At 38.6% G+C, this 72089-nt stretch overlaps 1 protein-coding gene across 1 annotated transcript; it reads right to left on the minus strand.

Moving 5' to 3' along the window:
- Nucleotides 1-1924: 1924 nt before the first annotated feature.
- OPRK1 (opioid receptor kappa 1) lies at nucleotides 1925-52200 on the minus strand. Its single transcript, XM_031612850.2, is given in 5 exon segments — nucleotides 1925-2636; nucleotides 8185-8537; nucleotides 22403-22729; nucleotides 23219-24347; nucleotides 52113-52200. Coding segments are annotated over 3 exon segments (1233 nt in total). The 5' UTR covers nucleotides 22663-22729; nucleotides 23219-24347; nucleotides 52113-52200; the 3' UTR covers nucleotides 1925-2016.
- Nucleotides 52201-72089: the final 19889 nt, after the last annotated feature.

The raw sequence follows: 72089 nt of genomic DNA on the forward strand, positions 1-72089 counted from the left end.
CTTGATAATAAAAATATTTTACATATGTGACTGAATTATTAGTAAAAGATGATGAAGTTATCCAGAGGATTAAATTTCCACTATACTGCCAGCTTATAAATAATGAACAAATTTCATTATTTATACCTGTGTGCAAAAAGGATTTTTTGTTGGTTGCTCCAGTAGGACCAAATCAGTCTGTGTTTCTCAGAAAATTTGCTATGTAGTGAGGACACCCACACCAAAAATGATTTTATGTAAGGACTAAAGGTACCAGAAAGATATCTGGTGGCTAAGATGAAAAACTACAAGTTGAAATTTAGGTTCAGTTTTGCCTCAGGTTTACCTTCAGCAGGTTGATAATTAGCGTTGTTGTGCTTTAGCTTTTCCATCTTCATAGGAAAACAAATGCTTATACTGAATTCATAGGACTGCATCAAAGAAAATATGTAATTATTTAAAAAAAATGGGAACCATCAGAAGAAGCATGGTCTGCATCAAAAGAAGCATGGCGAATAGGATGAGGGAGGAGTTCCTGCCCCTCTGCTCTGTGCTCATGAGACCTCACCTGGAGTACTGTGTCCAGATGTGGAGTCCTCATACAGGAGAGACATAGACCTGTTGGAGTGCATCCAGAGGAGGGCCACACAAATGATCCAAGGGATGGAACACTTCTCCTACGAGGACAGTCTGAGAGAGCTGGGGCTGTTCAACCTGGAGAAGAGAAGGCTCTGGGGAGACCTGATAGCGGCCTTTCAGTATCTAAAGAGGAGCTGTAAGAAGGAAGGGGACAGACTCTTTAGTGGGGCCTGTTGTGATAGGACAAGATGAGGAGAAATGGTTTCAAACTAATGGAGGTGAGATTTAGATTGGCTATCTAAAAAGAAGTTTGTCACAGTAAGAGTAGTGAGGCATTGGAACAGGTTGTCCAGAGATGTGAATGTGCCCGTGTCTGGAGATACTCAAGGTCAGGCTGGACAGGGCTCTGAGCAACCTGTTCTAGCTGTAGATGTCCCTGTTCACTGAAGGGGAGTTGGACTAGATGACCTGTAAGGGACCTTTCAAACTCAAATGATTCTATGACTCTATGAGAAACCAGACAATATATTTAGTCTTCATTTCCTTTGTATCAATCCAGTTAATCAATTTGCTAATTCACTAGATTCCATCAACAGCTGTTTGAATATTTATTTTGAGTCTGCTAACAAATTTTTCAGGAAAATGAGAACAGCACTATTTTTATGTATGTTCCCTTTACTGAAAATGGGGGGGAATTAAACTATTTATTCCCATATAAAGAATGTGGCACAGTTTTTCATCAGACTTGTAACAAATGACGAATGTGAAGTTTTCTAGTCTCTTGATGAAAATACACTCTGAAAATGAATATTATATTATCCATACTCGGAAGTATACAAACATCTTGTAAAACCACACAGAAAACTTTACATACAGGTGATTAATCACGTGCAAAAGATACACTAAAAATTTTCCTTAAGTCCCAGTATTTTTAAACATCGCAATGCTTTACACAGACACAATAAAGTCATTTTGATATGTAGGCAGTTCATGCTGAAGCTATATTTTCACAGAACAGACAAATGTTACAAATACATTAGTTGAGGGGAATTGTTATTTTAGTTCTGGTAGTGTTCTGCTGAAGCATAAATAATACTCTTCACTGTAAAAGAGCATGACAAATCATGTTGTCAACCTGTATACTTCAGAAGCAATCAATATTTGAGCAAATCTATGCTTTTGACATAACTTAGCGTTATAACTTAATGTCACTTAAGATAATCTTACAGTGTAAAGAGAAAACCCAGAGAGTTCTTTTTCTAGCACAATAATAAGCTTCTCCTCTTTCCCAAGAAATGTGTAGTAGCACCAGCTCAACTATAGTAATTATGGTGCCAAAATCAGGTCCTCTACATTTGAACTCATTTTCAAAATGTCCTTGTGTGTCAGTAATTGACTTGGTTCAATCTACTAGGACTTGTTAAATATTCAAGAAATGTCTGTCTGACTGAGTCTAGTTCAAACTGCAGTCGTAATCTGTGTCAGTCCAAGATCGTTGGACTCTTCTCTCTCTTGCGGACAGTAAGACGACATTTCCACGACTAGTCATACAGGTTTGTTTGTCCCATCTGCTTCCCTCCTATAAGCTGGGTCTTGCACGGTGTTTCGAACTCTGCTGGTACTCTGCCTGTCCATCCTCATCTTAAAGGGGAAGCAGAAGTCTTTGAAACACCTCTTGAAGTTTTCATCCAAAAAGGCATAAAGGATAGGATTGAGGCTGCTGTTGGTGTACCCCAAAGCAATGCAGAAATAATAGCTGGATACAGCAGCAGTACTGTGGGACACATCCCCCAGTGCCTCAACCAGCACAAAAATGTGGATAGGAGTCCAACAGATGATAAAAACTGCCACAACCACAAGAACCAACCTGGTGATGCGGCGCAGGTTTCGATCTTTTTCTCGAGACCCTGAGAGAAGTCGTACACTTTTAAGGCGCAGGATCATCAAGGTATAGCAAACAATTATAATGAGTACTGGAATAACAAATGCAAAGACAAAGACACAGATTTTCATGAAGATGTCCCACCACACATAGTCTCTGTCTGGGAACTGCAAGGAGCATTCAGTGCTAGCAGTATCTAGGAAAGAAAGAAGCAAGAAAAAGAAAATTGCTTTATTATTAGATACTCTAAATAATATAATTATCATGGTGTAAGCTAGAGAAAGCGATTATCTTGTATTGTGATAATAATAAATGAAGTTATCATTAAATCACTCAATGAAAAGCTTTACAGTACCACTGAAATTGGTTTTACACAGCTTTCTCTGGAAATTACTTACACAGAGATGGGTTTTTTAAAATGCATAATATTGTATAAATGTAATTTCCCACAGGAGAAGCTAAAAACACAGGCAGAAAAATAAAAATTTATAAAATAGGCTGAACATTTTTTTTTTTTCCATTTGAATCTCACTGAGATTTAAAGGTAGGAAGAGTACCAGGTTTAATGGAGTGGAAAACTCATAATTATTATCAAACTATACAAGATTTTGTCTGTGTAAGGAGGAATATTTTTCATATTATGAATGGTGGCAGTGCAATGAGCTTTTGATTGTAGGAAGATTTTGCCAGTGTGCGATAATTGTGTAGTAATCTTTTCCCATGTGTCTTCTTCAGAGTAAATTGAATACATGGAAATGCTTGCATTCAGAAAAGTTATTTCCTGGCAACAGATTCTTTTCAGTCACATAGAAGCAAACAAAATAAGTGTGTGTGCAGAGTCAAATGGAAGCTGCTCTTTTTGCAGATCACATCCTGAAAATTCAGACTGTGCAGCAACCGTGGGATCTGAACCACCACTGCCATCCCACTCCCTTTCTCCTTGCCCATGCCAGGATTCAAAGTCACGAGCTGTCACATTATTTTATGTCCCAGAAATATTCCATCTGACAGGAGGCTGCTAAGGTGTGAAATATTTGAGGTTTCATTTGCTGACCTCATGGCTGCTTTCCAGCATATAAACCACATAGTAAAACAAGAGATAAGATAAATAGCAAAGCAAGGCAAGGGGTAAATCCATAACTACTATCAGCAGTTAAACTTCACAAAGACAAGTCAAGGTAACACAGGGATATTTCACTCTGAATTGTATCTTATATTTTCTCCTCTCAGAATCTGCATTATTCTTTGGTTTGCTTTTGTTTTGTTTTTCCCCTAGGAAATTCATCATTCCTCTGCAAATTGGTATCTACTGGCTATGTTGAATCAGACCTAAGGGTGGAAAGCTTCAATACACTCTTGCATTATATGTCTCCGGAAGAACTAGTCAGAAAAAAAACCATCAAAATGTATTTCCTTGCTATCAAAATGCTCCACAAACCAAGCTGATGTTGTTGGTGATAGAAGGGCTGTGTATGTGTGTGCTTGTGTGTGAATTTATCCTTATGGTATCAGACATGTCCAGAAAGGTGTCACTGGATTAGTTAAATTCTAAAACAACAAATAAAAAGTTGAAAATGAAGGTAAATATTTTGAAATTTTGTTTCAGAGAATATAATAGTTAATGGATGATTCTGAAAGCTGAAAAGTGAAAAGACATCTTTCAAGACTGATGCAGGATGATAAACTGACAACACAATTATAATGTCATAGGCCTGCAACTTTCAATCAACTTCTCTAAATCCTCTGTGATTACATGTTGATAAAGTAAGCTGCTCTTCTGAAATTTTATTCTAGAAACTTTAATAATGATCTTCAAGGAAATTTCCACATTGATTGCTACTGCTATTTGTAGTAGACCACAGCCTAGCAGCAGCAATCAAACCAGGATGCAGGTACAACAGCTAGACCAGTAAGCTGCAGCTGGATGTGCAGCTGAGATAAATGTGAGCTGTGATTGATCAGGGATGACTGCTCTACGCCGCATCCATTCACTCACTGGAACTCTCTCCCTCTTCACATCTACTGAGCTAATTTCAGGGATTTATTTAAATTATTAGGTTAGAAAAAAGCTCCTGCTGATTAAAATGCTTATTCCAATCAAATCTTCCTGAGAAAGCCACAGGAATCCATGTGTTTTGCTGCCACTTCTGAGAGGGTAGGTTTTGCTGAACATCCGGAGTCATGATGAAAGCCTGGAACCTTCAGATGCAGGTGGAAGAGCAAGTACAGCCCAGCCACCATTCCCCAGCAAAGAGCTCAGAATGCAGGCAGCCCTTCCAGTAATAGAAAAGGAAAAGACAGAAATGACTCAGAAATGTTACTGTGACAACATTATTCCATCCTAATCAAAACCATCTGGAAAAAAAAAAAGGTTTACAATGTTTCACATTCTGCAAATTAGAACAGATAATTTTGACATTGCTTTTCATTTAAATAAATCTTTTAATTTTATATTGAAAGATATTTAAACTGCACTTAATTACTGAGATAAAAATGTGTAAGTAATTATATAATAAATATAAACAAATATTTTAATATTAAAATAAGTACTGATGTAATAATATACTAAATAAGTACAAATATATTAATATTAAATATAATATAATAATAGTACTAAAATATGAATATAATAATATTAAATTGAATACATACAAGAATAAAACTAAAATATAGGCATAAGTATACTATGAGAAGGTTAAAAAAAAAAAAAAAAAGAAGAAGCATTAGTATACTTGATTCAGTTTTAAATCTGGAAGATTTTTTAATAAGAATATTTGCAGAATCACAGAGTCACGGAAACACCAAGGTTGGAAAAGACCTACAAGATCATCCACTCCAACCATCCACCTATCACCAATAGTTCTCACTAAACCATATCCCTCAACACAAAATCCAAATTCTCAAAAGAAATGCTTTATCTCCTTCACAGAAAAAAAAATCTGCAGGTCCATGACCATTAAATACAGTCATAGAATCACAGAATCGCAAGGTTGGAAATGACCTGTAAGATCATCTAGTCCAACCATCTCCTCCTTCTCATTACCATTGCTACCACAAACTAGACCAAGTCATGCTTGCTACACTTTATATAATTTTGTAAATGACGATGATATTTCAGGAGCCCAAATTATTGAATATAAATGTAATAGCTGTTCTAGATGTCATAACAATTTACTTATTATCCTAAATTCATAATGTCTTTCCCTATGACATGGATGCCATACAGAATCCATTTACTTTTTCATGGTTGACATCAATGGCCAACAAATATCCCTGTCAGAGACACACAATATCACAATCATATTCAGGTATTGGGGGAAAGAATAAAATCCAGGATTCTTTTGGGCTACTTTTTGCCTGAAGAAGTTCAGAACTAAGTAGAGTACAGTGTCACAAAATGAGCATTTAAGATTTTGGTGTCTTGTCCCACTCTAAAGCCAGCTATTCCAATATATCAACATATTTAACTTCAGATGGTACTTTTGTATAAAGATATAAAAATGTTTGATAAGCTACCACTTAAGATTCATCTCAATCCTTGTACAGGATATCTTTTTCTGTTAGATGTCTTTGTTACATCCCGCCTTCATACTTCTCTCTACTCAACTGAGTTATCAAATTGGAGCCTTTTCTTTTCTAAAGCAAATGCTTCTTCAGCAATAAAGGCTCCATTAAGTCCAGAGAGGGAAAATTTATACAGATATAAGGAAATGCATCTGGAAGGACACTCCAGGGAGAAATCCTGCACTGTGAGAGTAAAAAGGACTAATTGAGCATGGGTTTGTAGCTTTAAATACAGTCAGTTTCTGTTTGATGTTCAGCTATTTAAATCCAAACCCAACAGAGGTCCTGTATGTAAACAGCAACTATTGTCACCAATGTAAAATAAAATTTCTGTCCTGAGCTCTAGCTGTCAGGAGGATCCTAGCATTTTCCCCTTCGCCACAGTGCAATTCATGAACACACCAGAAAAGATAAGTGGTAGTAAATGCCTAAGAGGCACTGTAGATCAGATAAGCAGGGCTGAATAGTAGGGAGTGACAAACATTTATCAATGATTTCCAACCTCATTTGACACAGCTGTATTTCTAATAGCTGTTTCAGGAGGAAAAAATATCTACCTGCCACGAGGTGTGAAAAAGGCATTTAATTGTTTCTGGCCTCAGAGCAGCCCCTTGATCTAAATGTGGTGACTACAGTAAATGAAAAGAACATTCTGGTAGTTAAGCATGCTTCAAACAAACCACTTGGCCAATGTTTTATAACCTTCAGAATTTCTTAAGTAGACAGACAAAAATTCTTCTCACATGGAGATGTTCTGAAGTGTTTTTTTCCTGAGCTGCACATGGCTTCATAGAGCCTGTAAGAACTTGGTAGGAAAGAAGAGTTACAGCACTGCAAATTGGGAGACTGGAACTCCCAAATATCTGAAAGACGTTTCCAGAGACACTCTCCTCTCACATACCCGCTGCAAGACCAACAGAAAAAAAAGAATTTGAATATCCTCAATCAAATAAAACAGCCCTTGAGCAGCTGTTTTATTAATGAACATCATTGTTTTATTTGCACTGATCTATGCCAAAGAGTTAAACACACTGCATTTATTTTCACTCCCAGATAAAACTGTGCCTTTATACAAAGTTTACCAGTTCTCCTGGGAGGAGTGAAAACTTTCTACTGGAACAGGCAACTAAATCAGCAGTTTGTTAGTCATTTGTCAAAAGATAAGTAACATCCCAGACAACACTACTACCAAATAAATATGTATGCCTTGTATTTCACAGAGCCATCTGTAACAGGATGTCCTCAACACCAGGACATACATTAGAGGTTTTGAACTTTTTGAAGACACAATGTTGTACCCACATTGCTGCTATACATGTCGCTATGAAGTATATATCTCCCCTTTCCTTTTCAAGGATTTCAGAATAAGATTAACTCCCTAGCAGAACAGATTTAGTAAAGAGTCACTGGATATAGGGGCTAAATCTGCGGTCCTTCACAGATTATAAATTTCAATAGAACCTATAAGCACTCCATGGACAGATTCATTGAATTTATGTTCTTGTAGTTGCTTCCCTGCCATGCTTTGTACTCCTGGTTCTTTTGCTGATACTTCTCAGGCTTTCCAAGTCTACATACATGCCCTATTCCTTTTTAAATAAGAATTTCTGACACTGTCATTTTCTTAGCATTTAGCTTACCTTTTTTTCTCTCCAGCTACTGTCTTCCTTCCTTTTTTCACCAAATCTTTAAGTTCTGTGAAATGGTTGCTGACAAAAAGTTCCCAAGCTTTAATAGTAATGCTAATGAGAAGCAAACTAGTTTCTGCTCTTGAAACTTCATCAGAACTACTCTCACAATGCTTACAGAAAGAACTCTCAGCCTACATTTCAAGTTTCATCTGGTCTTTGAATTTTCAGCCATGTTCAAATTCCTGACTACTTCCCCCTGCTGTCCGTTGTTATTTTCTTATGGTATCAGTCTCACACAAATAGTGCTTCAAAGTGCATTTGGTTCTTTAAGTTGGCAAGGATATCTGAGCTTAAATTCTTTATATGCCATATTTCAAAACGTCAAAAATTTAGGCACACTTTTTGAAACAAGGAATGTGGATGATCTTCTATGTGTAAAGTATGCACAAATTACCAAAGTCAAAATCAATCAGGTTTAGTCAATATTCCAAGGAACGTTTTACATCATTCAAATAAAATAAAGTCTCTGTTTTGAATGCTCACACTCACCTTCCCTGACTTTGGTACCTCCAAGAACTATGGCAGATATGCCAACAGATGAGGACAACAGCCAGATACAGATGTTGATTATCTTTGCCTTGAGAGGAGTACGGAAGTCCAGAGCCTTCACAGGGTGACATACAGCAATGTATCGATCAACGCTCATCATGGTCAGTGTGAATATGCTGGTAAACATGTTATAATAGTCGATTGAAATAACTATTTTACACAGCACATCCCCAAATGGCCAAGAGTTCATCAGGTACTCTGTGCTTTGGAAAGGCATAGTCGTAGTAACTAGTGCATCTGCCATAGCCAGATTGAAAATGTAGATGTTGGTTGCTGTCTTCATCTTTGTATATCTGAAAGACAAAAAAGTAAGGCTTATACGACTGAGTACATTCAAATATGCAAGTTTTTCAATCTGCAGTTGTTATTTGTTTGCTATCATTCCTAATTTGTGACAGAAGTTTACATATTCAAGTCCCTTGAATTAACAGTAAACACCTTTCATTCAGTTCCTCAACCTGCATGGTCTGTTACAGCTATCCAGTATGGGTAAAACCAGATAATGAATAAATTTAATCTAATTATCCAAATGATTATTTCCATGCTATCTTCTCAAATACATCTACAAGTAATATCATTGTTACATTTGCAAGTGACAAAATTGTTTTGTGTTTCCTTTTCTTATTGCTAACTATCAGTATTTACAAATTTACTAGATTTGTTTTGTTTTAGCAATAGATATTTCATGGATGTAGGAATCCCTGTTAATAGTCACATTTGCTGGGCCAGACTGCCATCTTGTACAAGTCCTAACAATTTCTCTTCTTTTCTCCCACATTTCCAATTTCTCCTCCTTTATCTCCAGCTTTTCCCTGTCTCCTCTTCCATGACTTGTAATACAAGATGATGACTATTTAAACAGGATATGTCAATGGAAAAAAGGTATAATAGCAATGTCTTCTCTGCATCCTTTAATTTCACCAAAACAAGCATTTGTTTTTTCCACGTGGTGAGAACCTTAATCTACACAGAGAAATATAATCTTAAACAGCACCATGCTTTGTTCTGTATGATAGTCTAACTCAGTGGGCACAGTCTCTGTACCAGAGTGAAGAGGACTGCTGCCAGCTCTGCTGTGGACACAGAGCATGAATCATAGAATCATAGAATCACGAGATTGGAAATGACCTGCAAGATCATCTAGTCCAATTGTCCTCCCATTACCATTACCATTGCTATCACAAGCCTCTAAACCATATCTTGTAACTCTTCATCCAGACGCCTCTTGAACACTGCCAGGGACGGTGACTCCACCACCTCCTTGGGCAAGCCATTCCAATGTTTGACCACTCTCTGAGAGAAAAGTTCTTCCTTATGTCTAACCTAAACCATGAAGGACAGCCTCTCTCATTTCCTTTCTTAACATAGGAATATACATAACTCTCCTCTCTGAAATGCTCTCCTCCTTTCACCATGTAGTTACTTTTGCTCATTTCATGTCAATTTATTACAAGATTCAATGACAGATTTTCCTTCTCAAAATTATTTCACCGTCATATTTTGAATGTGTGCCCAAAATAAAAGGTATACATTCAACACACATAGAAACACATCCAGCTAGATCTTGCTATGCATCATTAATGAATTTACAAAGGAAATACTAGATCTAATCTGTTCAGCTTATGAACATGTTGGCTAATGTGTCTATTTGCCTTTAAAACTGTGACATGTAAAATCAAAATTAATTTGAAAAAACTATATCTAGCAGAGCTTCAAAGTGCTGTCAAAATATGCCTAGTCAGTAAGTCAAATATTAATTAAAATATGGGCCAATATGTAATTTAATGACCAACATGAAGTGTGAAAAATAACGTTCATTCTTCTACGCTACTCTTACTAGAATTCAGTGAGAAAATAAAGCAGAATTGCTGGTTCAAAGCACAGAAACAAGAACTGAATGGGAAAAGAAGGTAAAAACTCTTCCGACTGAGATGCCAACAATCTACAGTAACTGCTTGACATGACTGCAAAGATTCTTGGTACTTACTTCCCGGGAAAGTGCTCCACAGCCATGAGTGCTCTACCCCTTACTCTAGTCTCCCTCTGCATTCATTTGAGATTCTCCAAGATCAAAGGCAGAATAAAGATGGGAAAGAACCCACCAGTCAGAGATGGGTTTCTCTAGAACCAACATCCTTAGTATGTCCTCCAGTAGAGGAGGTCATTTGTCTCGTAGGCCATATTACAGCCCATAAGACACTGTGGAAACAGAAATATGAGAATACAGGGTGAGGAAAAACAAATACAAGACACATTAACAGACTAGGAATTTTCCCCCTGGGGAAAAAAGAAAAAGCAATTCCGCATGTAGCTGAGTTAAAAGACTGAAGAAAAACTCACTGAACACTCAGATAACAAATCTATGCTAAAATGGACTGATCTCTTTTAAATGTCTGTAAAGGAGTAGTAAAATGGTGATTTTACTTCTGAAGACATCACTGAATACTGAAATTTGGAATTGTTGCCTGGTTCACAGTTAAAAAAAAAAAAAAAAAAGACTATGAAAATATGGAAAGCGTACCTTAAGGTACTGCAAAAATAAGTCAATTAAGTGGAGAAAATTGTTACTGTGTTTAACATGGAGAGCTCAAGACAGGTAGCTGATCAAAAAGAACACTGAGAAGTGGCTTGATTGGAGTGTCTGGAGTTCTTCACAAGGAGAAAATAGCAAGGACTGAAGAGCTCTTTCAGACTAGAAAGAAAAGTGTAACCAGAACAAATACATAAGAGTCACAGCCGGAGAAACTCGGCTTATGAACAATGACAGATATATCCCAAAAACTAAAGTGATTATTATGGGGGATAAATTTCACAAAAAAGGAGTAATTTTTCCTTCTTTTATGTCTTCAAATCAATGTCTGCAGTTTTTCAAGTAGCTGTGCTTCAGTCAAAGACAAGTTACCAGGCTCAATACAGGAACATTGAAATGAAATGTAATAGTCTGTGGTACACAGAGATAAAATTACTGCTAGCTCTTCTGAATCACTACTTTTGTGGATCTTCAGAAATTCTCCCAAGCATTTGGATAGGAAAAGTTTGCTTTCACAAATGGAAGAATTTCTTTGATCTTTACACTTTAAAGAAAACCAGAAAATTTTAATGAGAAATATCTAAGAGGATTTCATTAGAATTAAAAAATCAAATATCTGAAAGCCTTTTTATCTAAAATCTCCTGTTCTTTGCAAACATTTTTTACGTGTGTGCATGATATAGTTTAATTATGTGTTAATGTACATTTTATTTTCCCAGTACTATTTACCCCTCACCCTCACCCTTGCACTGGGAAAGATCCCCAGGAAAATAGAACTAATTTTTTAGGTAACTTCAAAGTTCAAAATTCTGAAGCTGGAACATGAATAGTGTTCTCCGTATACATATTGTGTATGATATTATAAACATAAAATGAGTAATTTTAATTTTTTAGACTCTGTTTTACAGGCACATATAAGTAAAATAATATTCCCACTTCACTGATCTAACAATAAGGATGTCTTTTGTGTACAGGTATTAAGAAATTCAGAGTCATCCAAGCATCAGCATTTATACAACCTCCAATGTAAGCAAATGGAATCGATATGCACATACATGCTTATATAAAAAAGTGTGCTATTCCACTTGTAAAATTCTGTGGAAAGCTTTGGTTCATTTCCTTGGCAAATGCACATAATAGTGCTGGCTTTGATAGCCTTACCTTCTGTGTGCCCACTTCCCCATAGCTCACTGCCTTGGCAGGCCCATGACCAGTTGGCCTTGCCCAATTCCCTCTCAGTTCAGAGACCACAGGCAGGTGCTGCTTGCATCTTTCGCTCTCAGTCAGAACTGGCACTTTAAAGATGCTGACCCCTTCTCTGTCAGACTTTGAACAAGAAGGGGGGAGACTAATAAATACAGCTCCAATTAATACTTTATTTTATTTATTTAGGCAATCAATTCTTCCAGGTACAGCCAAGCAATGATGGGTACCTAACTCAATTTCACTGGTTAACCCCTGTAATGCTAAGTACACATTTTACTGATGCCACCCTAAATCTCTTTTATGTCACAATAACAGTGAAAAGCTTGAAGCATTGGCCTTCACTTCAGTAAGATATTGGCCTTTTAAGCTGTAGCCAATATGGATTAAATCACACATTAATTTAGGAGTTCATAAATTCAGAAAATCCTTTGAGAGTCTGAACTCAATCATCCAAACTCCTTTTGAATTTTTGTAATTAAACATCCAAAAAATATTAAATGCTTAGATGACTCTGAAGATATGCATTTGCTGGCTTAATCAAAAGTCCAGCTAAAGTAATAGAGCAAGAACTGTGGCTGTCAGGCACTTTGAAATGGACCCTGATAGAGTCTAATTCTAGATGAGAAAATTGCCTGCTTTCCTACAACACATTTCTATTGCACTAAAATATAGGAGGCAATATTTTGCATGGTTTGAGCATTCCCCCTATGCCCAAATCTGCACTTGAAGAAGATGAAAATACTGATGAAGTAAGGGAGCAAGGGAATCATATTTAAAAAATAAATAAAATTGTTCATTCAAATAGTTGAATGTTATTTAAAGGGAAAATACTACAACCCACTTAAATTACTCTAGCAGAGTAAACAAGAGTGATACAACATAAGAATGGGAGGCCTCACAGCTAAATCAGGTGTTAGCATCTTATTTCAAGAAGCAGACAATCCTTCACTGACTTAAGCGAGTTGGTAGATTTTGAGACTACTGGTTAAGCTATCAGGAGGACTCAATCCTCTATATGCTTTAAATAAGCAGAGAATACATGAAAACCCTGCAGAAAACAGTCAAGACGAGAAAGAAAACTCTGCTTTAGATGTAATTTTTTGGATGTATATATGACAATGTTTTTTAAGAAGCAACATTACAATGATATCTACATACATATCTCAAGAAAATTTCTCTTAACTATCACAACTTAGCCTAAGCACATTTTTCAAAAGTGGAAAGTTCTCTGAGGCTGACTTTAGACTGACCTTGAGAAAATTTCCTCCATCTCTCACTTCAGCCATCACTGCTGAACTTTCCTCTTGGAGCAGAATTTACTTTGCACATCTTTTTAAGACGCTAAACAGGAAAAAGAAATTGCACCTCAATCCAAGCTTATCAGTGGTTATGAAAGGAGGAAGCATGCTAGAAAGAAGTTAGCATGCTTTCAGAAAAAAATAAAAATGCATTAGTAAACCTACTAGAAGAGCCCCTTAAAGGCATTGTCTCAACTATAAGGGAGGAGTGTACATGCTAACATACAGCATAACATTAATAAAATTAATACAAGCTGAAAAGGAGATTCTGGTGGAAGATTTGTCATATAGCTGTAATAGGCTCAAATTTTCCCTGTGGTAACAAATGAGGGGTGGGAAGGAGAGCAAGTCTAACAGGTATACTACAACAACATGCTGCAATACCAGAATGAAAATACAAAAGCATGAAAAATACAAGCTATAACAAACATATTTTTGGCAGATACCTGAGTCAGTGAATGTAAATGAAATGCTAAGCATGTCTAAAAGCAAATTGCAAAACCACCTATCACCAGAATGCAGGCACTGTTCCACTAGGTTCCTCTAGGTGATGTATATGGAGATCAAGCAGCTGAAAAGCTTATTCACGAAAGCTCTAAATCTCTAGACTGTATTCAGGCATGCTCAATATCATATTGCATCAGAACAAGGAGGGGGGAAAAAAAGAAAAAAAAAAGGAGGGGGATATATTCCAAAAATATTAATTCAAAAGGATGGCTCAGCCGTCTTTTGGATCTTCAAACTCAATGTAAGAGATTTATGATAATATGAAGTTAAGATTGAAATCATTTGAAGAACACAAAAATCAGTATGCTGTATCTTCACGTTATTATTACTTTTTGAATGACAGACAGACGTTAGCAGTGAAGAGGGTGTCAGAAAAACATTTTAATTAAAGGTAAAAGTTGTTATCACACATACTTAAATGTTGCCTGTCTTTAACATCAAAATCACAAAAAGCCTACAAAAAAGTTGTATATATTACCTTCAAAATCACATCCTAAAGTGGAATTCTGTTTATTAATAAACACCTGCAGGTGTTTATTTTTGGGCAGCTTAAAGAGGCAAAACATGATCGTGGCTTTCGTGATCCCATCAGGGAGCATAATCTACTTGAATTTCAGAAGATGCCATTAAAATCCTTATGATTTACTGCTATCATTAATCCCCTGGCCTAGCCATAAGCTGAGCCAGAACAAGATCTTCTAGATTTAGATGTGGAAGATTTCCTTCTTCAGCCTAACCACCAGCTTCTGAATTAGGGACAGGAAAAGTAAAGTTTACATATATCTGGGTAAAAATGAAGAAAAATTCTCACTACTTCATAAGAATGAATTTTTTTTCTCCTTCTGTGATAAGGACTTTTAATATTTTTGTGTGAGTTCAAGAGCATCTTTTCTAAGAAATATATTTAGTGTTAGAAACACCAATATTCCAAAATATGCTTTTCCAGTGTTTCCACCCCGATGGTGTCCACTTTTCCCTTTGCTCTTAAAGTCTTGAAAGGATATGTCTCTCATGGAGGGCATTGTGAGCCCCAAAAGCAGAGAAAAATGCTTCTTCTATGTGGAAGAGGGAGATTATTGGAACAGGCTGTCCAGGGATAGTGATGGAGTCACCATTCCTTGAAGCATTCAAGAAACATGCAGATGTGACACTGAGTTGTGATGGACTGGTGGTTGGATTTCGTGATCTCTATGGTCATTTCCACAATTCCTTAATGATTTTGTTGTTCTATGATTTTATTAAATGAATTTTCTTGCTGTAGGTCCGAGATTGGCTGGCAAAGAGAACAAATCTCATTACTCAGGAGAAAAAGGATAGCAGGGATAGCAGATTTTTCAGGGTCTTGCTTTCCTGCTACATAAGCAGCTATGCATGCAAACATTGGCTGGAAGCAGTCAGATATTGTTGAACATTTTCTCCTGAGTAGATGCTTCTGCAGGTAAGAAATAAAGAAAGAATTCAGAAGCCTCTCACATAGGGGTCCTGGGAATTAATGCTGTGCATACCAGCTGAGGATTGTTTAGTCTGGAGAAGAGAAGGCTCAGGGGAGACCTCATTGCACTCTACAGCTACCTGAAGGGAGGTTGTGATGAGGAGGGATTTGGCCTCTTCTTCCAGGCAACAAACAGGACCCGAGGAAATGGATGCAAGTTGTACCAGAGGAAATTTAGGTTAGACATTAAGGAAAAACTTTTTCTCTCAGAGTGTGGTCAGGCACTGGAATGGCTACCCAGGGAGGAGGTGAAGTCACCATCCCTGGCAGTGTTCAAGAGGTGTCTGGATGAGAAGCTACGAGATATGGTTTAGTGCTTGTGGTAGGAGTGGTAATGGGAGGATGGTTGGACTAGATGATCTTGTAGGTCCTTTCCAAACTTGTAATTCTATGATTCTATGAGCACATATTTTCCACTGGAGATGAGGCAAGTGAAATGCAGGAAATATTAAGACAGTCAACTGAAAATCACGGCTGACAGCTCCCATGTTGAAAATATTTTTCTTTTCCAGAGTACCTTTATAAAGCAATAATTCAGTAAGCCATATCTAAGATTAAGATGCAATACTGTCCAACAGCCAGTGGCATGGTAAAAAAATTCTGCATGCGAACAGTGAATTAACTTATTGAATAGCTTAATTGAATTAATTGTAACACACAGGTTCTCATCTACCATTTCTCAAGGAGAACTTTCTTAATTGCCCTATGTTAAACACTGTGGATAGCCTACTGACAATGCAGTGGGAAATGCACTTGTCTATGCAGTCAACCAGCAAATATGAAATCCCCTGTCCTCCAGGTGCAGGGTAGCTAGGTTTGGGAACCCCAGATGTTTGCTCACATTGTGCTTCAGAGTAGCACTAACCTCTGCAGCAAAGAGCAGCCAGGCAGAGTGCTGTGTGCTGCACAAGTGGTTTGACGAATGCAGAAAACAGAAAGGTTCTCCAAGCACTCTCGCCATGCATTAATAGAAACTCATGCATTGAAGAAAAATATGTTGGGCTCTAATATTCACGTAGAGAAAAAAGGGCTTTCATTTTAAACAATGTCCTGAAAATTGAAAATAGCAAATTTCCTAGAATTAATTTTCACTTCTCCAGGGATTAGAAGCTGAGTCTAATGAGATCTGAACCCTCTGGCTTCAGGATAATTAAATATTTCAAAGATGATACACAGACTAGAATGCAAACTTCCCAATAGGATCATAAAAATGCTTTGCACCTTCATATATTCCTTATTTATATCTATTTTATAGTTTGCAGAATGCCAGCACTGGTCAGACACTCCTCTTTCCATGTCCTCTCTCCATCTGTACACACTCCTTCCCCAAAGTTAATTCAGTTTGTGCACTCATGCCAACCAGTAGACAAGATGACATTCATACTAGTATTTCCTAATGCCTGTCAGGCTCCTCAAAAGAGCATAGCAATGATCAAAGCACAAAGTCTGCCTTCAAGAGTAGAGCACAGGGTCTGCATTTTGAGACTTATCTGGTCTTTACAGATGGAAGGACCAAAAGATAAACATGAGGTAATCTTCCCAGAAGTAGATTTTATCAAAGTCTTCCTGGTTGCTTTTCCTTTGGAAAGCAATATATAACTGAAATTAAATTTCTCCTTGGCAACTCACCTGTGTCAGAGAATTTCAGATAGAGATCAACTAATCACAGTTTGAATAGATATTAAGTAGCCAGTAAAGATTATCCCTCCCTACCCTTAGCACATCCCAGGACAAAGTCACTAGATTAAAGATTTCCCACCACAACACCCTTCCAGCAAATTCCAAATCTTCTTTGGGGAAAAACAAAATGAAAGTCTTCCCTTTCTCTGCCTCCTCACCAAGAACTAAGCCACAGCCTGTCCTCACTGTCTTCCTGCTGCCCCACACGTTTGCCAGGGACATGGTTGTGTCCTGCATTCCCCCTGCTGAGGACTGAGGACTGTCTCAAACTTGCTGTCTCACCAGCAGCCAAACTGGAAAGTGCTTGTATGTTTTCACTTTCTGTCAGCTCAAAAGGACTCCCCATAATTTTTCTTGCTCTAGTCATTAATTCCAGTTACGCCTTTCTCTGAAATAAATGACTACCTGGCTGCTAGCCCAGTGGAAGTGTCTGGAAAGATAACAAATAACTTTCCACAAGCCAAACAGATTACACACTATAAGAACTAGCCTCCTTCTAATATTCTCTCTAATAAATATTCCTTCCAACCCCTTCCTGTGTTCTCTCTAGTGTCTCAGTATCAGCTCTTCTTATCATAGCATCTTTTTGGGAACTCATGTTGAGTTTCTTGTCCCTTATAAATCCCAGGTCTCACTTACTTATTGTCTAGTAGGGTATTAAATAAATTAAAAACATTTGGATTTTGCTTAAATAAGTGATATTTTTCAAGGGTACCAATATTTTCATTTACAAACCTGTTCTCTTTCTATTACCCTGGTCTTTGTGCCATCTGTAAAAGCTGGCAGTAGTGATTAGTAATCAAAGTCTTTATGAAAATGGTGCCATGCTAGGCCAGATCCTGAAGAATCCACCAAAAGAACCTTCACTCTGTGAGGTGAGGCCAGGTATTCCCTCAGGTCCCATGATGAACTGCTACTCATCCATTTGATACTTCTGTGTTAATAGTAAGATGTTGCCTGTTCATCAGGTAAAAATAGGTTAAAAGACATAAGCTTCATAAAGTATGCTGCAGCTAGGTCTTTAATCTTAGCAGCCAATTCCATAATTTCATTAAAGAATGAAATCATGCTGGCTACAATTAATAGAGAACAGGCAATTCAGTTAGGTCGACTCTTCTGCAGCTTCATTTTTCATTTCAGAATGTTCTTTCAAAATGTAATTTAATAAAATTAGGACAATAATTTAAAGTACTATCTTTGTGTTGCCAAAATCTAATATTAATTTAAACTTGTACACTGAATCTATTTCATTTTTTATATATACGTATTTTAATACTTTTATTATTGTTTAGAATTAATCATGGAGAAAATTTAGAAACAATCTGGAAAGGAGATGAATTTAGCTGACATTTCTTCATGAAATCTTTCTGTTGCATAAGATGCCACTCAGTTCTATGAATATCACAACAGAAATGTATTACTAATTATACTTTTTCCTTAAACGTTAGACTAAGCAGAAGAATACAAGCTTTCTCTATTCCCCTAGGAATGAATATAGATAACAGTGACACAAACTCCTGTTAAAAGTGTTTTTGCATGCAGAAAATTATTCAGTTCACTGGAAGCGTCAGTGGTAATTTAAAAAGAAATAACAGGATTGGCTATTTAAGAATTAGATGATAGCAACTGTTCTCAGTAAATGACTTCAGGAAAAATGGAGGTAAGGCACATGCAAAAAGTGAATCAGAAGTGGGCAAGAGACAGCCACATGGCTCCCACAGAGTTTTTACCAGAATATGTTTATGGTTTTTGTAAAAGCAAATCCATTGTTAAAGCTGGAACTCAGCTTTCATTCAGAGGACTTTTCTTCCCATCCAGCTGTCACAAGAAAGCACCATGTTATTTTAAGGTAGAACTAAATTTTAGAGAAATAAAGTCAGGAGGAGGGGAGAGGGAGAAAGAGAAGAAGAAAGGAAAAGGACTATCATGTTTCCAAGGACGAGCAATTTTATTTATCAGCACTGGCCAACTATTTTACTTCCAGAGATTAAAAGCTCTGAGGGCTTGAGATAAACTTTGACCGTGTCAAAACGCACAAAGCTGTATAACTTCACTCAGATGAGGTCAGATAATTTTATCTGGTTTCTACAAACCCATTTCTTGCCTCCTTTTCTCCTCCATACTGTGCTTCCCACGTAGCATTTGCACTTTCCACCATTGCAGAAGGGGATACAATTCCCTGTTCCTCTCTTACTGTCTCCCATGAAAAGAAGCAGCTTCAGGTGAGCATTACATCCTTTGTGCCCTGCTGGCTGTTGGTCTGACAGCAGACCCTTGGTACTTATACATGGACCATGCAGCTGATCTGAACACTGGGAGAGTTCCTGCAAACCATCCACTGCACTAATATCAACAACAAGGAGAGAGCCAAGAGTACAGGTTTCATTCTTCTTTCAGCACATTAAAAGTAAACTTTTTTGACATGTCTGAATTGTCTGGAGTGCTTACAATAGAACTGGTCTTGTTCTGTTAGGATTTTGAGTGACTGAATTTGGGTTTATAATTCTAACTGTTGTTTTTTGTTTAAAGACAGTAAATATCAATATTTGCACTTTACAAAAGGAAACTGAGCCACAGGGCCACAAAGTGACCTTGATCACTTCGATAGGTAAGAACAATGCTTTGTATCCCTGCAGTAAAACCAAGGGAAGAATGAATTCAGGTTTCCTGAGTCATGGTTTAACAGGTCATACTGGCACCACAGTACTAATGTACTACCCCCACTGTGCCTTCAACACAGATCTCAATAAGAGCTGGAATGACTGGTCACCAAAATGAGGTGACAAATACTTGATACCTGAGGAGCAGTGAAAAATCTATTACGCTATTTCAGCTCTAATGTTTTCCTATCACAGGGATTTCTTAACACATTAAAGAGATTTCAGAACAATGCTATTTCCAATTTTCTCCAACGCATATTCTCTCTATATATCATTCAAGTGTTCAAAAGGTGTATCTGTCTCTGTCTCAACTTATCCCTTCTTTTTTTAGCTCTGCCTCCCGTATCTGTATGTCTTTCTCTTCTTATCAATGTTTTTTTCTGTTTTCTTCCTGCTTCCACTTCTGCACTCACTGAAGTGGAACACACACCCGTTTGTCTCAGAAAGGCTGGAGCATCATGAGAGTTGTCTCCTCATCACTGAGGATACAAAAATCTCACTCCTCCCTCATCCCTGGAGATACATGAACACCAGCTCTCCAATCTGGGAAAGAGCAAAGGTCTGTTACACAGCCCATCCCTCCAATAAATGAGTTGTTATGGTCACATGGGAAGGAAGCTTATTTTGGCTTCGTCTTTAGTAAGCCATATAATTATACAATTTACTTCCTTACCAGAAATGAAAATTCATGAGACACTACAAGGTGTTGGTCAAAAGGAGCAAAGGGAGTAGGAGCCAGGCCTGTGCTGCCTGCTAGGTGTCAGGAGGAGGGATTTGGGGTTTGGAGAAATGGGAAACAGTAAAGAGAAGACTCCTGCAAACCCAGTATTCCTGGCGGTAAAGACAAGTTATCACTCCATCTTAAAATTTGTGTTTGCTGGAGGAAAAGCAATTTGGGATGGCTAGGGGACATGATTCCCCCTTGCCTGCTTTGTCTTTGTAGACCTTGGCTTTCCATATAAAGAATCAGTGCAATCTGCATTTTTCAATGGGTCGTGAAAACCCATCTTGAGATACACTCGTGAAGAGAGAGAATGAGTGGGAAAGAGAAAGGGAAATGAAAGATTGGGACAAAAATGAAAATACACTCTTGCATGAACATTTGGAATCTTTAAATTTTCCATATTGAGTACAATTAAATTTGTAATGTAATTACAATGTATTTAAGACTAAAGTAGATCTGGTGGAGAGAGAGCCACAGCTAGCTAGACCCTCACAAAAATAACCTTAGGAGGGTAATAGAAGAAGACAGAAAAGGAAATACATACGAATCAATATAATCCATCCATGCTAACTTTCAGGGTTCTGGATAAGTTTGAATTTTCTTCCATTGCCCAGACTGGCAAATCAGCACCATACTGTTAAATGATTGATGGCTTAGAAAAACTCTGCCTATGGCACTGTATATGTTAAGTAAGAGTCTCTCTTCTTGCAAAAATAAATATTTTCTCTGAATGAAGGTTAAAATAGCTTGATGAGACATAAAAACTGCAGCATCACAAAGATGGAGTAAACCCATTACCCTGCGTTGACCATGGGAATCTTTATTTATTGAACTGACTTTAAAATGAGATTTTACTTTCATTTTTCAAAGATATTCACCTGGTTTTAAGACATCTTTCATAAAGTACATCATCAATAACTTCACTGATTCCAGTTAACTCCTCCCATACCAAGACTGACACTTATTTCATCATTCTGCAATTTCTTGACCTTTATCATGCACACTTTATTAACAAGATCAACTTGCAATCCCACCATTTTTCTTCCTATGTTCAAGGTGATTTCATTTATTGATCAAATATTCCATACACCCACCAAAAAAACCCACCAAAATCCAGAGTTTTTTGCAAGATTCATATAGAATATGAAGGAAGAGACTGAAAAGTTTCATGATTTCAATTTCTTTGGATGGTCATTATCACCCTGCTGAGCTGCACTGTCCAGGAATTATTACAAATTACATATGAAAAGAGAAAGCATAGTGCAGGCAAAAATATATAACAATATACCAGTATTGATGCATTTCACTAAGTTTTTTAATATGAAAAACTATTTGACACAGATACACAGTTTTCTCCTGTTTCCTGAAAAACAATAGGAAAAGTAGACCCCTCTCTACATCTGCTTTGTTTTCTTCAAGGCAATGCCAAAAACTGGAGTTAAACACCACTAAGCAGAGAAACAGCATCCTTTAGCTTACATTACACGGATGTGATTCTTACTGCTTCCTTTTCTCCTACCTCATTAAGAGAGCTACTAGGTGACGAGGCAGCAAAATATCAGTGTCCACACAGCTGGATACATAAGCCATGTCTAGAGGATTAACAGAATCACAGAACTGTAGGGGTTGGAAGGGACCTCCAGAGATCATCGAGTCCAACCCCCCTGCCAAAGCAGGTTCCCTACACCAGGTAGATTCCTCTCAGGCAGAGAAAAAAATAAAATCACAAAAAGAAGGTACCCTGCAGAAGTTTCTTTCTCCCACTTTCTCTCAGTCAAGGGCAGCCTCTCATCCCTAGAGGGCACCCGTTGAACACAGCTCAGGGGCACCAAGCACCTTTCCCACAGCTACAGGATTCATCACCTTTATCCAGCTTCTCCCTTCTCCCTGTAACTGCATTTCCATGCAGCTTCTGTGACTTAAAAGATTTGGGTTCGTTCTGGCTACTTTTTTTTTGTTCAGTTCCTGATATATGCAGACCCAGACAGCTTCCATAAACTCCCCCTGGACTGCCAAATTTCAGGACAGCCATTTGCACCTCTTTCAATCAAAGCCCCTTACCTTATGATGACAAACATCACCAGAGAGTTTCCCACCAAGCCAACAACGAAGACCACCGAGTAGACAGCGGTGATGATGATGGGAATGGAAGGGGAGATGCTGGTGTGGTTGTGCTGGGTGTCCCCAAAGGTCCCAGTGGCATTGCTGTCATAGTCCGCCCAGCCCAGGGGCCAGCTGCTGCTGGTGCTGGGAGGGCGACAGGGCCCCGGTGTGCAGGTGGAGTCCAACTCCTCCCGGAAAATCTGTACAGGGGCATCCATAGAGGCCACGGCCCCCACAAACAGGACAGAGACTGGGAGGAGAGTGCAGGCTACAGGAGGAAGGATGCTAGAAAAGGGAAAAAGAGGGAATGAGACTGAGGTGCTATCACAGCCACTGAATATTAAGAGCTGTAAAATTTGTACCTGTTAAGGAGAACACTGCTGTGGCAAGAACTGTAGTTTGCCAAGCAGGGATTTAAATAAAACACATTCAAAATATATAAACATAAGTTTTACATCTCAGTACATAATAAGTGTTTCTCCTCCAGGTGCACGAGGAAAGTTTCCCTCCACTTTCAGAAATTACAGAGAAACAAATCAGATGGGAAGCAGTTCAGATCCACCCCCACTCTTTAACTCTCTCTCTCCCATCCTCCATCTTTTAAGTCAAACAGCATCCTAGTGACAGGGGCTCTTTGCTCCCTAAACTCTACTATAAACAAGGAGAGAAATCTACCACCTCTCCGTATACCTGCTTTGGCATAAGCCTTGCCTTATCTTTTTCTAGATCCCATGCTTGCTTCTAAACAAGAGACAAATTAATGACACAAAATACCTCTCAATCCAGGAGAAGGAGCAGAATCTTCAGACAGATATTCGCAGGAAAAAAAAAGCATCCACTTGGCTCCTGGGAGTATCACAGATCTTCTAGGACTTTTGAACCCGAGGCACCTGAGCCCTCAGAGATGCATGCTAGCAGCAGAGCTGACTCCTGAGCACGAGCTATGGCATAGTAGCAGCAGCTGCTGCTGTTCCAGCTCCTACCACTTTACCTTTTCCCTCCCAGGCTCTCTCTGCTTCCCTCTCCCCGTCAGGGCTCCAGCAGCACGCTGCTCTGATGCATGTGTTCTCCTCTGCCTCTGTCCCTGCAGCTCAGAAGCTCACATGACTTCTGCCTCTGCGCTCAGAGGCAGACAAAATAAAAGAAATAACTTCTGCTGTGAGTGGGTGCTTGGTTTTGTACACTTTTCCAAATCAACTTTTCTCATTGCCCTCACACTCCCAGGTCTTAAGCAATGACCCCCTTTGCCTTCCTGAATTCTGCATGCATTTACAGGCTGGTAGATGCTGAATAAAACAGAATTTTTCAGTTTAGATTTCTTGCCCAACCTGTCAGATTTTTTCTGCCTCAGCTTCACAACTGTGGATCCCAAATGCTTCTCGCTGGGTGGCTGTGCCCCTCTTCCTTTATGCCTGTAACCTGGGGGAATGTCAGAAGCTGGATTCCACAGCACAGAGAGGCAGGAACATCTGGGAGCAGCCTAATTGCTGTCTTTTGTTCATTCAAACTGTTCCACACTGTGAGAAGCCAAGTACATCCTGCTGTGGTCAGGGATGGAGAGGAGGAGTGTGCAGAAATCAAACTCCTCAGGCCTAATCCCTTAAACACTCCATCCTGCAGGGCTGAAAACATGCTAATCTTTGTTTGAAATCCCAAATCCCAACCAGAGTTCCCTGCTCTGGAAGGAGCAGAGAATAGGCCAGGCAGGCTGTGCCTCAAAGCTCCCAGCAGGACAGCAAGTCTCTGCAGGCACCTGCAGGGTGTCATGCCTCCCTGGACATTTTGTGAAGCTCAGATGGTCAGGAAAGGAGTTGTGAATTTCCTTCATCCTTATGAAATTTTACTCCAGCTTCTTCTCATAGGCTGAGGTTTCCATTTTTAAAACATTTTTTTCTCTCCGAACCTATAATCAAGATGAGAAATGACGTCAGCCATAGAGTTGAAAGTCAAGAAGGAGTTTTAAAAAGTACAGAATCCCCTTTCTCAAAGGTCGAGGCTCATGCAAGCATGGTGATAGCCATGACCGTGCTTGCTGGTTCCTTGAAAAAAATCAGCATCTGCTCACTGCCACCTACATGGAGCTGTCAGGAAGTTTCACCCTTGATGAAAACATCAAAAGTGCATGGCAACAAACACATGACAGTAAATCCCCTCAGCCAAGCACATTTTAAAGGTGGAAAACTGGCCTGGGACAATAATTATCACTTGGAAGATAAAGTGAGATCCTAACATAGCATGCTCCCTGATTCTGTTTTTCCCTTTGCAATCCATGGGCCCACATAATTGCACCAAAGGGAATTATTACTGCTGCTTCACCTCCTACATAGATTTATTTGGAGATTTTTAACTTCTTGTGAACACCTTCACTGAACTTCTCCACATTCTGTAATTAAAAAACATAGGAGAGCCAGAAGACAGTAACAATTTAGCACTGTTGCTTAACTATCTCTTATGAACAATCGTTTGTTGTATTGGTTTTTGTTTGTTTGTTTGCTTTTTGTGGGTCTGTGTGTTTGTTTTGTTGTTGCTTTTTTGGCATTCTTTTTGTATATATCTGAAGTGTAAGCACATACAGCTGCAAAATATTAAAATGAACACTAAGGGTTAAGCTGGAGATACTGAGGAAGAAGCAACAGTTTGTCATTCTGCTATTCCTACAGATGGATCAGAAACATCTCTATGGAGAAGAAAAGCTTATTATTGCTCTGCATAAATCTAAAGCAAAGATAATGTGAAAAAATCAGTAAGATTAATTAATAGCAGACAAAGAATATTCAAGCATCAGGGGCCGGGCAGTAAGCTCCTCTTTCTCTAGCTAAATTCTGTGCTGAGACTCTTCAGTCATCTTAGAGTCAGCACACACACACGCTATGTGCTTACAGCCACAATCACTGACCCTTAACGGTGTAAGTGTGCATTACATCTGCATGAAACTAGACTGAGGTGGAGTTCAGCCATGACACTGCTAGCTGTATGGTGAGCCAGGGGCAACATTTAATTGGCTGGTGCTTTCTGTCCGCGTGTGCTCCATTTCAGGGGCTCTATTCTAGCTATTGCTTGTTGCAGGTCTTTACAAACTCAGTAGAAAGCAAGCGCTAGGAGTAAAGAAATGCCTTTTTCTTCTGCAAGTTTAGACAAATTCAGATAAACTGTTAAAAATAATATTTCCCTTTTGCATGTTTGCTTTTCTGAGGAAAACTTCAATAGCTGGATTATCAGGAATAACTGGCCTCACTGCATATCCTAGAAACATCTGCAGCAGTGGCTAAAGGAAGCCTGAGGACAGAGGAAAAACCATGCTCAGTCACCATCCCCCTCTCCTCCAACAAAAAACTGTTCGGTTGCCACCGTGCCCTTTCCAATAGTCCTGCAGAAAAGGACAGGAGTGCCCCGAAGTCACAGAGGAAGGGAAAGAAAGTGTTGGCAGGAGGTCAGCCCAACCAGTCCATACCAAGACTTCTGCCAGAACTCCTTGTTCCCCTGAGGGACCCCATTAGACAAAAGACCTTATTCTTCTCGGGGAAAGCAGGGAAAAGTCTGGGGAAGGATAACAGCATAAAAGCACAATATCAAACACACAGCTACAACTTGTATCCAGCTCTGATTGTGCACATCTGTGGCTTAAATGCCACAATTTTCTTCTTATTACAACACTATAGATTCAGCGTTCAATTCACAGGACTTTAGGAGAAAGAAGAGAAATAAATTGCACTTGTTTTTCATTAAAAATAGAAAACCATACACGAAATTTGATATTTAAGAAACACTATTTAAGTCATGAATGCCAGTCCTCAGAGTTAAAGAAATCCCACAGCCAGCTGTCTGATAGCCAGGCAGCAAAACACAAGGATTCTGTGCTTCATTCTTAGATAAACTACACGATATTGCTACATTTAAGCCAGAGAAAAAACATAAACTGGAAATTTTGTAGCTGTGAAGTGTTTTCTTTTACAATCCTAGTGAAATTATTTGAATGAATAAAGAACACCTAGGGCAGGGATACGTGTGATGTTTAACAATAGCAAGTGGGAAGGGCTTCCACGTTGCCTTTGGGTTTTTTATCTCTAAAATCTAAAATCTTTTATTGCTCAAAGAGCCACAGCCATCAGCACAGTGCTTCAGAATCATCATAATGCACTGGAATATTAATGCAGCCCTGACTCAGAAGTAAGAACAAAGCTCAGTGAGTCATTGGCACGACTCGGGGACCACAGCAGCATTCAGGTTTTGGGTGCTGTGTGAAAGTTGCTGAGCTTCCAACACTATCTCCCTGAAGATTGTGACACATTCCAGGTTTAAGGTGAATTTTCAGAACAGGGCAAACCTTGAAATCCAGCTGTGAACTTTGAGGTCACATGAAGAGGCCTCTTTTTATTCTAGAAATTGTGAGGGAGGCAAGATGAGTTAAGTGGAGTAGACTATCAGAATGCTTTTTTTAGTCCATAATTGTTTTTCCTACCTGATTGACCAATGGATATAATCATGGTGAACCCGAACAAAGGGAAGAGATGCTGGAAGAGCTTTTCTGTGGCTCCAGTTGCCAGGGAAACAAAGTTCTCCTGTCTGCGTTTATCCAGAAATGCCGCCTGGCTGCATGAGCCCGCATCTCAGGAAATGTTGCATTTCACCCATCCTTTTCAGAGGCAGAGGAAGGGGAGAAAGAGAGGCAGGAAAGTATACGGAATGCTTTCTCCTAAAAAACTTTCATACCTATATCTTAGTCATAGAGGCTGTAAATATTCAGCATAAAATTCATGGTTCGGTTCTTAATTGCAGATGGCAGAAACCTGTGACCCCTTGGACATCTTCCTTGTGTTTTGCTTAATCAGTGTAGCTGGAAGTTGTCAGTCTTCCTGCTTGTCCAGAGCAGGCCGCACATGTGTTTCTCTTCTTAAGAAATACCTGTAGTATTTCACGTGTGTCTCTATTTCAGTTCTTACTTTAAAAATACAAATAAAATAAACCCCTTAAATCTTAATGTCTATCTAATTGTTGTTTGTCTCATGATCATTCACTTAGATCAATTAGACCTCCTGAATGTATATCACTATCAGTTAATCATTTGGCATGTAGAAGTGTCGGTAGCTGGCACACCACTCTCTGAAGGGAATGAGGATCAGCCAACGCAACCCAGACTTCGGCTGCGAGGCATGAGAAGCTGTTGATGCCATTGGTAAGCTTTATGACAATAAACTTAGAAATTGCTAAGATTAGACTGGTGGTTTTTTGAGGATGATGCCATTGGATTCTGTCAGATAAATACTGGCTCAAGATCCTGGAGAGACATCTTTTTGCCTTTTCAACGTGAAAAAAAATGACTCATTTCCCAGAAGTAAGAGTTACCTATCGATTATATGAATCAGAGAATTATTATGGTTGGAAAAGGTCAATAAGATTATCTAGTCCAACTATCAACCCATCCCCACCATGCCCAGTAAACCATGTCCCTCAGTGCCACAGCTATGTGCTTCTTGAACACCTCTGGGGACAGTGACTCCACAACTGCCCGGGCAGCCTGTGCCATTGCCTCACCACACTGAAAAGACATTTTTCCTAATATCCAACCTGAACCCCCTCTGGATATCCAAATCTTAATTCTTTTCACAACAGAATTTGAGTTGTTTTTTTTTCAGTTTTCAAATTCCCAGCAGAAATAAGGATCAGTTTGAAAAAAAAAAGATGCAGCTGAAGTAAAGCAAATAAAGTCAATTTTATGTATATAATTCCAGAACCTTGCCTTTCCTACCTCCTCTGGTATCTTCAGTCACACATAATTAATTGTTTAAACAATGAGATAAAAAAGGGTGAGTTCAGCTCTCAGAATAAGAGGCTGTGCTTGCACCAGCTGACTAAGCCAGTCTGCTGACTCCAGGACAGAGCGGGGAAGGCAAAGCATCCCCAGTTCCCTTCTTTCCACCTATTGAATTCTGTTCATAACACAGCTTATAGCACGGAGCTCCTGCTTGAGCCTGTAGCAGCAAAGAGTACACAAAGAACGATGCTGAGAGCAATGACTATGGTGAAAAATCAGGCACAGAAGGCAAAGCTGTGCAGAAGCAGGAGTGAAGGAAAAGAAGGAATGTTTAAAGCACGAACAGAGATCCACCGCAAACCCCGAATTGCTTGAGGGTTTGTTATTTTTTGAGTTTATTTGGGCATCAGTGAACAAAGGGTTAAGAGTTGACAAGCAGTTCCTCAAACGCGAGGCCCTGGGGGAAGCACAAAGCTGCTAAAGGGCACCAAAAGCTGGCCGTCTGAGGGACACATGGAAAACAGCTGGGGCTGAGCACCGCTTTGGGAGAACAGCGGTGCTTGAGGAAGCAAGCCACGTGGAGAGGTTTTGTCTAGCAAGAGCAGAGAGCCACTGAAACATAGCAAAGGCTCCTAAATGTTATCCGATACTGACTGCGAGCACACCTAAGCCCCAGCGATGCTACCGACTCCTCCCGCTGCTGTGTCACCCACAAAGAGCTGTCGGTTCTGGCGCTGAGCGCTGTTTTCTGAAGCAACAGCAGAGGGTGTCGGCGCCCCGCGCCGCAGCGCCGCTGCCCACCGGCCCGGCCCCGCTGCTGCGGCAGAGGGGAGCGGGTGGCTCCTCACCACCCACCCGTCTGCCTGGCAGTGCCAGCGGGGCCATTCGCTTTTTCCACAGGCACTACTGCTGTTATCATCATCATCGTCATTGTTAGTGCTCACTGCCATCAAGCCAGAGATAAGCACAAACTTGAAGCCGTTTCCTCAACGTGTGAACCAACCGCCTTTCTGAGGACATAAAGACTAAAAGATGCTTCAGCTCTCTTAGAGTATGTCATAAAGAGCACAAACACGTGTTTTTTTTTGGCACTGTTGCTAAATCATAGCTTACTAATTGCAGACGTGAAGCTGAGAATCTGTGCCAATGCTTTGCAGCATATGGAAGTGCGACGTGTGAGACGTTTGCTTAAATAAATGATGCGAGAAGAAAATGTGTCTGTGATCAGTTGCTTACAGCCCAATTGATTACCAAGCTGGAAAACTCGTGCTTCACTTCAAAGAGTACTAAATGGGTCCCATAAAATATCAATGCCCAATTTCGTTGCCATCATTTGCTGCATGTAGTGCTATTAAATGCAGCAGTATGGGTTATGGAGTAGAAGTATCAAGATGAAAATTTCTTTTGTAAAAGACGAGGAGAAGAAGAGAGAAGAACAATATCTCACTAGATTTATAACACACAAAAATTTAAAGGGCAATCCAAGCTGAACAAAATGTACAGAAGGAGAAAGAGCTGTGCAGATAGCATTAGGGCAAGCAAATGGCACCAAAAAGAAACATCCACTGTAAATTAAGACTTTGTCAGAGGAATAAAGAAAATGAACAGAGGCTGAGGCACTACACTGAGAACATCCACACGACTTGGCTGTCTTCACCTTTTTTAAATTTCACTTTTTTTTTTTTTTTTTAAATAATTGCCTACTACTGTAATTATCTGTATTCATGAAGTACATGGTGCCAAGGAAGTTCTTTTTTATTTGAATAAGTTATAATCCCATACCACCTAATTCGCAAAAGTACTTTTCAATTGTGATAAGACTGCTAATTGCTTACTTATTATTAGCAAATGCAAAGATCTTTTGAAACCTCAGAAATATGAAGTACTTAAGTGCCCAATAGTTTTCATTTAATTGTTTCACTAGCATGCCTTCACAGAAGACACCAGTGTGCTATTACTGTCTAATACTCCCTATTTACATCATTAGAATGACAGAAACTGCTTCTTCCTGCCAATGGGGACAGTTCGCCAGTCAGGCATTTTGCACAGCCAGTGGTTTTTGCTGGAGCAATCTGAGTTTTATTTCCACAGACTACCAAAGGACAAGTGCTTATTTCAACTAATGCAGAAGAATCACAGAATAACTTTCGAAAACATGACACATATATATCTCATGTGAACCTGTAATGATCCCATCAACAGTAACCTTTTGGTTAATTTCCATCGTACAAGAACTCTTTCAAGAAATACTCGCCATAGAGGGAATGAGCCCTAACCCTTCTTAGAGAAGGATAATATAGGGATACGCAATTTTTCTAAGAAAAACTGCATCTATATGTATTATAACCATAACTACAATCAGCGTTAGTCTTAAAAATTTACTTACAGTTAACAACAACATAAAAGTAACTAGTTCTTACAATCAGATTTTCTCTTTTTGTATGTCTATGGCAACAGAAATAACAAGGGTCCTTGGTAGTTCACTGCCATTTCTGTGCTTAGCCTGGCCTTGCTGGTCAGATTACTTTTGGCACGCTCAGAAGTGCTTCTCTCTCTCTTGCACACACACACACGCACACACACAGAGTGGTAGGTGAAGGTTTTCTTTTGTAGATGTTGCCATGGAAGCTTCTCAGTAACCCTGCTATGATAAGTCTTTACTATGCAATTACCAGCTGAGGATTTGGCTCAAAAAGTCTACAGTCCCTCAGCACTGTCATAAATCTGAAGATTTATGGTGTGTTCCAGTTGACCCTCAGATTACATGCCCATAGTTGTCTTGGCATGTTCTACATTCAGACAGCCGGCTTTCCTGGGTCACCCTTTGTCCCTGTCATTCCTACTCTGCAGCTGTGACTTTATACCATAGGTTAGTGTGTTATACCAAGCACTTCTTTCTAAAGGAAGAAATAATGGAATAGATGTTTATTGATAAACTGTGATAACTCAATCACTTCTGTACATCTAAGGTAACTTAATGATCATCAAATTAAATAGTAATCCTATCTATATAACATTTATTTTCTACAGAAACTGTTTTTTCTGTAATTTGTTTCAACAAATTGAAGGGCAGTTTTATTTAGCATTATTCTTTTGCACATTTAGCACTTGAAAGTGTAAGAAATTAACTGTTTTCAGGTTAATCAATCCTTTTGAACCTTTACATAGAGCATTATTTTTCTCTGATTCCAGATCAGTAAGGATGAAAAGTAAAAGCATGTCTAATACCATACCCTGTGGAAATATGGTTTTATATTTTCTGGTTTTCAGTATTCAGCATCATAACATCATGTAGTGCACTGGGAGTTAAAGTGTTAATGCTCCAATTCTAGGTACCTATCCCTATACATTATGGAAGTCATGGGATCTGACCCTTCCTGGTTGGGCAATCTCTTACTGCCTGGCAGTGGGTGCTGGAGGTGCTTTCCTAGCTGTTCCAATCTTTTTCAGGTTTGACTCGGTCTCAGGAACTCTCTCTCATATCTTATTTGATTTATTAGTCTCAATTTCAATTAGATTGTATTATATTGTGTTATCTTGCATTCGGATATCATAGTTAGTAAAATAAGTTTTCCTTCATAGATCATTGCCACTGTTTTTTTTTTCCTTCCTTCCTTCCTATTTTGTGGGGAGAGGGCCAGGGGCCTACTGCCCCCCTGTCACGGGCATAGATTGATCTAGTTAACTCCGTGACAAACTTTACAACAGAAGAATTTACTAGTCAGTATGGATAAGAATAACTTCAGAAATTTAGCAATAGTAGTACTAATGGCTCACCACAAGTGCCAGTCTTAAAAAAGATTGTTTCCACAAATAAAAAAATACATGTATCTAGTTGATAATTAGTACATGTATTGCTATTTTTCACTGAAACATATAAATAACAAGTAATTACAACAACTATAAAAGTGTAATTTTCCTTTCTAGTTTCCATTTTACTTCCCATGAATTGCACGTGATCTAATAAAACCTTTCAGTAAGTCTTTATGCATATTTAAAGTTGGAGAAAGATCTCTTAGAAATAATGAACTGATACATGAGAGATGGCAAACCTCTAAGTGTTTTAGCCTTGTAAGCCTCTTAATGTAACCAAGAAATTAGAAAACCAAATAATAAGAAAGGTTGACACATTTCATAGAATCGTAGAACGGTTTGGGTTGGAGAGGACCTTTAATCATCTAGTTCCAACCCCATGTTATAGGCAGGACATCTCCCACTAAAACAGGTTGCTCAAAGCCCCATCCAGCCTGGCCTTGAACACCTCCAGGGTGGGAGCATCCACAGCCTCGCTGGGCAACCTGTTCCAGTGTCTCACCACCTTCACAGTAAAGAATTTCTGTCTAAATCTACCTCTCTTCTAGTTTAAAGCCATTTCCCCTGATCTTGTCTCTTCACGCTCTCATAAAAAGTCCCTCACCATTTAATTGTTCCTTATGACTCTGACAATTAAAATTATTTGGCAGAATCAAGTCATTTAGCAGAATCACCAAGTTCAACCAAATAAGCACAGATCTGTGCTCTCACCAGTGTTACTCTACAAAATAGCATCAGCAGCAATCCCTGGAGAAAAATGAGTAACCTTCCCTTGGAATGAGCAGGGCAGTAGGGAGTCTCCTCAAATCCCTTCCATGGCCCCCATTGAAAGGCTTTTTCCAGATGGTTTAAAATCAGGCTTTACAAAGTCACTGCTGCAACGCATAGAGACTCCCAACATTTGTCCTACTCGAGACATCACTTTTTCAGTTTTCTGACTAACATTTAATACTAGCTCTGTTTGTTTATTCATGCAAACTTTCTGCCTTTAGCTTCTGAGATATATTGGCATAGAAGTAAAGTACTTAAAGCACTTCAGAGAACAAGGTTGATCTGTTTGTTTATACCTTGGCTTCTTGCTCAGGCACTCCAAACTGACACGAGAAGAATGACTTCAAACATTTTCAAAAAGTTTCACCTTGAGCTAAGAGTATAACTCATATGGAAATTTCTGGAAACAGTGCTATATTGAAAACTTTTGAAAATCTCACTGAGCAAGAGTCTTGAGGAGACGTGTCAGACCTGGGAAGGTGAGATCACCATAGAACCAACTAGACCTGAGCAGCTCAGCTCAACACAACTGAGGAGAAATAAGGAAAGGAAGGGAAGGAGGGGCATCAGTCTGGATAGACTGGACAAAGGAGGAGACAGAGGCTGACAGAAGCATCTGGCTTTTAGCCTTTGCTTGAAATAAGAACTAGTACTGCAGATACAACATGGAAAAACTGATTTCTAATGATAATATCATGAGAGAGATTGCAGCTTACGAAAACAGCTTATGATTTTTTGTACTGTGAATAGAAAGAGTAAAAATAACAGTTATGATCACTTAAATACTTTTTCCTTCCTATTCAACTTCAGCATTTCTTTCTTAGTATTTCCTTATTTTTAGTTCTCACTTAGCACACAATGATTGAATAGCATATAATAAATCTAGCTGAAAATAGAAAGGTTTGCATAACTCCCCAAGGTTTTCCAAAATCCAAATATGAGACAGGAGTTCTCAGAAGTTTTGTCTCATTCAGCATGGAGTAACTCAATATACAATGTACATTTAGGAGGAAGGTTTATCTGAAGTAAAGTGGTCAAACAGATGAACTGGAAGTGGAGTGTAAGATACTGGGACAGATTAAGTGATTCCAGACACAGGTAAGAGCTGTTTCTGAAGAACAAGGAAGGGATACAGTCACAGAGTGGCCTCAGTCAATGTTGGGAAGTCTGAAAAGGAACTTGTATGAATTTGATAGGTTTAGGCAGGAAAGACCACCAGGATGGAGTAACTGTCAGTCATAGCTTTTCCTAAGTGACACTGAAAAGATCTGAAGATTTAAACTCCCGCACAAACTACATTTGTAATCAAGGCCCTCATACTCATCCAGTGTTGTTAACACAACCTACTACTCTCTCCGGTCTTGGTAAATTTCCTTTTACTGAGCACTTTTTCTCTCTGTTAAACCATTTTACAGTCTATCCAACCTTTTCTTCTATGAGTATTGTTCAGCAGGACAACTCACGAGGAAAAAGTCTTCAATAATCACATTCATGTTTCCTTTTTAGCTCAGAAGCTCATAGATTACGTTATTTTTCACATCACTGCAAAGCAGATGAGCAAATCAACCTCTTTTATAATATATTATAGGTTTATTATAATGGTGCTTTTAAGAAAAATCTTGTAAAAAAAATTGAAATTAGATTTGAAAAATAAAATTATCCTCTCAAGTCCTGCACTATTTATTGATTTTGCTGCCCTGATGCCCAGAGATACTCAGCAGTGTGACCAACAGTATCCTGGTTATCCAGTGGGGTTAATTTGTTATTGAAATAAACTTCTTTTTTGCATTAGCAAAACAAAGATTTGTTCAGGAAATCTATCCTGGATTGAAGGCTTGTTTCCCCTCCCTCTGGCTTTCCCTTCCACTTTTTTTCCCCTCAGAACCCTGCAGTTTTTGATCCAACTAAATAATTGGAGAAGAGAACAGTCACTACTTCACAAACTGGCTACATAGTTCCAGTACAGGACAGATAAAATTGAGGTAAGAAAAGCTACGGTGAGATGAGATGAAAAATTTCAAAATCTTCCAGCTAGCAGAAAAACACCCTTTGGCTGCTTCACCATCATGACTGTATCTGTTTGTATCTACAGTTTCCATTATTTATATGTTCTAGAAAACATAGAAATGTTTAACAATTGAAAGATGGAAATCTACATTTCACATCTACATTTCAAATCTACATTACATCTACATTTAAATATACCTTAACTGCTTATCCTGGTTTTATTTTTTTGTGTTTTGTTTTTTTTTTTAATATACTAACTTCAGGCAGCATTTATCTAGCTCTTACATGGACCATCTCACGTTTAAGATTCCACAAGAAGAGTTTGGTGAATTGGTTGGAAGGACAATTTCATTGACATTTGTGTGCTTATATTTAAACCTACAAAATAACAGAAAATATAACAAATATAACAAATAACAAATAAATAAAAAATAACAACTATTTGTAACTCTCTATTGAAAATAATATTTAGTATGAAATCATATTGTTTTTAATTTTAAAGACTACTATGTTTGTTTGATTAACACAGTATATAATGTTTGAAAGGAAAAGCAAGGATGGATATTCACTGGTATCTTTAAAAAACAGAAGAACATATATATAACAAATATTTGTTTTGTAATAAGGCTAACTTAACATTCATGCCTAGTCTAGAATGCAAAGCTATAAACCCATATAATATACATATCTATGTAGGTTGCTCAAGAAGTAATGGCTCCTATTTATTTCCATGGAAACTACAACAGATACAAAGAGCACAATAACAGTATTTGACAGAGCAAATTCGCAGCTACAAAATACTCCTCAGTGTAGTCACCACCATTAGCTATGTATTTTCACCAGCGATCAGCAAGAGCCTGCATGCCACACTCATAAAAATCTGTACAATCAGAGGTGACCTGCTGTTGCTGTCATCTCTGCTGAAACACCACCCACTGCCTCTCTGTGCTCACTTCCACAGCTTCATCTCCATAAAAGTTCAGCAAGCATCAATGAATGTCAGTGCATGCAATGTGTTCTGCATGGGGGAATTTAATGACACTCCTTTGCTTCATACACATTTCCACATCAGATACCATTCTTTCAGACTGCCCCTCTGCTGCCAGCTGTCACCCAGCAACAAAATGCAACAGAATATTAGCACGAAGGTTCAACCTCTAGTGCCATACCACCAACATAAATCTCTGACATTGAGAGACAATATAATAAAATAGGAGGCATTATGTTCAGAGTAGCTCACATAGTTTATAGCTGTTCTACAAAGATGACATATTCCCAGTCTAGAGAAAAACGCAGAGCAAGATGTTGATACTGAGGTTAATCAACATGTCATTCCCAGAGAACCACTCCATCACAGACTTAGAGGCAGTAATGGATTGGTAAATACGCACTGTTCCAAGTAAATAAATGGTGCTCTAACCAACATTTGGAAAGCACAGATTTATTAAATGCTTAATCATACAGTGCATTTTCAAGTGCACTTACTTTGGAAGGAATTAGGCACGCATACTTATCTGTTAGTACTTTCACAATATAATAATAAAAGAGGGCACTATGCCCCAGATAACAAACTTAAGCCAAGTTAGGTCAGTGGTCATCATGGAGACCTCTAAAAGCTCGTCAATATACATAAAATAAGCTGTGCTGGAACAGTTCCTGACCTGTGTAAAACCATTTCAACCTCCTAAGTGAGAACACCTATATGGTGTTTGCTCTCTTGTCTGCTTAACAGTCCAATTTCAAACTCATTCACATCTGTTTTTTATTTTATTTATTTATTTTTTTTTTTTTTACAAGCAGGGTTAAAACTGTCCAGTGGGTCTAAAAGTCACTAGGAGATGCAGGGAGAGGGACATTTAATTCTTTTATTTTTAACCTAAAAACTATATGTTCAATACCTTCTATACTGCAGATATTCTGCAGCAAAATAAGAATATAGTACCACCAATCATGGCATGGTTTCATCATTAATCAGCTGTAAACAACTGGGATTTAAAAGAAGATAGTATTCTGGAAATGGTGCTGCACTACCACCTGGTTTCAATGGAGTCAAGATTTCATAAGAAGAAATTGGTCTCAAAGAGGTTAAAACGCATACAAACTTTTCCCATTTCAAGAGCAAAAGTCCCTACAGTGGAGATGTGAATTACAGCAACAGCAGAAGAAAAGAAGTTGAGTTCCCTTGGTTTGCTCAACCCAGAGAAGAAGAGTTGAGGGGTGGCCTCATAGCGGCTGCAGCTCTGAACAGGGCTCAGCTGACAGGGCCCTTTTCACCAGAGGATGGCCAAGCACTGGAACAGTCTCTCCAAGGCAGAGGTCACAACCCAAGCTTCTGTAGTTCAAGAAGCAACCGGACAACATTGTCAGACATATGGTCTGAGTTTTAGGTGGTCCTGTGTGGAGCCAGGAGTTGGACTTGATGATCCTTGTGGTTCCTTTCTAATTCATGATATTCTATGATTCTATTATTCTATGATTCTAGCTTCCAGCAACGACTGGGAGATCTATTTTCTTGATAAGTGCAAGCTAGTGACAGTTTGCAGCATAAATACTGATTCATCACTTCTGCCTTACAGAAGAGGAAGATGAATGTTTGAACACAGGAGATGGAAATGGAGAATCGCTGAGAAAGAGAATTAACGTGGAACAAATGAAGGCATCAAAGGCAAGCAGATTTAGTGAAAAACAAGTAAACAGTCAATAATTAACTATATGCGTCAACAAATACCTAACTGAAGTTTTATCCCATCCAGGACTAGTTTAATAGAGGAAAATACTTCAAGATAAATAGAGGTTTTTTTTCAAATTAAAACATAACCAGTGAAGAGCAATATAAGAAATAAGTAGATTAGGAAAAAAAAAACCTGTTTCAGAAAAAGAAAGAAATCTACAAGATGGTTCAAAAAAATGAAAATATACATTAGAAAGAAATGTATTTTATTGCATCCAGGCTTTGTTTGTGGTTATGAAAGAACAAGATAACAAGATCCTTTCCGTATCTCCTGAAGCTACACTGAAATGAAGCAAGGGCATTGAAGAACAGCCAATTTCCATTCAGTGAAGGAAAAGAGATGCTGGCTAACTGTGAACAGGTCAAAACTAGAGAGAAAAGAAACATTAAACATATGGAAAGACAAGGGTTTCAGAAAAAAGATTTTTTTTTTTTTTCTCCTGAAGGTGGTTTAATTAAAAGAAGCAGGAAGTACAATAATGAGAATGCTTCTGCTCTCTGCAGCTGGGAATGAGCAATGAGCTATGTCACAGAGCTGAGTGATTTGAAATAGATGAGAAAACAGAATAAACAGAATACCTCCATTTTTAAGACTGAAGAACAAGACTGATTGACTGATAGCCATTTCTGAGTCTAGAATTTTCATTTATCATCAGTTAGAGTAAGCTAGTGGAGTGTATATCTTCTGAAGAATATATCAATGCATTCTTCTGCTGGCGTCTTATCTGAACTACCATTTGAGCTACTAATGAGAGAAGCTGAATTTACAAAATTGGTCTTAATATCTTAATAGGTGCATTTTACTCTGTTAGCTATCTACTAACTTTTAGAACTTCCAAAGTTGTTAGCTCAGTTCACTTATAAAAAGCTGCCTGTGGAAACCAAGGAGGTGGGTCACAATTTCCTTCAATTTTGGCTGCAGATTTGAATGGTCCACATGAAGAAAACTCAAAGAAATTAGTTGTGGGAAGCCTCTTTGCTCCTGGATGAACCCTACGGTGAATTTTCCTTTTGTTGACCCAGAATAGCTCACAGAAATCCCAAGAATGTGAAACATCACTGCTCCATTACAGCACAGAAAATGCTATTTCATTAACAAGCCAACGAGATCTAACTCTGGGGCACAAAGCCAGGTGGTACCTCCTGCTCTTCACCCAAACCTGCTGCCTTTGAGAATGAACATTTTCTGCAATTCTGCAACACATGCTTGGTCCAACAAAATGGTGAAAAAGCTTCTGCACCTTGTTTAATTTCTTGCTCCCGTTTTGCATCAGTTGATATGATACACCCTCAGGGAAAGTGATGACTGAGAGAAGCGTTGATTCATTTTGTCATAAGGTTTTTAAACACCACCTCTGGAGGGCTGAAATCCCACAGATCTGAAAGCTTTTGTGTCTTAAGTAAAATTTGATTAGGAAACATTGAAGAAGCCGGTTGCCTTTTTGCTGCCATGGAAATTCACTAAGCTTCCTTTGAAAAGTATGTGTGACATGTTGCCATCCATTCTGCAAGGAGTGACCATTTAGCTCATATGTCAGCCACTGGTCATCCAAAATGAAATTTTGACAGTGTGAAAAACTATTATCAGACTATCAGCGTTACCTCAGTTTTAAAAATAAATTTTAAAAACAGTAGCAAACAACTTGCAACTTTGAACTTAACTAAAAGTTTCTTCAGAACATATCTATTCTAAAAAAGTCATATCTTACTCATATCTTCATAAAAAAAAAGAATGTTAATTGCTTTCTGCTCAGCAATTTATTTATTTCCTTCCCTGCTTAAGCTCCAATTAATTTACTTTGTAATTTTATAATACATGTTAAAATTCATGCTTTTTCAGTCCTATCTAATCAGTTTTGCATTCTTTGTCATTTCTACATTTCACAGTACTGATAGTAATTACCATCTACTTCCTATTTTAGTTACATTTATGAAACCTTATTTGTACTACATTTCTGAGAAGTCTTACAAAAAATACTTTAAAAAAATTAACACACATGAAATGCTTTATACTTATATTCATTTTTGAAAATTCCGTAGGAAAGTGGAATCAAGGATTTGAAACAAAGATCATTTTGACAAATGTGTATTACTATTTTTTTTCCTTGACTAGTATTGCTAGAACTATTTAGTATATTAATTAGTTTATTGATCAGACGTTTTTCTAGTTAAGGAAATGAATATAGACTAAGGATTATTATTTTTTTTTTTTAAAACACATTTCTAAAGCTAGAAGTCTCAGGACAACCTTAAATCACAGGGGAGAGGGAGTAATCCTCAAGAGTGATGGCAGACTTGCACTGAAAGTATTATTTCTAAAGGGTAATGTATGCAAAAGAAAAAAAAATAAATCATATGAAATATTCTGGAAAGTAAACTGCAGTGACAGACTCTGACTCAATATAAATTGTGAAGTAAGCAAAATTACATTAAAAAATAAATCAGTAAAATTAACTCAGGACACTTTCGAGCCTTGAATCAGGCACTGATTCAAGTCCTGATGTAAGCAGTTCACTTCTTGAGTAGCTGATCAAAGAGTCCAGAAAGGGCTCACACCAGAAACCCCAGAGAGACCCCTTGGCTGCAAGCAGTGCTGTGCAGAGCCCAGCCTATTCCCTGTTTGCAGGGCAGGACCAGAGCTGCCAGTCTTGTAAGCCTTGGACTTACATTGGCATTATATTTAGGTGCCTCTAGACGTGTTATAGCTACACCATGGCCCTAATGACTCAATTAGAAGCTAATGTGAAGATGAATTCTTGTCTCTGCCCACAAACTACTTTTCTTGCTCTTAGTCGTAAAGCACATGGACACTAAAGCCAGCTGCATAAAGGACAGGAATTTCACTTCCAACATGACCCAATTACTGCTATATTATTGTCACCCAGTACCAATTGACCATATTGGTTCGGTTTTCTTAATCAAACTCCCTAGCACTTTATATCTGTCCTCTGATATTTATGTGCCGGGAACTTCCAAAATTACTTTGTGCCAATTTTTCTTCCACATTGCAAATTTTCAGTCAATAGAGAAGTGCAATGAGAAGCATTTAACATCCATAACTACCCCCTGCCAATACACAGGCAGCAAGGAAATTTGTTATCTCCTTGTAGCACACGTTACTTCTGTACAGCACATAGTCACTGAGCCTCTCTCTCTCCCGAGCACAGAGAAATTAAATAAGTCCCAAATTTCAGTTTCAAATGAGTATTAAGTACCAAAGCCTGTCCTGTAAAACTGGAGTGCCACAGAAGCCTTGTGGCAGGTACCAACTCACAGTCGTACATGCTTTCATCACACACAGCAAGGCCAACCACCACAATGAAAACAGCTACGTAAGTCTAGTTCAGGGGAGTATTGTGAACACCACAGGGTTCATACTCCATATACATCACAGCACCAGTGCTCATTTGCAGACAACTTAGCACAACCCAGAATGAAGATTCTTTTTTCCTGAGCTTTCTATGCTACAACTGTTACAAATTTCTTATTCACCGAAAAGACCTTCGAAGCCCATCACACAGAATCACAGAATCGTAGGGGTTGGAAGGGACCTCCAGAGATCATCGAGTCCAACCCCCCATCTCAGGTTGGGGCACTTCTTCAGTGCACTGAGCATTTGCTGTCTGCTCAGAGTTAGTCCTCCAAAATTCCTCCACAGCTAATGGCAGAACTGCTGACTTTAAACACAGCAAAGCTGGCTGGCCAGGTTAAAGATGGCTACTAGATCAGGAAATCACAGGTTAATTTTCTTAAATCTACAACAATAAATCATGAGCTGGTTGCCCAGGTTGGATGCAACTTTGAGCAACCTGGTCTAGGGAGAAATGTCTGTGTCCATGGCAGGGGTTTAGAACTTTACCTGCACTTTAAGGTTCCTTCCAACCCAAACCATTTTATCATTCTGTATGAAATTGTGTCATTCACTTAAAGGCTGCACTTCAGAGAACAACTCAGTTCAATTATTAGGTCACTTAGAAGAAAAGCCCAGCCTATAAACAGAATGACTGACACTAACTTTTCTAGAACAAAGTATTGCTGTTACATCCAATGTACAGTCAGTTGGATTCCAAAGAGCGCCTGACTGAACCATACTTCTGTAGCTACGGGAGCAATAAGAATGTTATAAGTTTAAGGATTTCTATTCGTTCCTGATGAATAAATTCGCATATATCTACTATAAACATGAGTGCTTTGGTTTTTTTGCTTCCTTTAAAATGTGAGCAGTCAGTTTTAACAATCACATTGTTCTGTTTGATCAGACAAGTACTTCACGCCTGTAGACTCATACTGTTATTCTCTAGCTTGATATTAGTTATTTTTAATACGGAAGAAAAATTGAGAACTGAAATTCCTTCCTCCTGAGAAATAAACATCTGTTCAGTACACAATAGATTCTGATGCTATGCATAAAAAATTATATTCACTGCTCCAAATGATAGCCCTCCACAGTGAATAAGTATATTTACCGTTCCAAGGACATTAATGTCTTACAGGATACAAAAAAGTTATTAGCATTTCACAGACGCCTATTTTTATCCTTCCTCCAACTGGAGTATATTCTGTCTGGAGAGAATGAAGGAAGGTCTGCTGAACTTACTGATCCATTAAAATTAACTGTGTAAAATTTCACTCAATATACCTATTTAATTGCATGGAAAAATTATTTCTGTTTATTTTCCCTGAAAATTCATCTTGAGAAACAAAATGTACTTTGAAATTGTCGTAACATTTTACTTCTCCAAAATATCAGGACATATTTACAGTTGAACGTACGAAGTGGCATTTTAGATTAAAATTATTATTTTGTTGTTTCTGTTGGGAGATAAAATATATAGAATATCTCCACGCAGTTTCTTTCTTTCACTATATTTGGAGTACACCTCCAGTTCAGAATGGCACTATTGATTTTCATGGTAATTGTGTCTCAATAAAGTGTGCAGTTTTGTTAGCCACCTGCACCTTGGAGACTCAACAAAAACTGGAAAAGTTGGATGAGTTTGTATTCTTTTTTTCCCCCTTCAGAACAGGAATAAATATTCTTTAGATGAAATCTTGCCCTTGGTTATAGTTCAGCAGTTCCCATATCTTTACTATCTTCTTTTGGAGACAGCTATAACACCATTAGACATCGTACAATGAGATTCATCAGATTGTCAGAGGGTACAAACCATATCAGATCAGATTTCTTTACTGTAGCACTAACTGGTCCTTCACTTGAATAGACACACTTTGAATCATGATCAGAAAATTATTTAACTTGATCAAGGTTTACCCTAAAAGCCCCTGGTTTTTGAAATATGATCAAAAGGTTATTTCATCTGACCAAAGCTTACCTTGGGTTTTCCAACAAGGTGAATTTCTGAGAAATATAAAATCAATTATAAACAGCTAATCTGTTTTCATACAGTACATGAACAAGGTAGATTTCATCATTCTTTAAAAAAAATGTTTCTGTTAATAGACATTTCTGATAAGAATGCCTGGATTTTTAATCCTGGCCTCACTAAATCTGTGTCCAAAACTGCCAGCCATTGCCTCACTTCTGCCCCTGTTCCAGCCTGTGAAGAATGACAGCAGTTTTTCAAGTAGATAACAAGAGCTCCAGGGAAATGCTCTTTTGTGATCCTCTCTATAAACAGTTTCTCTTCAGTATAGCACAGCTATCCTTCCTAACTGTGAAACCAGATGTCTATAGCACAAACAGACCTCATACTGTTCCTTAACATCCAGCTGGCTGTCCACCAGGACTTGGACAGATGTTTTACACCTACACTGAAAAAATGAAAATGAATGAGTTTGAACCACAAAGATTGTAAAATGTTGGTCCCTTCACTATTTCTGTAATGCTAGCAGGAGCATTTATCCTCCTGTGGTAGTGACTGAGCACTTCCTCTCAGCACAGCCAGCAGGAATTTCACCAGCAACATGTGGGACTATGCACTACCTTAACTCTATGCTGCTCCAGGGGACAGAATTGTGGCACTTCAGTACAAAGCCAAGTATGACTTACACTGTCCAAAGATACAGAGATGGTTAGATATGAAAAAATAACTAAGGCAGTGAGGATGAGAGTTCTGCTGTTTTTCTTCCTCCTAATGCTTTTAAACTTCATCATCAGTAATGTCAGCCACAACCTTTGGTTCTGCATTAATATCCAGCACTCCTACCAACCACGGTTTCTTTGCATAAAACAAGAAAGTCATTGGTCTGGTAAGACAATATGTTTTAGTGTCAGTGCTCTTACCACTACAAAAATGCTTCCCAAACTAGTTAACCAAATTTCTTCACATTTGGATTATTCTTGAGATCTTACTGGGACTTAAAACTCAAGTCAAAACTGAGAACTGACTTTTCTTTGAAAAATAGGTAGAAAATTCCAGGTTGTATCTTCTACAAAACAACTTCAATTAAAACAAACATAAATACATGCACCTATCACAGCACGTATTTATTCCAATCAACAAAAAAGCAGAAGTCAAATCAGAATGATGTTGTCTACGTTGCAACATGAATATATATTTATAACAAAAAAGTTTCATAACAATAATCCTCCACTCTGATCCAAGTTTTAGTAATTATTTAGCATTTTTGTTCTTGATCTTGGCATCAATATGTTCTTCCAAATGCTGCTGGCAAATACATATATTTTAGAACATATTTATTAATGGTTAAATCTTCAATTAAGTATATTTGATCTAAGCTGATCTCACAACTTCTTATGCAAATGCATAACATTGCCTATAAATCCACGTGTATGTTTCTGTGTGTGTGTTTGTATGTCAATATATATCTAAGCGTGTAAATACAGAACTGTAAAAATTGAGTAGAGTATTTAAAGCTGCTTTTATTTCCCATAGCACTTTTCAAATTACTGAGGAAACAAAATTTATCTTGAATTACCATGGTTGCAGTGTACTTACTTACGCGTGGGGAGCTCCCCAGGCTAAGCATGGAGTATAGAGAAAAGGCATAGAGAGAAATGTTTGGCTCTAGCTTGGTTTCATTTGCACAGCAATCCCTCCTGAGCATGTGCATTACCATGGAGATTTTAAAGAAGATGAAGTGTTTGATTACTTTTGGGATTTCTGCTTCACGCAGGGAATACATTCAGCTGAGAGAGTGGTGAAACGGTAACTACAGCTTTACCTGCCATGATAAGTACAAACTGGCACTAAGAGCACCCCATCACTGATTTTGCAGTTCCAGGATCCTCAGGTTCTAAGTTGTCTGCCCCAGTTTGCTTTGTGACCTTGAGCAGATCCTGCTGGGTATCACATTTGCTTATGCAAGGACAGCAATATTCCCCAGCATTAAAATGACAAGTTTAGTCCCAGCTAAAGAACACATCACTTGTGATGAGAAGTTGTAAAAGAAAATGAAGTCTTAATTCAATGCTGGGTGAAAATAAGTTGTATGGGCTGTGTGGAACATCTCTCTTCACCCTGAGTTTAAGGGTACATATGTAAGTGCTTCTGACCACAGCCCCTTTAATTTATCCACTATTACAACTGCTTATCTCTGTGGCTGGGAAGAAGGGTGAAAGAACTGTAAATGTATTCAGGCAGAGCACATCTACTCACATCTGACTGTGCTCAGATCAGAAATTCCTTAGTTCAAAAGCAGGATGAAGTTATATTTGTCTAGATTTTGGTCTGTTTTTCTCCTCTGCCTCAACTGGTTCTTAAATTTTTTCCGTATACTTCCGTGGTGGGTTGACCTCAGCTGGCTGCCAGAGCACCTCCTAGCTCTTTCCTCAATCCCTCCCCTCAGCAGGACAAGGGGAGAAAAAACAGAAAAGCCCACAGGCCAAGACAAGGACAGAACATCTCATTTTTAAAACCTTGCCACATAAGCCCATTATAATCTCACAGACTTTTATGCATCTTATCAACTCTTTGAAAGGGTAGATAACTGCAGGACAAGGGGAAATGGTTTTAAGTTGAGGGAGGGGAAATTTAGGTTGGACGTCAGGGGGAAGTTCTTTACAGAGAGGATGGTGAGGTGCTGGAACAGGCTGCCCAGAGAGGCTGTGGATGCCCCGTCCCTGGAATTGTTCGAGGCCAGATTAGATGGGGCCCTGGGCAGCCTGGTCTAGTATTAAATGAGGAGGTTGGTGGCCCTGCATGTGGCAGGGGGGTTGGAGATTCATGATCCTTGAGGTCCCTTCCAACCCTGGCCATTCTGTGAGTCTGTGATCTTTTCAACTCTGAATAGTGGTTCAAGCTAAGGCATTGTCACAAACACATTAAAACTTTGAGGACTCTCTCATTCCAATGCATGTATTAGTAGAGAAACTGAGGATTCATAAAATGGCATAAAGTCCTCAAAAAAGTTTGAAAGAATTGTAACAGTTTACAGAACAGAGAAAAGCATTTTGTGAATCTTTCTGTAATTGTATTTGCTCCAACATCTTTGGCATTTGCTAAAGGCAATATTTACCATCTTACTCCAGCATACTGCATAATTTGCTTTTAGTACCACCTGGATGACATGACACTTTCCAAACCCACTGAGAAGGTAGTAAGTCAGCCTAATGGTTAGAACAGATAAAATTCATTATTCAAGCGCGAGTGTTACTGACAGTATATCAAAAAGGTCAAACGAGCAGATTAAAAACTCGAGTTATGAATTAAACATATCAGATGATTTCTATGACAGCAATTACATTTCACAGAAGCAAGAGAGGTTTATACATTTTCTGTGAACAGTTTTGGACGCATCTTCTGCACTTTGAGAAAGTGCAAAATAAATGTGGAGACAGTCAGAAGATGACAAACAACAGATAAGCAATTATGATATATTTTTCTGCATTACAAGTTTGAAAGGAAATGGTGACTGACAGGGCTGTAATAGAAAGAATAAGTGTAATTTTAAATCTTTTATAATGGACAATATTTCCGAACAATAGATGAGCCAAAATTTTGTATACTACATATACACCAATAGCCAATTGTCCTGTTATAATGTTTAAAGAACCTGTAAAAATGCTTACAGCAATCAAATTCATTGTTTAGGCTGTACGTAATCACTGCTTATCTAGAAACCATAATTTTACAACAGCGCACTTGAGTCCACATACTAGAGGTCCCAGACGCAGGAATACAAAATTAAGACAGAGCATAATGCAGATTCCTAATAGTTACATTAAGTACTCCAGGCTAATCTGCATTGTTAAAGGAAAGTCAGGAAAAAGGCAAACTGAAATATATTATACCCATCCCATATAATGCTTTCCTTTGGGTCTCTGATAGCAACAAATTTCAAGGAAACCAGCTGCAACACATTTTTCTCATTCACATCTTACTTATAGAAAGTCATCCACATACAGTAGAGGCACCACAGCCTATAGTCAACACTTGCTCAAGATAGAAATAGTTCGAGTTTTGTTGAGAGAAGGCCATGTATTGTCTTTATAGGTCACAGTCATTGTTTTCAATATTTTCTGCTTTTCCTCACTTTGTTTAGCCTAATTTTCAAAATATTAAGACTACTAGAAGCCAAAACTACTATCTCCTGTCTGATCAGGATTGGCTTACCTTTCTTTTTTGGTCTCAACTCAAATTGCTTTGTAACAGGAACCACCTCTCCTGTAGAGCAGGAAAATCCTGGTTGGAAGGGCCTGTGAGGATCCAACTGCCCCCTCAAACTATGTTGAGCCATGAGGACAGCCTAAGTTGCTACGGGCTTTATCTAGCCAGGAAAAAACCCCAGCAATGGGAACTGCACAACTGCTCTGGGTGGCCTCACTGTCCTCATGGGGAAAACTTTTCCCTTTTGTTCAGCCTGAAACTTTCTTGTTTCAGTCTGTGCCTGGTGCCTCTACTCCTCTTGCCATGCCCTGTTGTCAACAGCCTGGTTTTCCCTTCTCTGTGATTTCCTCAAATATTGGAGAGTTGCTATTAGATGTCCAGAAAAGCAGTGCAATCTCTTCTCACAGGAAAAGTGCCACAGTCATTTCGATGGCCTTCTGGCAAACTCACTTCAGTTGATCAGCTTTTTTTTTTTTTTTTTTTTTTTTTTTTTTTTAACTGGAGGACCTAAAAACTAAGTGCGGTTTAATGAATGTTTAATAAAGGAGAACATTGTTTTGCTTGACCTGTGTTGCTTTGCTGTTGGGTACCGCCCCGGATGCCATTGGCCTTCTTTCCACCAGGGCACAATGAACTCACATGTACTTGGCTAGCTGCTGCAGCCCCTGGAGCCAATCCAGCAGAGCTATCCCCCACCAATCCATCCTCAGCCTGTATTACTGCCAGCCATTCTTCTTTCCCAGGAGTAGATCTTTGCACTTGCCCTTACCGAATTTCCCGTTTCCCAGTTCCTCTTGCCTCTCCAAGTCAAATTGGATGGCAACCCTGCTTTTGAGCATACTGACCGGTATCCCCAGTTTGGTGTCCACTGTACATCCAGTGATTCTGCACTATCAGTTCTTCCATAACACTGATAAATACGTACAACAGGAGAGGTTACAGGATAACCCCTCTGGTACTCTGCTTCTCATCATCCTCCAGATGGAGTACAACCCATTAGCAATCACACTCTGAGCCCAACCATCCAGCTAGCTTGTAAGATTTGGCAGTGCCAGAAGAACTTTTGTTAGAGAAATAATGAAGTAGCACACCTCTGTGAAAAGCACAAGGGCTTTGGTTATCCCAGATCTCATGGTAAGATTTTTCTTAATTTGGTTTTCTTGCCAGATTTACTACACTCTACAGATATCACAAAGAGAAAAATCAAGCAGTCTTGTCTGTTCACATGAGACTACTCACATTGCACCAGGCCATCTGCATGCTCATGGCTTCAAAAAATAAAATGGGCGTTCAGCCAAAAAAAGAATAATGACCAATAAATCATGGGAGATCGTACAGGGAATCAACAATCGTAAAATGCCACTAAGCTACATCTCAGGAACAGAATAGGAAGACATATTAGTCTGAATCCTATGGGATAGTTGGGTTATTTCTGCTGCTGGCTTTTTCAGTTTTAAATGACCAAATTTCCACAGGAAATTAAAGGGAAGAGAAAAAGAAAGTAACTATGGCTGTATCTGCAGCTGTCAGTGAAGCATGAGAGCTGAATGACCAACAGTGTTACAAGAATAACAGTTACCTTTGGTCAAAAGGAATCCATCCCCAGGAACATCAGATCCCCAGCTAAAGAGAGCAACAACTTCTTGGCTCAATTACTGTTGAAACAGATGGTTCCCTCCTTATTTCATAACAGGGCAGTATCAAGTTTTGTGCTCATGATACCTTCTGAAAATGCTATATTCTGGTAATATGCACATTGCTGTGATATTGCACAAGCATTTTTTAATGCATGCTAAGTATGTGTTTAGACTTTACAAACATAACTATGTGATAAGCTTAATGACTTCCTTGGAAGAGACCAACTAACCACACGACATAATCCTTATCTTTTAACTCGTACATCCAAACCCTTCAACAGGCCAGATCTATTCATCATTATAGAACTTCAGCTCCTAATTTGCATTGATTTCAGTACTCTTCCACCCTGGATTTTCCTTTTTAATATAGTATCTACATTTAATATAAACAATTCTTTATCCACAACCAAAATAAAACACCAAGCAGTAATCCATTAACCTCACAGTTTCTGATGCAGGAGAGTTCTCTGCAATACCTTCCTGTTCTTACTTCAGAATCTTAAGCAATGCAATTTCTACTGTGTAGTGTTTTTTCAAGATCTAGGATGCATTTTTATATCTCGTAAGCAAAATCATATCCTTCTTACTTACACCAATATACGGAAGCAAAACCAATGCGTTTCTTTGGGACCTAGAGTTACTCCATAACTTTTCTTCATACTCAGAATTTTCCTCCCACTCCCCAGTGCAAGTCAACCTGAGGATGCTAAAATTAAGAGTATGGCATCTCTACCCTGATCCCTGGAAGCACTGTTTTCCCAGAGCCACACCACCACATAACTGCTCTTTACCCTTACAGTCCAGGCTGCTAAGACCCAGAATAAAAACCTCTGTAAATTTTAGAAGAAGAAGAAGCAGGCATTTCCCATCTCCAATCACACTTTTATGCTGTCATCATAAATATCCAAGATGCTGAAAGCTAAAAACATGCTGCAGCCTATATTAAAGTAATCATCAAATCCTATTACAAACAATGCAGTGCATAAGCAGTCAAACCACAGATGGCATTTGCATTTTTACCTCCAGAAAATGAAATAATCTAATTTTAAGTGAAATAAAACTACCAGAAAGTTTAAGAACAAGCCTAGCTAACACATTTTATAATGAAGATTGTCTGTACTTGCACATTAGTCCTTCCTTCCTGTTTTCTACAAGTACTCAATTACACAGTCAAGCACAGTGCATTTGTAGCTCAGGTAAGTGTTGAAAACCTCAGTACCCCTCAACAGTATTTTTCTGTGCCTGCAGATCAGCAGAACCATGTCTTTTTTTCTCTGCATCTGTGTTTTCTAACAAGCAATCATCACAAGGTTGCAAAGGGTTAAGAATATCATCATTTATAGCTGATCTGCTGCCCACTGTCACATCAAACTAACATTTTGCAATGTCTGTACCTCATCTGGAACTTTCCAACCCTCCCCTTTCCACACTGATTTCCATTTTTTCAATTTGAATTTGATTTTACAGTGTTTTGTCACCAATTCTAATCTGTCTGGGTAGAAGAGCTAGTCTTTTGATCTGAATGGCTTTCTCATTCTGTTGCTCCTGTGACTATGCTGCAAACATACCCTTGTTAGAAGCTTTTTTCCCCTGAGGAAAGTTATAACCTTGTATTTAACCACATATCTGCATATGTATATAGATTAACACACTTTTAAAAAGCATGAGATTAACTGCCTTTTTTCCTGATCTTACTCAAACTAGCAGACTCCAAGGCTTAGGACAGTCATTCCAGCATCTTAAATAACATAAATGTTAAGGTCTCCCATAACTGATCTAATGCATCATATCAGAAAGAAAAGTGATATTAAACCAACCAAGTGTGTTTGGAGTCTATTAATTTAAGTCACTTTGGCTCTGTCACCTGTCAGCTTGTAATCACATAAATTGATGCTTAGGCTATGTATAAGTGGGATTTTTTTTCCCTATGAATTTTACTGCATCTCTGCCTCAGAAAAGAGGCAAAAAAAAAAAAAAAAAAAAAAAAAATCAATGCCACATTCCCCAGCCTGTGGATGGATCAATACTGTTATTTGACCACAGAAACCAAGGTTTCCACAGAGGAGCCCTTAGAAGTACTAGTACACTGTGGGCAGCCACATGTTCAAGCCACATTTCTGAATTCACATCCTGAAGCAAAGTTTTGTACAGCATCAGTCTGTAGTATCCTCAAGAGCAACAGCTCTCAAGGAGCTCTGACCCAAAAATTCTGATCACAAGATATCAGAGGAACTTTTTTGGGCCAAGATTTTTCAGAGGAGCTTCAGGAAGATGAGAAAAGATGAAGTTTTTTACTTTTTTGGCAGATAACACCCTTACTGCAACCTACTAGCTCTGTCAACATAAATTAAGCATTCTCATTCTGTTAGGCCTAGTGCATTATTTATAAAATATTCATAACAAATTCTAAGGTGTACTTCATTTATGGGAAGTTGTTTACTCTTCATGCACATACACGGCCTCAAAAAGTTATGTATGAATGTATAGCCTGGTTATATATGTACATACATATACATTTATATGCACTTACCTGGAGGGGCTGTGAATCTAGCTGTTCAGATCAGCCCTCTCAGGGCACAGGGAGAGCTGAATTTAAGAGCCAGCAGAGCCCCCTGAGTCATAAGGAGGTTACTTATGGTTAAGGAGTGATTCCTGCCAATGAAATCTTTCCAAATCATTCACTGTCATACTGCATAAAACCAGCATTTCTGGGGAAAATCAGAAGTGATTGAGGGATATGGTTTAGTGAGAACTATTGGTGATAGATGGATGGTTGAACCAGATGATCTTGTAGGTCTTTTTCAACCTTGGTGATTCTGTGATAGGTTGAAGTTTGCTGATATTTAAGGCCCCTTTCAATTTAAACCATTCTATTGTTCTAGGAACATCTCAACCTCATACAGAGGGTGGTGATGCACTGGAATGTGTTACCCAAGGAGGTTGTGAATGCCCCATCCATGGAGGCATTCAAAGCAAGGCTGGATGTGGCTCTGGGCAGCCTTGTCTAGTGGTTGGTGACCCTGTCCATGGCAGGGGGATTGAAACTAGATGATAATTACGGACCTTTTCAAACCAGGCCATTCTGTGATTCTATGAACAGGGGTGTTGAAGAAGCAGCTCATGAAAAGAGGTTTTTGTCTGAACAGATAAAACCGCACAATGACTTAAATAGCCCTTGAGGAGTTCTGATAATCCAAAACTGGAATAGAGCTGTTGAGATAAATCCCTACCCTGAAGTTTCCCTTATGATATTGCAGTTTCTTCCAAAGAACATTTTTAACCCAGCACTTAGATGCAAAAAGCTGAATCAATAATGGTAGATGAACTGCCTTCAAAATATGAAACATACTGGTATGTAAATTCCCAAGAGACAGATGCTTGTCAAAATATGCTTTCTCAAGGGTTCTTTCTAAGGTCCCATACCTACCCATCAAGCAGAATTAATTCACCAGTCACTCTGTTCCTTTTACCTTCATTCTCACTGATTACAACATTCAGTCTTACAGCCATGTCTGTCACTTTTGCAAAACTGTTTCCACTTGATTCTGTCCAGAAGAGAGCTGAAACAGAAGATAATAAAGATAGTTCTCATTCAAAAGCACATGCACAACAAACAAATGAGTTTACATTAACATCACTGGAAAGTGTTAATGCCCTAGGCCAATTCTAGAGCGTAAACTGAAGCTGCTCATTTGAAAGAAATTGAATCTACAGGATGAAGTGATAGTGATTTATTCCAGCTGAGAAAATGATATAAGCTGATCTGGAAAAGAAATAATAATAAGCCAAAGTGTTAGCTTACTTGGAACCCTCTCAGTAAAATGTTCTTGCCTTAAGACAAACACATTTCCAAGTGCTTCTTTACAGAAACACCTGGTTTACACTGAGCTAAGATGCATTCATTTCTGAATAAATATGACCCCCAGCGCCATCTGCAGCCTTCTCCTCATACTCTGGGCTTCCTTCTCAGCAGTCACTAAAAACAAGAGCAGGTACGCTCCCATCCCACGATCAGCTCAGATCATTCCGCACTGCTAGAATATCACTTAAGGTGCACTGTTGCAGTTCTGAAGAAGTCAGCTAGTGGGATCACACTCACCACTTGGTGCACCAAACATCAGCTGCCCTAGCCAAATGCAAGTCTCTCACATAACTAGATATCAGTGTCTCCGAGATCACTTCTTTCTATTTTTCAAGTTGCCTCCCTATTACTGGGGAGAGCACAAAATGCCACCCGTGTTTCTCTTTATGAATGCTTGCATTCCCACAGGCATATTTTTCAGACTGCTGTTTACGAAGAGATAAAGCTGAGCAGAAGGGTTGGAGTAATGATCTAAGAAGTCTCTCTTAAAGTCCGAATAATTCAATGACATAACACAGCAAGGACACACACAGACACAAGTGAGTTCCTGTTTAAGGAGCAAAATTACTTCTGACAGGTTCTTGGTACAACCAGATAAAGTACCTACAGACAGGCTAATAGTTCTATACAGAAAGAAGAATCAAAAGAATCAAACTCACCCAGCTGATGAAGGGTTCTATAGCTATACAACACCACCTCACAGGAAGCAGCCTAGGTGCAAAAAGGGCCTTCTTTTCAGTAGCTGGCCCTTATATGAGCCCAGGGTGACTCCACCCTGGGTCTACACCTTCTGGTCACCTAGGGAGCACAGGTGCAAACAATTTGCCTATGTTCCCTGGGCCAGACATAACCCTTCACCAGGTGCTCAATCACCAGTTCAGGCTGTGACCTAACAGTACCCCTATGCCATGTCTGTGATGCTAGCCAACTAATCCTGACTCAGGGCAACCTCCCAGGTTTGGTCGGGGTCTATGCCTGCCACTTCTCTTCCTCAGATGTCTTTATCTTCTATTCCTTGATTAGTGGCCAGGTGCACTGCTGGATATCCTCCAGGATCTCTGAAGGAGAATTCCCAACATTTACTTCTCATTACTTGTGCTTCTCTGGGTGACTGTTGGACTGGCAGTCAATTGGACATTTCCTCAGTTACTGTACCATGATTTTGGCTTATCTCCAGTAGACCTTGTTTGGAAAAAAAAAAATGAACAAAACGTAAACAACTTATTTTGGGGTTGTATTACTTCCTTACTCTTCATTTCATTCTGTAGCTATTGCTGTCAGGCTCTGGGCTGTGTAGACTCCTCCACACAAGCCTGCTTCTCAAATGTCAATCATCTTCTGGAAGAAGCTCATGATCTGCATTTTTTTCCCCTTCTTGACCAATTGTGTACAAAGGTGTACAATGCAAAACCACTTGCAATGGAAAGCAGCACTGAGATGGATCGTGCTAACTGCACGTTAAGCCATGTTCCAGCCAGCTGTACAATGCTAGTAACATACATTTCCCTGTTTCTATATTAAATAACAAAAAAAAAAACCCACAGAGGCATTCTATTATTAGACACCACAGAAGAAAAATCTGAAAGGAAATCATCAGCATCTCTAAATGACAGTTATTGCACCCATCAGTGGAAAAGTGGACAGTTGCTTGTCATTGTGTTATCCTACTTCAGTGAAAACAAGAAACTAATAGGGTCAAATACGGTGAATCGATACTTAGCCCAGAAGTGTGTTATGATTCTCTGAAGAACCCTCCTTGAGGAAAAGACCAATTTTCCATGAATAAACCTGGTATTTTAGAGGACAAATATAAATATATCTCTGTTTTATCTCATTTTATTAAGTTTACCATGTTTGAGGAGGAGGAGAAAAAAAGTAGAGTCAGCACTCTGTCTTGCCGTGCTACTGCATTGTGAATGTTGAACTGGAAAATGTAGCTGTTTCCCAGAACAGCTGTAACAGCAATTGTAACTCTGATTTAACAAACATGGAAGGTTACAGAAGTTTCTATTAGCAACTTGCGTTCTTGCTTTCATTGAGCATCGTGGTTTCTTAGCCAGACAGAATATTGTTTTCTTCCTTTACATCTCAAATGTCTTAAATCTACAAATGAGTTTTTTTTTCTTCAATTACACTTCTACATATTTATATTAAAAATGTAACTATGTACAAACAAGTATACAGACAGAGTGGGAGATATTTTTATATTAAATATTAATTATTTACAACCAAATTTATATATTATATATACTTAAGACTTTTTCTTATATGTATATGTCTAAAAACTTCTTTGCAGGAAGGTTTATGGGATCAGCATCTGGAGTAGTTGCATACTTCAGAGAATTTCACTGCGGTCAGGTGTCATTTGGCTGAATTCCATGTTGTCCCATTCCTTCACTTTCTTTAACGTCAAGGGCTATGAATAAGAAAAATCGCAGTGATCTCCCACTTCAAGCCTTTTTTAGGGGTCTCCAGTACAGAAGCACTGCACAAGTGCCATAAGTTTGGTATAACAAATGACACCCTCCCCAGGCTTTATAACAAACTACAGTTTCCAAGCCAGTGAAGGACTCAATTTCTTAGAAATATATTCCTGAGCCTTGGTGGCTGGGTCAGCTTCTCATGGTAATTTGTGAATCATTTGCCAATTTCAGTCAACACTGTTATTGGAAGAAATGCGTGAAGGGACACATCTGTACAAAGTCCTGTACAAAGTGTGGGGAAAAAATTAACCCAAATGAATGTAATTACTGAAGGAAGGGTGGTATTGCTTGTTTATGGACTCCACAGTACAAATAGTTCAGTGAGCTTAGCTCACCAAGAGATTTTTCTTTTAAACTGTTATTATTTATCTGTTCTTCTCATCCAACTGTGTTTTTCTCTCTCGTTTCTTTTTGAGAACAAGGTTTTATAATGGAATTTTAAATTTGATCCCCTAGATAAATACAGACTCAGAAATTCTCAGCACATCATTCGAGTAGTTTTAATTCCACAAAATGCATGTACTTGAAAACAATAGCCATGGGCTTTTTCAATGGATTCGGCTGATTCTATTAGCTGTGGGAAACGGCAGAATAGTTGCCTATGGCAAAAAAATAAAAAATAAAAAAGGAACAGATGTTTCAACAGATGTTGCAAGGAAGACTGTTTTCTCTTTCATATTCAGTATCTGCTTTAAACTGACCTGCTAAATGATTAAGTTCCAGAGAGACTGCACTGAGGTGTTCCTGAAGAATCATCTCACTGGGAGGCTTTCTGCAACTATTAGGAAGGATTTGATGATCTACCTGTTCAATATTAACATCCTGTAGATAACTCTGCCAATTTTTTGTTTTAAAAATAGCTTAGTTCTGTCACGTGGTTGCTTCTGTACATAGAACAAGCAGACTGCTGCACTGAGCATTAGCAGATTTTTCCCTCTGTACATCCTTTTCTTATAAATTTAAGTCAATAAGAAAAGCAGACAAAAGTATATAACATAAAGATGAGAGTACCTCTCCGTTACTGTTACGCCAGAAAAGTTTTTCACCTTGAAAATGTTAGCATCTGAACACTGATGGAAGGAAGTGACCTTTAGAGACTCCTTTTAGTTGCATGTACGAGTTTTATCTAGAATGTCCTTCAATGCAAATGCTGGGGTTGTAACTGTTAGATGCAGATTTTCACTGCAATAGAAATAGAGATGGACAGAAGAACTCATTAAAGAACCCACAGAAAGCACACCAGTAACTTTGTTCAAGGAATCATATTTCTTCTTCTCTATATGGAGCACTTCATAGAATCTTAGAGTCATACAATCATCAAGGTTGGAAAAAATTTCTAAGATTATCTAGTCCAACCATTCACCTATCACCAACATTGCCCACTAGTCTACATCCCTAAGTATTACATCTACTCTTTCCTTAAACACCTCCAGGGACAGTGACTGACCACTCTTTCAGTAAAGATTTTCCCCAACATCCAACTTGAACCTTCCTTGGCACAACTTCAGGCCATTCACTCTCATCCTGTCACTGTTAACTGAGAGAAGAGGCCAACCTCCACCTCACCACAATCTCCTTTCAAGAAGTTGTAGAGCGTGATAAGGTCTGCCCTGAGCCTCCTCTTCTTTAGAAACAATCCCAGCTCCCTCAGTTACTCCCCATCAGACTTGTGCTCCAGATCCTTCACAGCTTTGCTGCCCTTCTCTGGACACACTCCAGGGCCTCAGTGTCTTTCTTGTAGTGAGGGGCCCAAAACTAAACACAGTACTCGAGGTGCAGCCTCACCATAGCTTAGTACAGAGTTATGATTTCTTCCCTGCTCCTGCTGGCTGCGCTATTTCTTATACAAGCCAGGATGCCATTGGTCTTCTTGGCCACCTGGGCACATTGCTGACTCATACTCAGCCAGCTGTCCACACTCCCAGATCCTTTTCCTTTGTGCAGCTTTGCAGCTACTCTTTCCCAAACCTGTAGCATTGCACAGAGCTGTCGTAACACAGTGCAGGACATGGCAGTTGGTCTTGCTGAAGCTCATACAATCAACCTCAGCCCATCAATCCAGCCTATATGATGAACTTAATTGGTATGTAGCTTTAAAATGGATGAAGTCTCTGCATTTTGTGAGATATGGAGCCTACTCCAAATCAACGTGCTTGAATTTAACTAAACTACAAAGGGTTTACCTGCCATCTTCTGCATATGCCTTTCCTGCTACTGTCATAAGGCAATGCAGGGCCATATTCTCTAGGAAGCGGGATCCCATTCAAACCAGACCAAAGTGTGTATAAACTCATTAGGGCTGATTTGTAGAACATTTTGCATTTTGTGAATCTAGTCCATCATCACATCTAGGCTTGTTTTTTAGAGCAAGATCCGTAATTAAAGATGGCTTTCTATTCTTCTTTTTTTTCTTTTATTATTCTTTTTTTTTTCCAAATTAATTTAGATGTTCAGCAGAATTCTCCCCTAGGAGTGTTTATCAGTTGGATTGCAGTATCTACGACTGTAGGGCAACATTGCAGTGTCTGTGCAATAGGCAGGGATAAGAGGAATTTAACATCTCAGTACATGCCAAGCTGCTGGCTTTGTGCAGAGGGGCGCACTAAATTAGCTTTGCAACATCCAGGGAATTTTTCTGGGACTTGGTCTTCCATAAAGATAGCTCATCTTAATGAGAAACCAATATAAATGAGCATAGAGTAGAATTGAATCCAATGAAAACTAGCACTGCAGAATCACAGCAGGAAACCTCTGGATTTCATCTCCTCTCTTTGCACTGCCTACTCCAGCTTGTACTTCCCATTCTCCATGAGTTACAGCAGTAGAACTCAGTGATCAAGAAACAGACAAGGCAGAAAAAATGTGAACAAAATGCTGTTGGTCAACATCCACTGTTATTCCAGTGACAAAACTGCTGTTCTTGAGATGATTCTGAGTGTGCAGGTAGCTTCTGCTAGAGGAACTTTGCTGTGGCTGGAAAATCTCATCACTCTGTCTGTATGGTTGTCATGTTCAGCTTCCCTTTGAATTGAAAAGCTTGAATGAAAAATTTTATGAACACATTAAATCCTGTCCCATATAACATATTTTATAGGTATTAATATAAATAATAGCCTTCTGTATTGTTTGAGAATGATGAAATAAAAATGCCTACTTGGAGTGAACTATAAAATGTACCAGCTGTATTTATTGGGTCCTTTCCAGGTTTTTACAGTGCATGCTCCTCTATCCAGTCTGGAAACTCACTTATTTAAATAACAAGATTCAAAATTGTTGGTGGGCTTTCCAAAAAGTTTTTTTTTTTTTGTGAATTACCTCTGAATTCATGTGAGACATTACTTGCTTTATTCATCTTACTCATGTATAACTACATATCCAAGTGGCCTTAGCCCCAAGGATAAGGAGCATGGCACAGCTATATTTTTTTTCCAGTAGTCTCTGCAGAATACCAGCAGTTCATTATATTATTTTTTAAATCATAAAAGGATAAATAATGCCCTCAAGGTCTCTATCATCAACACAATTCATATTATTAATTCTAAATATTTAAACAGATTTTTCTATATGCTAAAAGCATCTGAGTTTCAAAAGAATTTAATTACCAAAACTCCCTTTGAAAATCCTGAAGTTATCTGATAAAACTTTTATCTGGGCTTGTTTTTGGATACAAAAATTAGATGTGGCTCAGGATGTTAACATCAGGCTCTGTCTTGTGTTCTATACATAATCATAGAGCAAGGAATATCATGCACTGCATCGGTTTTCATTTATGACTTGTAACGTTTACCAGCTTATCAGTTACTGGGATTCTGAATGATCTGCATTAATGCTACTGACAGCAGTTGGAAGATGGATATGACAAATGCAAGAATTTTGGGTGGCAAGTGCGATAGGACTCTGATTAAAGGCTCAGGATGGAGGGATGTAATTTATCAAGAATTTAGTGTCCTACTCGAAAGATGATGTTATTTTAAAAAGTACTTTTTATTTGAAAGATGTAGAGATAATTTCACGTAAGAATAATGCATCTTAATGTGAAGTTAGACTAGTTCCAGGTTTCTCTTATCTTTGTCCAAGTTTCTGGGTTCTCATCGTACACACAGGTTGTCCTTGTTCTGAAAAGTTTTTCTGCACAAATTATGTCCTATAAAATTTTAGTAATGGTCATGAAGTGAATAAAGAAGTTACTTTACCATTAGCGTGGTGAAAAAAGAACCTACCCTTAATGTTAAGATTACATGAGAATTATGCGGATGAAGGAAAATGACAAAGTAGAGCATAATGAAGGAAGTCATTACATCCTAGGATCTCTGCTTTGCTGCAGCAATCAGCTGCAAATCATGAGGAGGACTTGTACCTGGACAGAAACTGCAAAGCTGTAGGAATCAATAATAGAGTACCTTTCTGTGCAGGATGTTTTGGGATCCAGAAGAAGTTTTGACAAATCTGAATGTCAACTTCTGACAACACTGACTCCAAGCAGAGACAGTAGAAAATTTTGAGATCATTTTTAGGGACTTATAAATTGCAAATAAGATTTTCTGTTTAGAAACAGGGGTCAGTTATAGCTGCCAAAAGTAAAAAAGAGAGCTAAGTATTTCAAACTCTGCTTCTGCCTATCACCTAAATCTGGCAGTGATCACTCCTGATGTTTCCCAAAAGGTAACTCCTTATGTTAACCCAAAAGGTAACCACCAAGAGCCATACCCTGACAGCTCACTCCCACTAACCTGGCTCTGTGGCACAGGGCTGTGAAGGCTGTATGAGATTGGAAAGCCTTAGATTTTGGTTCCACCATACTCAAAATCCTGACCATGAAGCACATCTTATATGTATTCTGTGTAAGTAAATAAAGCTGGGAGAATGAACAGGCAGATGTTACTGCTGAAGGATATAGGCCTCCGTGTTGAAGTGAGTACCTTGGCACCTTACCATATATACAAACTGATGAGAATTGCTGGGGACAATCTCCTTTCAACTCTCTATCTTAGGTCAATCAAAGTAGTTTAAATGAGAGTCAAGTTTAGCTGACGAAATTGCAACCAGGAGTGGGATACCATGCAACTGTCGAAGCAGGACTAGATGAAGTTCCTCTTGTAAGATCTCTATAACTATCTGAAGGGAGGTTGTGGGGAGCTGGAGGTCAGCTTCTTCTCTCCTGTAACTAGTGATAGGACTAGAGGGAATGGCCTCAATTTGCACAGAGGAGATTCAGGTTGGACATTAGGAAACAGTACTTCTCCAAAAGAGTGGTCAAGCACTGGAATGGGCTGCCCAGGGAGGTGCTGGAGTCACTGACCCTGGAGGTGTTCAAGGAACATTTAGCCATTGTGTTGAGGGACACAGTTTAGTGAGAACTGTTGGTGATAGGTGGGTGGTTGAACTGGATGATCTTAGAGGTTTTTTCCAACCTTGTGACTCCACGATTCTATGATTCTAGAGAAGTAGCTGTGAGGAGTGGTGTTTTTATATTCTGCTATTCTGACCAGGGAAGTGATCATCCCCCTGTACTCAGCTCCAGTGTAGCCACACCTTGAATACTGTGCTCAGCTTTCGTTGGACTAGATTATGTTAGAAGTCTTTTCCAACCTTAATTATTCTATGATTGTATGATCTCACCCTGGTGCCATACCAATCTTGATGGCTCCTCTGCTCAGTAACAAACAGGTCTTCCCCACTGCAAGCAACTTTAAAGCAATAACATAGATCAGCCCAGAGGCATGATACCAAAAGATTTACTTCACAAAACAAGGATCCACAAAGCATAAGTAAACCAACCAATAAATAAATTGCCATACAGGACAGCTAAGAAATAATAAGAGTACTGGATATGCGATCTTTTTATAACTTTTTAATAATTTTTGTTATGTTATTATTTAAAGGAAGATAAAAGCTTTCCTTTCCTTCCTACTTTCAAAATGTTCCTGGAAGAAGATGAAAATTTATATTGTCTCCCAAAACAAAGGAATTTTATTAAGTGCATTTGATAGGCCAAATATTATTTGATGACTTTTATTTGTCAATATTTTGAATAAAAGCAGTTAATCTAGAAAAGTCAGAAATACTAATTTTAATCTAGATTAATTCACCTTCCTTGGCTTTGTCTTCTCAGGAGAAAAGGGCCAATTTGCTGTAAAAGCATAACTAAGCAACTCTGAATTCCTCACTAAGGAGGTCTGTTCACCATCAGCAATATATAGAACATATTTTAAAACAAATTAACATTTGGTGCCATTTAGGTTTGCTTTTTGTTGTTGTTTTTTGTTCGTTTGTTTGTTTTTTTGTTTTTTTTTTTTTTTAATTAAAACTGCCCATGGTTTCCCAAGAATTTTGAAAGATTTTCCCCATGAAATGAGTGCTGGGAAAAGATTGGGTATTTTTCTATTTTTTTTTGTATTTTTGTTGCAGGAAAAGCAGAAGCAAATGCAGAGCTGTGTTGGGGAACCTTAAAGTGATTGATTTCAGGCAACTTGAATTACACAAAAGATCTTCAAGTATTGCAGGCACCAGCACAACTACAGCTATGACAGATCTGAGACAAGAGTGATTTTCTATATATATAGTGCTCACTCTGATGAATAAGAGATGGAAACCAAGTCTTCACTTGGGATATCGCATGGGGAGAAAACTAAGTCAGCTTACTCATCCTATAGAGCCCTGAAAAATGTGAGGTACAAGCAATCCATTTGTTATTCTCGCCCCTAATTGCTATCACGTGTGTGTCAGAGTTATTTAATGCAACAGAAAAAGCAGCTAATTCTGGGGAGATTTCTTATTCAGTGAATAAAAAACAACAGTAAGTCAAAATAACTAGGAAACACAAATTCAAATTTTTAGCATAAAAAATGACAAGATTATGAGATGATCTACATCATCTGCAGGTGGGCCTCCCGGTCACCGCACTCAAGTAACTTAACTGAATTCCCCTCTGGATGCCTGATTTATTTGGCAAACTGGATGAAGAAATTGTTTAGAGGGCAACCACACCATCTGTGCTACAGTCTGACTGGCTGGAACTATAATGATACATTCTTGTATCCACAGCATTTCTACAAGATCTGCTATGCAAGGTCTCCTTGGAAAAGGTTTTATCTGTACATATAATAAGGAAAAAAAGACACAGGAGTTCTATAGACAGTCTAATTTACCTTCCAAGACAGAGCTGAATTCTTCTGAAACACTATATTCCAGATCAGACAAAATAAATACTCAACTGCACAACTGGTTGTAAGTTCCTAGAAAAGTTATTACAAAAAGAAATAATAGAAAACAATCTGGAAGACAGAGCAGTGGCATTTTTGTTACCACAGTTTCAGTTCACTTGTTTTAAGTTAAAAATAAAGTATTTGGTTTTGCCAATATCCCTGCGAACCCACATAAAATCATACTGATCAAAGATTACAATCTTATCTAGATCAGTACTGCTCTCAAGTGATCAAAAAGCCATCAGTACAAATCTGAAGGTGTATAAGAGCTGATCAGAAGTTTAAGAAATACTCCAAAAGAAAATTTTACTTTTCAATCTGTAGCACCAACATTTTTGTTTCTAAAAGTCAGACCTAGTGGTATTCCATAGTGAACAGCCAATGTTTTATCTTCAGAAAATGGGAAAGCACATTAATAAAACCAATCTCTCAACTAACTAAAAGCACTGTTTTCTTGTCCATTCCTTTCACATTCTAAAGGCAATGAAAAGCTGTTAGACATCATTTCTGCAAGATGCCCTCCTACTGGGATCTGATGCGGAATTCATGAATTTAAACTTTTGTTGAAGGAGTTTAACCCTGGTTACTTCTGAATAGAAGAGTTGTAATATGTGAAAAGTGAAAAAGGGAAAAGGAAAAGCGGGATACACAGGAAAAACAGACACTTAAAAAAATCCACACGTCATCTCATAAATTAATTTCTTGCAAGAAGCAATTTCTTCATTGCTTCATTCCTTGCATTTCAATTGTTTCTATTTTTTAATAAACAAAGTACTTCCCCAGCCATTAATTCAGTCACTATTATGTGGTGTTCTGTTGTGTGGCTTTATTTATTTATTAAATAACTGTTCCCTTTAATTACAAGTTTGTTTTACAATTTTCTCTGAGCATTCTGACAAAATACTCTCTATAATTAAAATAGAACTATGTTGTGCCCTGAAGTGCATTATAAATTTGTTACTGTTTGGAGCATATCCTTTAAAGCCTGGTTATCTAAACAGCCAAGTTATCCAAGGATACAAACTCAGTAACATTTGGGCTATGACGTTTTGCCTGTGTGCCATAGATGAGGAGTGAGTTGACAATAAATTTGACATAGGTTTGCAGCATTTCAGCATTGTGATTCCATGTATTCAAAGCTTCCAAAAATCTAATATTATTCAATATTAGCTTCATAAAAATCTCATTATTTAGATGATTTTGCCTTTTTTTTTTTTTTTCCCTCAAAGAAAGAAAGACAAGTAAATATTAAAATGTGCTTAAGAAAACCTTAACCAATAGGCCTTTACACTCATGGTATTCAAGACAAACTGAAATGAAAAAAAAAGATAAGAAGGAAAAACAAGAAACATCTTTCATTCCAATCCAGAAATAGGCATCAACACTTTAGGACATATATGAACGTTCATTGCTGCTCTTGCTCCCCATAGAAAGCAGCACCACAGCACAGAGAGGTTTGGTGCTTCTTTTCCAAACATGCAGAAATAGGGTCACCATTCCTGCCTCACTCCTCTCAGACCCCAGGAACACGCCCACCCCATAAACATGCAGCACCCACCCAACTCTGTGGAGCTTCTCCCCTGCAATAGCCAACAATGGGGAACCCAACACTGTCTCAGCTTTAACTTTCTATCACTGTGAAGAAAAGAAGATATATTAGGCAGTGAAACACCTAGGAAGGCATTGTGTACAGTGTTCTCTGCTGCTGTGCCACAGCTGCCTTCTGAGCCTGATGCATTATCAAGGGTCAGTCCCTCTGAGACTGTGAGTGCTCAGTGTTGTCATGGAGCCAGCATTCTCTCTCTGAATGTGCTATCTCTGGAGCTAGATGAAGCCTAAATTCTACACTGCAGGTAGTAATGGATACTTGGTATGCTTTAGGAAAATATTGTCGAAAGAAGATTATATTTAGATCAGTACTAAAGTAACAAATGAGTAGAACAACCACTTTGCTGTATGAGAAGAGGCTCAGAGAAAACATTCAAGTAGGAAAACAAAAGCTACCAGGAGTCACTTACCTGTATTATGCAGTGCTGAAGACATCACCCTAAGCAATGCAGGAATGCTCCATATGTTCCCATGTACTTCCTTCCAGGCCAATCAGACAGTCACTAGCATCAACACAACAACAGCTATGATTCTGTTGTGGTCTTGTTTATCTTCCTCTGGCTTGAGGATGCTCATAATTATGATGAGATGATCTAAACAACATTGTCTCCATCCCTATAGCAAGTTGAAAACAACTATCCACACTGCTGATTTTCCAAGAATTACTCAAAGAATTAAAACACATACATACCCCTCCTTTCCTTCTGTTTTCCTGTTCTTGTAAAAAGAGTCTCTGACTGTACAGGGTGACCAAGATTTAAGAATTTTAGCAATTCACAGCACCATGACATCCAGTAGGGTGAGATAGAGCAGTCATAAGGGAAGGCAGATGACAATGAGTAGACAAATGTCTAAAGTCTCAACTACTTGAAGATAAATATAAGCATTTATGATACAGTGATAATGATAAAATCCATTAAGGTGAGAGGATGGGAGAGCTCCTACAGCATGCTAAGGACAGAGGATTTGTCAGAAATTTCTGATGTTATATCAGTTGTAAGGAGGTGGAGAGGTTGAAAAGGAGTTTCCAAGCACAGAGTGAAGAACACAGTATAGAAAAGTCTTCCCGGTGACAGCTATTTAACACTTTCTATTTCCATTCCCATTCTTCATCATTGCCTTCCTAGAGATTTTCAGACTAGCCATCTCTGAGGCAGTGAATTAAAGCTTGCCCATGCTGCCATTCTGGTTTGACATGCTGATGGCTCCTTTGTTCACTTTCACTGAAATAAGTAAACTCTTCTAAACGTTATTGAGGAATAGCTATTGCAGACCATTACCATGCAGTCACGTCCTTTCAAAGCATGCTGACATCTTACAGGAGGAAAACAGGCAATAAAGCATAGTTTCTGCCATCTAACCCTCATCAAGAAAGATGTGTAAGAAGAGTGCCCAACAAATGTTTTCCTGAAATGGGAGAACTGCCAGACTGCTCCAGGTGTCATCACGTGCTCCAGTACCACAGTGACTTTCAGTCAGCGAAAACCTGCAAGAATTTTGAATGTTTATTTAGCTGAAGATTACTTTGTTACTTTCTTTCCGTCTAGCCAACTCATGTATAGCTACACAAGAAAATGAGGATACTCTTGAGTTTCTTTGTAAGCAGTTTAGTATTCTTTTGAGAAAAGAGATTCTTGAAGTCTTCCAGACCAGAAATAACCCTCATGCTAGAGGAATATCACTGCACTAAACATCACACAAGATAAAAGACTCTGAGCAGAAGGCCATGCTGAGGCTACAAACTCATGAAGCAATGCGGACTGAAATAGGTTAGAAGTACTTTGGGAGAAACTTGCAGACCTTTCATCCTAAGGTTGTGCAAAGTTTAGCAAAATATGTGCTAAAGAAAAACACCCTAAAAATCTACAAAAAGGATTCTTCCAACGAGCTTTTAATGCTCCCTGGTTGGTCCACAGAGCTGTTTCAGAACAACTCTCAAATGAACGAAAGCTTTTAGCAACAAATAGCATGAGAGAAGTATATGAAAAATGAACAAATCAGATATTCAGGAAACAGTTTCCCCCTGGAAAAAAAAAAAAAAAAATTGTTTACCTGACCAAAAAATAAAAAATAACCTATAATTTGTTATGTTATGCCTCTGGAAAGTTAACAGTGCTTTAGTTTTGCAAAGGATAGTGGAATAGAATAATTCAGTTGCAAAGTAGCTACAGAACCATCTAGTTCAGCTGTCTGACCTTGAAGGTTAATCAAAAGTTAAAGCACACCATTAAGGGCATTGTCCAAATGCCTCTGGAACTCTGACAGACATGGGGAGTAAAACCAGCCCTATAGGAAGACTGTTCCCATGTTTTACCACCCTCACGGCACAGAAACATTTCCTAATGTCCAGTGTGACACTGGTTCAACTTCGTGCCATTCCTATGCTGCCATTGGTTCCCAGAAGCAGAGACGAGCACCTCTCTCCGCTTTCCCTTCTCCGAGTGCTGCAGAGAGCAGTGAGGTCACCTCTTAGTCTCATCCTCTAGAGCCTGGACAGCACAATGTCCTCAGCTTCTCCGTACAAGACATGTCTTCAGCCCGTTATCAGATTTGATGCTTTCCTCTAGATGTTTTCAAGGACCTTAACATTCAAGGTAAGGCCACATCAATTCTAAATACAGGGAGAAAATCACCTCTTTTGACAGCTGGCTGTGCTGTGTTTAATGCACCCCAAATGCAGTTTGCTCCCTTAGCTGCCAGGGCTACCAAGTGCATTGTGCTGAGCTCTGTCCCTAGCAACCCATGTCTCCTTCTGCCAGGCTGCTCTGTAGCCACTTGTCTCTAGCTCCATGCTCATTTCTTTTCCAGTTTCACATCTATAGGCAATTGAAATGTTTCTTCTAAATACTATAGTGCTTGCTTTAATTCTGTAGCCAAATTAATGTTTGAACAACTTTCTGAAGAAAGAATCAACTGAGAAGCACAAGAGATAAGAATTTCATTCTACTCAGAAAAGAAAGAAAGAAAGAAAGAAAGAAAGAAAGAAAGAAAGAAAGAAAGAAAGAAAGAAAGAAAGAAAGAAAGAAAGAAAGAAAGAAAGAAAGAAAGAAAGAAAGAAAGAAAGAAAGAAAGAAAGAAAGAAAGAAAGAAAGAAAAAAGTTCTTATAGCAGTGAAAACTTACAAGTCTCAGGCAATGAAACTATTGTGCAGCCATTTTAGCAGCAGTAATATGGTCATATCTCAGAAACAAGGCTACTGTAGGAGATCTATTAGGTCACGGCTTGAACTGGTTATTGAGTACCTGGTGAAGGGCTGTGAATGACCCAGGGAGCACAGGCAAATTGTTTGCAGCTGTGCATCCCAAGTCACCAGAAGGGGGGGACCCAGGGAGGAGCTACACTGGGCTCATGTAGGGACCAGCCACTAAACAGAAGGCCCCTTTTGGATTTAGGCTGCTTCTCAAGGAGTGCTATATAGCCAGAGATCCTCTTCACTGACTGGGTGACTTTGACTCTTCTTTCTGTCTATAACTATTGGCCTACCTCTTAATATTTTACCTGGTACCACCAAGAATCCATCAGAAGCAATTCTGTGTCTTTGTGAGCAGAACAGCTACTGTAAGAGCTTCCCAATTAAATACATATCCTCTGGTGTCTGGCTCAGACCACCTGAACTCTGTATAATCCTGAGCTTCCTTTGGTCGTGACATACTTGCTGTGCACAATCTCTCAAGGGGAGGGGGTTAGCTGTACTGACAAAAAAAAAAAAAAAAAAAAGTGCAAGCACAGTGTTATATTGTGAGCTGTAAATTGAAGCACTTCATATAAAATGTTATTCCACCTGGGGAAAAGTGTGGGGGAGGAAGATAGAGAAGAAGCAATCAGCTTTACCACACTGCCCTCTTCAATGTCATCAAAGTCTGATTGTTAGGCTGACTACATCTCAGACAGGAGAAGCTAGAAAAAGCTTAAAACAATCCTAATGGCCATGTGGTACAGAGGGAAACTGAAAGAGAGTCGATTTAAGGCAGCAAGCTAGTTTTAAATATGCTTGGAGGTGTGAACAAGGCAATCACCTGCTATTTGCACAGCCAGGATTTCATGCTATTTCCATGTTCTTTGTGAAGAAGCTGTAAAAAAAAAAAAAAAAAAAAAAAATTCCTACAGGTTTTCCTTCACCACAGGAATAACCCGCCCCACTTCAAGCATTAAGTTAGTCCCTGAAAGCTACAATAACGTCAGCTCTGTGCCCTTAGTTTTAAGTGTGACATTAGAGCAGAGACCATTATAGCATGTGAATATTTTTTCTTCACCTTTTGATAAAGAGTGGCAAAGCCTTTTAACAGCACGTGGAGTTTCATTCCACATACGTCCAGTTGAGAAAATCCAATATATGGGAAAAAAAAAAATCACTTCTTGAGCAGCTCCTTCAGGGGAATCAACTCCAGCAACTTCAGGGGAATCAAAATAGAAGTTTGACTTGATAGCCTGCTTAGATGTTTGTTAGAGAAATCTCCTTCAAGTCAAACCACAATGAGAATTAAGATGGTGTCTTTTATAATTTCCTGGTTCAGCATCTGTCTTTGAATAAAAAGATGCCTCATGCTTCCCAAGTCTATTTTCACCTTAAAGTTTGTCTGGAGTTGAGACTAATTTGGGGTTAGCTAGTAGCTCTCAGGTATCCCATCCTTGGACAAGCCCCCATGGTGCTAAACGCAAGGTCACAAGTCACCAAGGCATCATGTAGAACCTTTCACCATGTCACACCTGTGTAACCACCACAGAAGGAAATCGTGCAAGCATGTGTCAAACAAAGCATCTTTGCAAATTGCAGAAGAAAAGATCTGGTAATTACAGCATTCCCCTTGGAAATATTACAAAGACATTTTAAAAATTCATTCTGGAAATGGCCTTCAATTTTTTTTTCTCTATTTTTAGGAAAGGTCATGTAATTTGTGTTATGGAGGCTATAGGTGACAATAAAAACATTTTCTGAGAAATATATCAGGCTGTTTGCCTAACAGTCTGGAACAGAATGAGCAGAGATCAAGAAGGGAGGGAATTCATTTCATTCTCAATCATCATAAAGAAAGATTATAACAGTTATAACACAGCTACTTAACAAGACCCGTTGTTACTATCTATTCATGTCCCAGAGCACAGCTGAAGGTTTTCCACCAGAAATCTTTCTGATTGGAGAAACTCAAAGGTACAGTAGGAACTACTTGATTTAATTTGGTGGAGATGTATATTTGAATGAGTCTCATGTATTTTAAGGAGCCACCTTTATTGCTCATTCATCTCAGAATAAACATCACTAGAACTCATGCTAAAGGTCATCCCGTTGATAACAGTTGGAACATAGGTGCATTCAGCAAAATAGGGCTTAGCTGTCTATGCTGTGACCTCTGGTAATTGCTCCAAAGCACCCGTTCTACCATGGTATGTGGGCAAATAATGATAGCTTTATAATGAACATTTGTATTTTTAAGGTGACATGAGGTAAAACCAGGACTGGGCAACCGATTGAAGTTCCTATGAATTTCATCTACATTAGCCAATTTTGAAAAATTCATTAGGATGTAAGTCCAAGACTGATGGTAACATTAAGATTACATTTTAGAACTCAAAAATGACCCCAGAAGAAAACAGTATGTACCGGGGGATAGAAAAGCCTTGAATAGATGTACCACTGCTATTGCTATTATGTGAAAGGGAGATAGTGATTTGTGGAAGATACCATGTGTCTGGCTGCTTTTATGCCTCTCCCGCTGGTATACCATCCATCCATCTATACCCTCATAATGTTCTCATACTTTTTTTTTTTTTTAATTAGTTTTTTTTTTGAGTCCACAGTGACAGTAACAGAGCTCTGGGAGGAGAAGGGGAAAGGAAAAAAAAAAAAACACTCTTGATATATTCATCCCAGGGACACACAATAAATATGTATTGGCCTTGTTCATCAGTGCATAAGTGATGCTTTTTTTTCTCCTTCACCACTTGCAAATGCTCACAGCAACTTTTTCTGTATGTATAAATTGTTCCTGCCTCTTGGCTTTCCAAGCTTGAAATGGATCCTGCTGATCTGCACTGCCATTAGAAAGAAACACAGTTGCATATTTCTCCTTTTAAAAAGTATTTGGTTTAATCTCGTCATTTCAAAGCTTGATCTACAGTTCAACTTTACTGAAAAGCAGCCCTGAATGTGTGTCATCAATGCTTCTGGTAACAAAAACTGATGTGAGGAAATGATCTTACATGATGGAATGCACTTATTCTGTGGCAGTCCCATTTTCCAGCAGGCTGATTGCAGGCCAGACCCTACAGAGCTGCTGTTCTGTACATAATAACCACAGTTATAGTCATTCATCTCCAGTTTTGTGCTCTTCAATTTTTCCCTTTGCCCCATTTTTGAATTCCAACAAAGCTGTATTAACACTCCTTGATTTCAGTGGGTTGGCCTCATTATTTTTTGCAAGATATTTGCTGAGATTACATAACTTGTTCCTACTTGAGCAGGCTGTGTAATCATAGTCCTAAAGATGTTTATTTCTCCTTCCTTTTTCCTTATGTTGTTCAGAGACTAAAGTGCTGTGACTCTGTAATCTCAAACTCAGGCTTACATCTCCCTCTGGACTCTTCTTTAACAACATAGCCATATGTTGGCAATATTATGACCCTCCCAGAAAGTTGTTAAGTTTAACTGCATTTTGAAAATTATCATCTAATAGTTATACTGGAGTTTACAAAATGCAATAAGCACTTCAAAAGCTTCTGTATGTGTAATGAGTAGAGTTTCTAGTTCTTGACTTCTACTGCAATAAAAGCACATGCACATTGTTTATTATGAGACTTTTCTCTTGTGGTGACATCTTTTATATCATCAATAGCATAAAAATTACTCTGTAGTAACTAATATAAAACTCCACTGTTGTACAGCAAAGCAAGACACAGCAACTCCAACGTTCCCAACTGCTATTTGCTTTGAAGCCATCCCTCACTCACTAACTCATCCACATGTTTATGGAGCAGTTTAAGCCAATTTTATACTCTACTCGCAAATTTTTGAGAAATCTAGGACTGGCTTACACACTGTCAAAAGGAAAATGTTTATAAGTGAGATTTCTAGTCAGGCAGCCAAAATAACAGCCAGCCATCAAACAGAATTGTCTGTTAAAAAGGGGAGAAACAAGGCACAGTGAGAGCTGCTGGCTAGCTACCAGAGCTGCAGAGGGTTCCAGTCATTTAATTCTCATTAACTTGCCACCAGAACAACAAAATTATTTTGTACTTCTAACTCCTCTCAGAATACTAAAAAAAATAAAGCAAACAAACAACAACAATAACAAAAAACACTATAGAAGCTGAAATATTAGCTAATGGAAAATTTCCTTACAAGATATTGGTACATATGTAATAGATGGTCACAAGTGTAATTCCCTATGGTTATGGGATTGCTGAATCCTGGACATTTCAATTAGGGATTATGAAAAAACATTTAGAAATTTCTCCTGTTGAATATCAGAATAAAGACTGAGATAGCTTCCTTTAACTCAGAACATTTTTTCAGACTTGCCTTTTAAATTACATTTGTCTATAACAATATTCTCTGTGTAATATTTGATGAAAGTTGATAATAATCTAGAATATGCAATGGTATTTCTGAAATATTCAGGTAAGATATCCTTGCATTATCCATTATCCTCATTTCAATGTTAAAGTGATTGAAGGCAGATATATTTCATATAAAATAGCACCTTGCCTTTTCTAAATTACTGCATCTCTCTCTGCACTGTCGTGTAACATTCCTAGGATGAGAACAATTCTTAAAAAGCCATTTTGCTGAAGTGCTCACCTTGAAAGTGCCAGATCTACATTCACATCCTCTTTGCAGTGAGTGGGACAGTTCCAGAAGAAAAGACAGGAGGTTAATTATGGAGTGTGCAGGAGTTTTTCACTTGGCACACTTCCTTAGGAGGCAGGTCTGACTTAGGTTCCTTGCTCAAAATCAAGCAGGGTGGAGAAAGCTTTCCCTCCAACCTAAGAAGCATCTTACCAACAGCTTTCAGAGATCTAATGGACACACACATACAGTCTCACGATGCCAGAAAGTATGTGCCAGGATTGGTTTTTATAAAGGTAAAAGAATATATGCTCTTGCACCAGATAGAGCTCCACAAACAAGAGTGTCCTGAAAAAGACATTGTGATAGCCTTCACTCAGCTGAGTTGTGCTCAACACTTATAGCACAAACACAATAGCAGCATCTAACACCGGCCACTGACCCTAGCTATTGTCAGTACATC

This window comes from Phasianus colchicus, chromosome 3 (genome assembly GCF_987193195.1).
Source record: "Phasianus colchicus chromosome 3, bPhaCol1.hap1.1, whole genome shotgun sequence".
NCBI lineage: Eukaryota > Metazoa > Chordata > Aves > Galliformes > Phasianidae > Phasianus > Phasianus colchicus.